A 72,089-nucleotide genomic window follows, 5' to 3' on the forward strand; every position below is an offset into this window, starting at 1 on the left:
ATTTCCCCACCAACAACTTAAAGGAACAAGTCTTAACTCTTCAGTCTGAGAAACCTGATTTTAATATAATAGAATTTTTCATAGAAGAGATTGAAAGAAGGGAGGAGATTGTGAATCAGCAATTTGAAAAATTTAAGCAGGAAATTAAAGAATTGGTGAAATCTAAGTTTGATTTTTTGGAGAAAAAACTCTCAAAAATGGCTAATGGTTTTACAGAATTTATGATACAGTTGGACACAAATACTAATGTACTAGAGTCTAAAATGGAAGAAATTCAAGATAAATTGGACAATAGAATCCAAAAAATTGAAAATGACTTGATAAACATTCAGGATAATAGCTTAGAAGAAAAACCTAAAATGGATGCTGATCAAAAGTATGGTAATGCAGAAAATCTGCAACAGAAGATTGAAAAAGAGATTTTAATGGTACAATATAATTTCACAGAATATGCGATAAGATTAAGAGGTTTGCAGGAAAATAATAGAGATGATTTAAGGAAAATATCTTCTGAATTTCTAGCTGGGATTCTAAAGGTTCAACCTGATGAAGTGTTTTGTAGGATTGACAGAGTTTATCGAATCAACTCTTGGATTGCCAAGCAAAGGCAATTGCCTAGAGATGTGGTGATTTATTTTACAGATAAAGAAATTAGGAATAATATCGTGCAAAATTCCTTCAATTCTAATTTGCAATTGCATGGAAGAAAGATTTGGATTTACAAGGAACTCCCACCTAAGATATTGATGGAAAGGAAGAAATTTGGTTTTCTGGTGAATGAGTTAAAAAAGAGAAATATCTCATTCAGGTGGGACGCCCCAGTTGGTATTATATTTAGATATCAAGGAGAAAGATATCAGCTAAATACTGTTGAAAGAGCGGAAGAATTTTATCAAAATAGGTTGAAAATGAACTTAACATCTTCAGGTATAATACAGGATAAGCAGAAGGAGTCGGAAATAAAGGTAAAATATCGAAATATAGAGACTGTACCAGATGAATTGCCTTTGGATTCATTGGATACCCCAGCTGGACTATCTACAAATCTGAGAGAAGTGGCATCTAACCTTAATGTGATGACTTATCAAGGCAAGGATAAGCATGGAAACCAATTAGGGGAAATACAAGGGATAGAAAAGAAATATGAGATACAAAAACAAAACCAACAAGACCAATCTACAAAGCAGAACAAAATCCGACCAGATGATACACAATTTGTAGAAAAGAAACCAGGATGGAAACCAAACCCACAAAAAGTAAAGAAAAAAAGAAATAGGTGGCATAAAAATAGAAATTTCTAAATCAGGCAACAGTGAAGCCAGTGACTTTAAAATATGAATGATTATGTGTAAACACAGAAGAGGCGACGTATTGGTTAATATCATCCTGAAGATTGTGGCAGATCTCTGCATGGCCGTAATTTGGGGACGTGAAATGAGCCTTAAACTGATGGATTTGAATTATCCATTTTGGAATTTTTTTTTTGTGTTGATAAATATATTATATTATCTTGAATTACAAGGCAAGAGAATTATGTTGGGGCATGCAGAAGATCGGGTTGTTACCCACTACGATGATGGGAATTAATAATCCTGATGAAACCCACAATTATTACTATATGGAATATAATTATGTCACTCGGGTGGTTGTTTTTACTTTTATATATATAAGAAGATATTTACTACTGATGGGGGCAGATATGATTGAAGATCCTGAATAAACTGTTGCACCAGCAAGCTATGTTACCCGATTATGGATGTTGGTTCTACCAATCCAGTGGAAAGACCTTAAAGAAGATACTATATGGATTATAAATTTAAAGTCATTGTCTTTTCTTTTTTTTTATTTAGATATAATGGAAAATATAGACATATATTTTTAAGTAGTGTGGGCAGTGAATCAAAGATATTAAGAAATGTTGTGTATGGTAATTTTGCATGATAGTGGGTGAACAAGCTAGTTAGTAGATTGATTAGTCTAAGAAAAGGGATTTTTAAGTGATATATTCAGGGGAGTGGAGGAAATGGATAGAGTGGAATAAATGTTAAACTAGATTTTATGGGGAAGGTTGCTTTGAAATGTTATAGTAATATACATAGAAGATTAAATGTTAAAGTAGGACTTATTGTATAGTTTTAAAGTGGAGAAGTTATTTTATAATGTCATAGTATAATGTCTTTTTTTTTTTTTCCTTTTTTTTCCTTTCTTTTCTCTTTTCTGAAATGTATGGATAAAGGGGGATGTTATAATATTAATAATATTTTTAGTAAGTAAAGGTCAATATCTAGAGGAGGGAGTAAGTAATCTGTTATGAATTAGGTTTTTTTTTTGTTATGAAGAAGTCACAGGGGGGGATGGGTGGGGTGGGGAGGGGGGGTTAGGGAGGGGGAGGGAGAGGGGGGGGAAAAAAAAGGGGGGAAAATTTGTATTTGAAAACTTTTTCAATAAAAACATTCTTTCAAAACCTCTATCGAAAGGAAGATGTCCCAGAAGACCAAATTCGAAAATACCTTAGTAAAGTGAATATTACACAATTCGAAGAAGAGCATAGAGAGACCCTGAACTGCCCCATAACAATGATCGAACTGACCGAAGCCCGCAAAAAACAAAAGAACAATAAAACCCCAGGACCAGATGGAATTCCTACTGAATTTTATAAACACTCCCAACAAGAAATAGATGAAATATTGCTACAAGTCTTCAACGCAGCATTATTGACAGCTGAAATTCCAAAATCATGGACAGAAACCATTATTACGTTAATACACAAAGAAGACTTAGACCCGACCCAAGTTAGAAATTACAGACCCATTTCATTACTCAATGTGGGTTACAAACTATTTATGTCAATATTAGCGCAGAGACTTAAAACAATAATTCATAAATACATACACACAGACCAAAACGGCTTTATACCCAGGAGGCAGATTAAAAATAACTTGAGAACGATTATAGATATTCTGGAATATTACGATAAGAAGATAGACAAGGAAATAGCCTTAATATCTCTCGACGCCCAGAAGGCCTTTGACAATTTAAATTGGTCCTTTCTCACGATACAACTTGAATCAATGAATTGCGGAGAGAAATTCCTTAAATTGATAAGAAAAATCTACTCCTGTCAAACAGCCAAAATTGCAATAAACAGTGACATGACACAGACTTTTGACATTCAGAAAGGAGTACGACAAGGCTGCCCCATGTCACCTCTATTATTTATAATCGCACTGGAAGTTTTATTAACGGAAATCAGGAAGGAGGAAGACATAGAAGGCCTTAAGATCCGGGGAGAGGATCTTTACTACTTGCTTTTGCAGACGATGTGATTTTTATACTGGAAAACCCAATACGATCGGGAACCAGGTTGATGACAATGATAGAGGAATACGGGGAAGTTGCGGGCCTCAAAATAAATAAGCAGAAGACGAAAGTATTGACGAAAAATATGACCCAAACACAGAAATTGAAATTAGAAGAAGAATTAGGACTTCAAATAGTAAAGAAAATAAAATACCTAGGTATTTGGTTGACAGCAAAAGCAACTACAATCAAAGAAGATAATTATACCAAATTGCTAAAACAAATCAAAAAAGACCTGGAAATTTGGAGTAGATTACAACTCTCATTGATGGGTAGAATTTCCTCAATAAAAATGAATATATTACCAAGAGTATTATATCTATACCAAGTGATACCAATACACCCCGGAAGAGATTTCTTTAAGAACCTCAACAAAACCACAATGAACTACATATGACAGGGAAAGAAGGCCAGAATTAAAATCAAAGCTCTACAGGATTCACGAGACAAAGGAGGCCTAGCAATACCAGACTGGGAACTCTACTACAAAGCATCAGGACTGACCTGGATTAAAGAATGGATGAAACTGGACAACGAAAGAATTCTATATTTAGAAGGCTTTGACTTAATAAGAGGATGGCACACTTTCCTATGGGATGGATCAGACAAACGACACATGTACTTCCAATGTCATATAATTCGAGCTTCATTATTCAAGATCTGGCAGGATATTAAGAGAACTCACTATACTAGAATACCAAAATGGTGGTCCCCGATGGAAGCATTGATATACCCGAATACTCTCGAAATAGGAAAGATGATGCGATACCAAGATTTATTGAATCATGAAGGCGAACTCATTTCAAGACAGCAACTCCAAAACTCCAAAGCAAATACACTCAAGACACACAGCAGACAAAAAGCAATATAGAATCTCGAATAATTTGAACGAATTGGACAAGATATTACAAGGCCCAGAACAAAAGATGATAACCAAAATATATAACTATCTTCTTAGATATAAACTATTGGAAGAAACAGTAAAAGAAAATATGATAAGGTGGGCCAGAGACATAGGGCACAACATTCAATTGGCAAACTGGGAGAAATTGTGGAAACAGAACATCAAAATGACAAGAGCCATACCCTATAAAGAAAATCTCATAAAAATGTTTTACAGATGGCACTTAGCACCAGCCAGACTAGCCAAAATATACCCGAATGCCTCTCCACACTGTTGGAAGTGCAAAACAAAAAAGGGGACATACTACCACGCCTGGTGGAAATGTATAAAGGCCCAACAATACTGGAAAGACATAAAGGAAACTATTGAAGAAATAATAAATCAACAAGTAGAAAACACTCCAGAATTTTTTTTATTTGGAATGATAACAACACAACACAACAAAGAGACAAAATATCTCATCATACACATTCTGACAGCAGCACGGTTACTGTTCGCGCAAAATTGGAAATCAGACCAACTCCCAACCAAAGACAAATTAATCTCAAAGATAACAGAGTGTGCCAAAATGGATAGATTGACACTGGAACTCCAGGATAAGGAAGAAAGTGAATACTATCTTGTGTGGCACCAGTGGTATCAATGGCTGGAAAAGAAAATCAGTACAAATATAGATGAAAGAAAATAGGGTAGAAAATTTAAAATCGGAAATTAATAAAGAGGAGATGCAGGATTATTTCTAATTTAAAACACCTGAATTGACAATGTATCATTCATATATTAACTTACAAAGCAATATATATTCTGATGATGACCAAAACGTATATGTAAATTATGGTGTGGGTAGGTAGGTGGTGGGAATCTGTTTGTCTTTGTAATGTCTTTGTATTCTTTGTATTGTCTTTATATCTTTGTTTAAAATCCAATAAAAATTTTTTTTTTTTTTGAACATGAGCTATCCCAGGCAAAAATAGCTTTATCTACTGTATGCTTGAGGCAGATAAGAGAGAGTCTTGTGTTTTTAAAATTCCTGAAAACGCCATCTTGGCTTCTTCTTCGCAGCCAAAGCCACACCCCCAAGAGGGTCTTGTGTCAGGCCAATCAGAACAGAGAGCTGTGTACACATCACAATTGTCACATGACGTTCTCTCTGATCAAATTACACACCATGCCACAAAGGCGGAAAAATTATCTGAGCTGCCTGAAACTAAAGTTGCAGCACCATCTGCTGGCAAAAGTAATTTACTAGAGAAAGTTGAAATGCATCGCAGTTTGCAAGACCAATTTCAAGTATTGCATCGGACTTTATCAAACATGTCCCTAATCCACTCAGATATTCAGACTGCAATGCCACAAGTGTCTCCACAGGCTCAATCTTCAGCATCCCCTGGTGGTGCTGGTGTCCTTTTAGATCAGTGGTTCTCAACCTTCCTAATGCCGCGACCCATTAATACAGTTCCTCATGTTGTGGTGACCCACAACCAGGGGTGGGTTCTAAAATTTTCTACTATTGGTTCTGTGGGCGTGGTTTATTTTGTGGGCGTGGCTTGGAGGTCATGTGACTGGGTGGGTGTGGCTAGCTGGTCATGTGACCAGGTGGCCATGGCTATGTGTATACGGACTACTCAGAGGGCTGAAAAAAGTCATTTCTGACAGATCCTCGCACTTTTGACTGGTCCTCACACTTATGACCATCTTCACATTTATGCCCGTGCAGCATTCTTTTTTTTTTTATTGAAAAGTTTTACAAAAAAAAAAAATTCCCCCCAGTATTCCCCCCACCCTTTTTCCCTCCCCACCACCACCCCCACACCCCTTCCCCCCCATCCCGCCCTCCCCCCCAGACTTCCCAGAGCAAAATACAGGGTATTTCAATTAACAATCATAAGCTAAATAAACCTAACTATCCTTGAACTACCAAATCCCCCCCTGAAACCTTAACTCCACTATAGATAACGTAATACTTAACATTCATTCATAAGCTATTTGATATTTTCTTGTCTGATACTTATTTTGAATATAGTCAATCCATCTTCTCCATTCCAATATATATCTTTCTTGTGTATAGTTCTTAAAATACGCTGAAATTTTCGCCATTTCTGCTAGATTCACTACTTTCAATGTCCACTCTTCAATAGTAGGCAAAAAGTCCTTCTTCCAGTATTGCGCTACCAACAGCCTAGCTGCTGATATTAAATTTAAAATCAATTTAGTCTCTAATGCTGTACAATCCGTAGTTATACACAATAAAAACAATTGTGGAGTAAATTTCAACCTTTTTTTCAGGATGTTCTGCATCACCCACCAAATTTTTATCCAAAATGCTTTGATTTTCTTACAAGTCCACCATATATGATAATAAGTTGCATCATCACATTCACATCTCCAACATTTAGCTTGCAAATTTGGGTACATACATGATAATTTTTTAGGATCTAAATGCCATCTATAAAATATTTTATAAAAAATTTTTCTCAAATTTTGTGCTTGCGTAAATTTAACATTTCTAACCCAAATCTTTTCTCATGTTTCTATCATCACTGGTTCCTGAAAGTTTTGTGCCCATTTTATCATACAATCCTTAACCAATTCCATTTCTGAATCTATTTCCAGTAATGCATTATACAACCTTTTAATATGCATTTGACTTTGATCTCTAATCTGTTTTACCAAGTTTTCCTCATTTTGCATAACACCAATTTTTTGATCTTCCCTCCATCTAGCTTGAAGCTGACCATACTGAAACCAAGTGTAGATTATCCCTTCTTCTTTCAATACATTTAAAGGTTTCAATTGCAATTTACCCCTTTCCATAAAAAGAATCTCTTTATAAGTAATCACCTCCTGTTTTTGTTCTATACTTATATTTTCTATTGCATGTCTGGGATTTGCCCATATAGGTATCTTGTAGTTTAGCTTATATTGATACTTTTTCCAAACCCTCAACAAAGCATTTCTAAGTATATGACCCTTAAACACCTTATCCACTTTTTTTTCCTATAACAAGTAAGCATGCCATCCATATAACAGATCATAACCTTCTATATTTAACATTCTCTCTTTAAATTAAACCAGTCACTAATTTGTGATAAAACAGCTGCTTCATAGTACAATCTTAAATTAGACATTTTAAGACCTCCTCTCTCATGTACATCCTGTATAATTTTCAATTTAACTCTTGGTTTTTTCCCACCCCAAATAAAAGTATTAACCCCTTTCTGCCACTCCCTCAAATTTACATCTTTCTTAAGCACTGATATCATTTGAAACAAAAATAGGAACCTGGGTAATACATTCATTTTTATTACTGCTATCCTTCCCAGTAGAGATAGTTGTAATTTTTTCCAATTTTCCATTTCTTTCTGCACTTTTTGCCAAAGAACTTCATAATTGTTTTTAAATAATTTCGTATTTGAGGTTGCAATATATATTCCTAGATATTTAACCTTTTTAACTATTTCAAACCCCGTTATTCTTCCTAAGTCTTCTCTTTGAGATATAGACATATTTTTAGTTATCATCTTTGTCTTGTGTTGATTTACTTTAAATCCAGATACCTTACCATATTGACCTATTATGTCCAACATATGTGGAACCGATTCTATAGGTTGAGATAAAGTAACAACCAAGTCATCTGCAAACGCTCTTAATCTATAATCTTGCTGTCTAATTACAATTCCCTTTATTTTATCAGAGTCACGTATCTTATTCAACAAAACTTCTAAAGTTAAAATAAACAGCAATGGAGACAAAGGGCAACCCTGCCTTGTTCCTTTCTCAATTTTAAAAATATCTGTTAAACCTCCATTAACTATTATTTGTGCTGTTTGTTCCTGATATATTGCTCTAATTGATTGTGTGAAATACTCTCCAAAATGCATTTTTTCTATTATCTTAAACAGAAATTGCCAATTCAATCGATCAAATGCCTTCTCTGCATCCAAAAATATGAACGCTGCAGGGACTTGGTTGTTTTTTTCCAGATATTCCAATAAATTTACAATTTGTCTAACATTGTATTTCATTTGCCTCCCTTTTATAAACCTTGATTGGTCATTATGAACTGTTTGTTGCATAACTGGCAATCTATTCGCTAGTATCTTAGCAAAGACTTTATAATCAGTGTTCAAAAGTGATATTGGCCTAAAATTTTCAGGTTTAGTACAATTTTGGTCTTCCTTCGGGATCAGTGAGACAAAAGCTGTTCTCCAGGAGGGTGGAACTCCCCCCCCCCCCCCGGTTGAATTTTACAAAATAAAACTCTAAGCGGTTCTACCATTTCAAGCTGTAAATTCTTGTAATAAACAGCTGTTAATCCATCTGTTCCCGGAGCTTTACCTGTTTTTAACTGTTTAATTGCTGCAATAATCTCCTCAGAAGTTATTGGCTGATTCAATCCTTCCCTCTGTTCTAGCGTTAGTTCAGGAATATTCTCTTCCTTTAGATATCTATCTATATCTATACCTTGAATTGAATCACTAGCATATAACTTTGTATAAAATTCTAAGAAGGCTTTTTTGATCATATTCTGTTGATAAACTTCCTTACCTTTAAATTCTATCTTACCAATAACTCGTGATTTCTGTTTTTTCCTCAACACATAGGCCAACCACCTACCTGGTTTATTAGCATTGCAAAATGTATTATGTTTAGCATATTGTAAACTAGTTGCCACCTGATCAGCCATTAACATATTAAATTGCCCTCGTAGTATGTTTATTGTTTCTTTTACTTTCTTATCTCTTGGATTAACTATAAATAATTGTTCTTTCTTTTTTATTTCCTCCTCTATCTCTTTCTGGTTCTTTTGTTGTTTTAATCTATGTTTTTTATTCATATGTATTAAAGTTCCCCTCATATAGGCCTTGCTTGCATCCCATACCATTTCCATAGAGGTACCCTTATGCATGTTCATAGCAAAAAATTCTTTCATTTGTTTTTTAAGCTCATTCACATTTTCTTCATATCTAAATAAATTTTCATTTTAACCTCCAAGACCTCCTTTCTCCCCTCTCCTGTTCCAATTCCACCCAGACCGGACTATGATCAGTTAAAGTTCTTGGACATATCTTCGTCTTCTTCACCCTAGAAAAAAAATCATTAGTGATTAGTATAAAATCAATCCTAGAGAAGGATTGATGTCTATCCGAGAAAAAAGTAAAATCTCTTTCCTCAACATTCCGTTCTCTCAAAATATCTCTCAATTCCATATCTTCCATCATATCAAAAAAGATTTAGGTAATTTCGCACGTGTTGAAATCTTTGACAAACTTTTTTTGTCTTTCTGTGTATCTATTACTCCATTCCAATCACCCATTAGTATAAGGGATTTATAATCCCATTGTATTATTTTGGTATGTAAAAATTTATAAAATTTGTCTTGTTGTTGGTTAGGTGCATATATTCCAATTAAGAGTATTTTTCCGCTCTGAGTTAATAATTCAATTGCAATATATCTACCTTGAGTATCTGCCTCAACTAAATTAGCTGATAATCCTTTCTTTACATATATAACTAACCCATTTTTCTTCTCTGGTGCTGATGCCACAAAATGTATACCTAATCTTGAATTTGTCAAATATTTTTGGTCTGATAATCTAATATGTGTTTCCTGCAAACAAATAACATCGTTCTTAAATTGTTTCAAATAATGAAATACTTTCTTTCTTTTTTGTGGTGAATTTAAACCATTAACATTCCAAGATAGGAATTTAGTTGCCATCTTTGGCCCCTCGAAGCTTCGAAAGCATCAGCTGAAGATCACCCTCCATTTTACTCTTCGGCCTAGCCCCTCCCACTGCTTCTGTTTTTTTGACTTCTTGAGATGAAACTTGAGATTGTTGCACTTTTAGTTCTTCTTGATGTTTGTAAGTTGCTCGTGTCATTCGTTGTTCTCTTGGTTCCTCTATCTTCTTGGGTAGTTCAAGAGTTGGGGGTGGGTCCCCAGATAGCACTAGATCTTCTTCCGTGATGATTCCTCCAGCTGCAGCTTCAGCATAAGTTTGTATCTGCTTCCCATCTTTCTCTTGTTGTAACTTCTCCATTTTCTTTCTGCCCCCTCCTGGTGAAGGTGGGTATCCCACCTTTAGTACATTAACATAAAAATCTTTTGCCTTCCAAACTGTATTTAAACAGTATCTTTCTCCACCATAATTCACTATTAGACCAGTTGGAACCTCCCATCTGTACTGCACTTGCTGATTTCTCAATTCATTTACCAGGAAACCAAAGTCCTTTCTACCTCTTAACATTTTGGGAGGAATCTCTTTCAAAACCACTAATTCTTGTCCAGCCACTTGAACCTTATTCTTGTAGGAAGCTTGTAAAATATCATTTCTGATCCTCCTGGTTGTAAAATAGATCACCACATCTCTTGGTAACTGTCTTTGTCTTGCCACCCAGGAATTAACCCTGTAGATTTTATCGATTCGGGCTGCCACATCTTCTGGTCTTTCTTTGATTATCTCTGCCATAGCTCCAGCACAAATGTCCTTTAAATTTTCACGGCTATTTCCTTTCAGCCCTCTCAATCTCAAAGCAAATTCCATCAATCTATATTGTAACATAACCAATTCATCATCCACCTTCTCTGTTTTAGTCATAATATCTCCTACTTTATTTTCCAAGTTCAGATTGGCTTCATTAATTTCTTCTACTCTCTCCTCCAACTGAACAAGATGTTTTGCCAATCCTGAAACTGCTAAAATAATGTCATCTCTTATTTCATTGTGCTTTTCTTCAACAACATCTTTAATTGCATTTATATCCTCCACAAATTCTTTAAGTTTCCCTTCCATAATTACTGTTTGGTTGTTCATAGCTGCAGTTTGATTATTCATGGCTTCTCTTATAAATTCTTTAAGTTCTTTAAAAGAAGCCTCCTGGCTCTGTGAATCAGCCGGAAGTTGTGCTTTCTGTGTCACTACTGACACTACTGGAGAGCCTCCTCCACTTTTAGGAACTCCTGGCTTAGCTTGCTTAGAAGCCATCTTATTTTTAAAAAGTCTTCTTCCCTTTCACAGCCACAAAGTCTCTTGGACAACTTTCAAAAGTTTATAGTTTATAGTTTATCAATCAAAATTCTTCTCCACCAAGCTCTCAATTCCCCGCAACTTTAATCCACTCTCAGAGTGCAGATCTCTCAACAAACACTTTCGTTTCTAACTTTCACTTTCACGCCCACAACAAAGGCACCATTTCTTCCAGCCTCCAGCTCAAAGAAATTCAAATAGAAACAATGTAAACCCGGAGTTAAGCGTTGATACTTGCAAGTGCTTGTTCTCCTGTTTCCGCTCTGTCTGCTCTTGAAATCAATTAATCTCACTTTTGCCTGCAGAGTTGGTCGCGACGTCTGGCTCTGTTTAAAACAGAGTCGTCCCAGATCCGGAGCTTCAGTGGGCTGACCGGGGAGCTCTCGCCCTCCAAACCCCTGGAGTTATTCCAGGGGTTTACAGGGAGCTCTACCCACACCCACCGGCTCTCCTCTCCCTCTTCTCCCGATGGAGAGGTTTTCAAGCCATCAGACAGATGATTAGCACTGTCAAAGCGGCTTTAACGAGATCACGGGGCTGGCGGTCCGGAGAGACCGTCTGCAACGCCAGCGGTGCCAACTGGAAGTCGCCCGTGCAGCAGTCTTAACAACCATGTCACTCATTTCACAACTGCTTCTCTTCACCATGGTGACAAGATAGGGCAAAAACGTAAAATGTGAGGACAGTCGTAAGTTCAAGGACTGGTCAAAAGTGCAAGGACCAGTCAAAAATAACTTTTTCAGCCCTCTGAGTAGTCCATATGCATAAAAGGATACTGTAGAGCCCCGGATGGGTCTCGCCATTGTTGGGGAGGAGCAATAGAGAGGGATGAAGGAAGGGAAGGGAAATTAGAGTAGGAGTGAGGGTAAGAGAGGGAGGAAGAGAGGAGGAGAAGGAGAAAGGAAGAGGAAGTAGGAAGGAGAAGAAGGGGGGGAAGAGAAAGTAAGAAGGAAAGAAAAGAGAGAGGTGGTAGGTTTGAGGAGAAAGATTGCTGTACAATAAAAAAGATGAAAGGGAAAAAAACCAACCCCAAACAAATATAAAGATATTAAGATAAAGAATGAATTGTTAAACTTTAAAGAATAAAAGAGAACAAATATGAATAAATAGCAATAATTAGAAACACACATACAAAAATACAATGTATTTTCTTTGAACAGAGTATTTGGCCGGTTCACAAATTTAACCAGTGTTTAGTCCTTTCAATTAAATTTACAATTTCTATATTTCCTTTTTGCCATATTTATTCCTCATCTATTTTTGTAAAAAAACAATATTACCCTTCATCCTCATCTCTAATCTTAATCAAATTCAATTTTTCCCTTCTATTCTATATTATACCCCTTCCCATTGTCATCTATTTTTATATCCATCCTCACATTGGTTAATTATGTAATTATGTAATACAGTTGTTTAATACAAATTCAACATTTTAATATAAATCAATTAGTTATATAACTATCTTTTTTGTATATTAATCAATATGAACATGAATATTCCAATTATTTCCATGCCATCCAATTTCTTACAAATCAATTAATTATATTTACCAATAATAATAAACCAAATAATTTCCCCCATATATTCCTCCAAACCACAACTTAACCATTTCTGCTTTCAACACAATATACAATTAATAGTACCTCAATTATTACAATTCCCTAGTTAAATAGAGCTTTTTTTCTTTTGTGTTTTAAAATCTTGAACCTCCTCTTTTGCCCTAAATTTCCCATTGTTTGCAGTTTTGTACCTACCTTTTTTGGTGAGGAAAAAGAAAAAGAAATCCCTCTCTGCCTCATTTTGTCACGTTGCAGCAAAGACCCTGCTTTACTTTCAGTTTCGTTTTTTCAGCATAGCTGGGGGGGGGGAAATCTGCTCCTCTCTTTGCAGCTAGCAACAGAGCCCTCCGCAAAACAGCTGAGAGCAAATCAGCTGAGAGTCCGGAGGCTGATCAAATCAACTTATGGTAATTAACCTATGCTGAAGCTGAAAGGGGCTGTTTTTTTCTATTTTTGCAGGCACCGGTCTTCTCATTTGTTTTCTTTTAACACTGATCAGCTGTAGGGCGGCCCTTTGAAGCCCCGCGGCAAGAATTTAAACAGTTTGTTTCCTTCTAGCCATCAGCTGGGATTCAGGAGGCAGCAATAGATTGGGAGTTGGCGGGGTAAGCAAACGGCGACCGACGATCCAACAGAGGCAGAGGGTGAGGGTGAGTGAAGGCATGGGGGGGGGCGAGAGAGGGCTTTGGCGACCCCTGTGAAATGGCCGTTCGACCCCCAAAGGGGTCGCAACCCCCAGGTTGAGAACTGCTGTTTTAGATGGAGCACAACAACGCTTAATGCAGCAAAGGCAAATGACTGCGTCTCCAGCAGGCCATGTTAATATTGCAGCTCAAATGCAACAGCTCCAAGCTCGAGCACAAGTGGCAGCTGGAGCACAACAACCACAGGTGCATGCACAAATGCCTCCAGCCGTGCAACCAGGACCATTTGTTGGTCCACAACAAGCACAGCAAATACCACAGGTATTTTTACCAGCACAGCCAGCATACCAAATGCATGTTCCTCAACAGGTCTTTTCTGTTGCTCCACTAGCTGGTGTGTCAAAATTAAAGATGTCAGGACAAAATTATAAGGCCTGGGTCAGTGAGATTGGATTGTTACTTCGTAGAGAAGGTACTCACTGTATGGTTTTTAATCCTCCTGCTCAGCCATGGACTCCTGCAATAAGAGATTTAGAGACTAAAGCTTGCACAACATTATTGATGTTCATGGATACTGAACTGCAGGTTACATTTTCGCCTGATGCAACAGCCCAACAAATTTGGGTCCAATTGGAAAATTGCTACAGGCCTGTTTCAATTGAATCTTCATGTTTGCTCATGTCTGAGTTCCATGGTTCGAGATTGAAACCTGGTGAACAAATTGGAGGACATTTAACCAAACTGAAAGGAATCAGAAAAGAATTGAGAGAAAGAGACTATCTTATTGATGATATTCAAATGATCAGCATTATTATTAACTCATTGAATTATGAATGGAAAGATGCCATTACAAAGATTAATCTAGTGCCTATTGCTCAACGCACAGTGGATCATATATGCAGACTTTTAATTGAAGAAGAGGCACTCATGTTAGCTACCCCACATTTGAGAGGACCACCCGCATCAAGAGCTCCAGCTAGGCGCCCCTTCCGAGGAAGAGCCTACGTTCCAAGGATGCCAAGATGCTACATCTGTAATCGTGTGGGACATGCCACCCGGGATTGTCCCCAACGAGTTCCAGCTCCCGTCTCCTACCAGCCCAGAGGAACAGATTCCAGAGGAGGCAGAGGCAGAGGCGGAAGACAAGGTCGTCGTGGTCCCAGGCGTGATCCACAAGCTCCACTCGCCACATTGGCGTTAACCAACGATCCACAACCTCATCCAGAGTACGACAGATGACTTATGCGGACTTTGGACAGTGGTGCAGCATTGCATGTTACCTACAGAAAGGAACTTTTCACAGAGATGCACAAGCCTGAACCTGAACTACGTGATCTTTCTTCTTTTTCCAATCATCCTTGTCAGGTCAAAGGAAAAGGAACTGTTTATGTTGAAGAGCTCGATGCATTCATTCCTGATGTTTATTATATACCAACAGCAAATAGTAATTTGCTTAGTCAGAGTCACTTGTCTAGAGTTTTAAAGTTCCAGGTTCACCACCTCGAAAAAGCAAGTTACATAGTTAAAGATGGAGATATTGTTGCTGAAACCATGTTAATTGGTGGTGTTTATTACTTAAAGCCAAAGTCTAAACCACAAACACAGGCAAGTATACCAAAAGAGGAGAGCACAGGCCCAGAGAGAAATGTTCCAGAGAGAGATCCTGTTGCTACTCCAAAGGCTCCTAAAGCCAACAAAAAGAAAATAAGGAAACAGGTTGCTCAGAGCAAGCCTGAGGAATTCTTCATCAGACGTCGGCTCCTTACACACCGGCTCATAACGGCGTCGTAGAAAGACAACAAGGGGTACTGCAAACCATGATGCGTTGTCTCCTAGAAAACACCAACCTTAGTATGCCATACTGGGGTGAAGCTATCAAATAAGCAAATTACATTGTCAACCATACTTGGACCAGTGTAATAAATCAGACTCCTTTCTTCATGTTGTATGGTTACAAGCCCGATCTGAAAAACCTCCATATTTTTGGTTCATACGCTATGGTGAACATTCCCTTAGCTCAAAGAAGAAAAGGAGGTCCAGCAGCAAAGAGACTGAGATTTATGGGCATTGATAACTCAAAATGGAGCAAATTTATTGACTCCAGACATGTAATTGTGATTTCCCAATCTGCTAATTTTTAGGAAGATGTTGACTGGTCCAGAATTCATTCCAATGATCCTGGAGTTTATTTTCCGAGAGATGATACTGCTGATGCCACACAGCCTGATGATCAAGATTCACGGGCAGATGTTCCATCCACTGGTTCTTCTCAACCTGATGTTCCGTCTTCGCAAGCCGCGGATGCTGACGCTAGCGATGAATGTGAGGACGAGGACAAAGCAGAAGAAGAATGGACTGTTGTCCCGAGACGTTCCAAGAGGGTCACAAAGGGAATCCCTCCACAATGATATTCTTGGCAACTGATAAAAGCCCCCTTGCCTTTGATTTGCAATGTTACACTTCCACCTGATAATTTCACACAAATCAAGCAGCTTCCTGATTCAGAGCAAGATAAATGGTATGAGGCAATGCAGGTTGAAATGGACAGTCTAAAGAAACTTAAAGTGTTTACACCTGCAAAACCTCCAGCAAGCAAAAGTGTCATTGGCACTCGATGGGTCTACAGAATCAAAAAGAAGCCAAATGGTGAGTCACTGTACAAGGCCAGACTTGTAGCTCAGGGTTTCGCTCAACGTTATCCTGAGGACTACACAAATACCTACTCACCGACAGTCCGGACTGAGAGTGTAAAAATTGCTTTAGCAACAGCTACTATTCTTGGTTTAGAAGTTTTCCAGTTCGATGTTGACACGGCCTATCTACATGCTGACCTAGATGAAGAGATCTACGTGAGAGGTCCTCCAGCGTTCCGACAGCAAGAAGGGGATACCTGGTTTCTACAAAAAAGTCTTTATGGTCTGAAACAGTCTGGTTTAATGTGGTACTTATGTCTTACTGACAAACTAAATTCAATGGGTTTTATTAAGTCCGAAACTGATGAGTGCATGTTCACAAAAAGATCTAACAATGCATATGAGATAGTTCTTGTTTATGTTGATGATATTGTTTATATTGGTCCAAATAAGCAAATGAGTGAAATTTTTGCCAAAGCTTTGCAGAGATATTTCATATTGAAATCTTTAGGTCATATTAGCACTTATTTAGGTGTTCAGATTGACAAAACACAGAAGGGGTTTAGTCTTTCACAAGAAGATAAAATTGAACAAATTTTGCATCATTGCAACATGAAGGATGCTAACACAACAAAGACGGCCTTTTCTGGGGAAGAAAGGCAGCTGCATAATCCCAAAATGATGCATAATCCCAGCGGGAAAATGCAGCTGCCTTAAAGAATTGCAAACAGGTGCAGCATTCCTTTCTCTGTGCTCTCCAATATATATATATATTTGCATTTGAATCCAAAATGCAGTGGTACAGTACAAGACGGCAAGTAAGAATACACAATCAAGAAATGTTATTTGAAATATGTGCTTTGTAAACTTATCTGTGGCAAGTCTTCCCAGCCACTGTTTTGCAAAAGCATTCACAATAATATCCATCAGAATCCAAATATAGGGTTCCAACTTTAGGTGACATTTATTGCTGCTTATTTTTTTCTACTACTAGTAAAGAAATGAGTGAGAAATCATCATTTTTATAATTATTCCTGAAGTGGAAGAAACAATTATATACAAGGCTTCAAATTTAATTGAATATATCTTTACAATTAAGCCAAAGATGCAATTCCAGTAAATTAGAATTTGCTCACAGAAATTCGCTGCCAGCTGCCCGTCCCACCCAGCCACTACTTGCAGAATCTAGCCGCATACTTCTGCTCACCGCTGCTGGCAAAGGTAAGGTGAAGGGCATGGGCCGGTGGGTGGGCGGGGGAGGGAGAGCTGGCGGAGGGGTGATACCAGCACCATGCTCACAAGTAAACTGCAGATTAGAGGCAGCCGGCAGATTGCTGGCTTACTTGCTCTGCTGCTCGCCACCCACAGCTCACAGGCAGCGAAAGAAACCACCACCTCCTGCCTCTGCAGATCGAGGAGACCGAGCAGCAGCGGGAAGAGCATGGACCTCCTGACACAGGAAGTGGCTGCCAACGATGCCCTCAGGTGAAGATGTTGTGAGCCAGGAGGCTCAACCCCCCCTTAGGAGCCATGAAGCGCTTGCCGCCCCTCTGACACCCGCCAAGCCTCCTCCCTCCGCGCATCTCTTTCTCCTCACCAGAAGCACTCGGAAGCAACAAGGCATCTGTTATTTTTTGGGAGACTGCGGGATTGCCCCCATCTGGTCTTCAGTACCTGGATCGTCAGCCTCCGGACGTCAGATTCCCACCACCCAGCACCAGTTCAGAGGTTCCTTCCCCCTCCCCCCATGGACAGAGAGAGAGGGAGGGAGGGAAAGAGAGAGAGAAGAGGGGGGGAAGGGAGAGACAGACACAGAGAGAGAGGGGGGAGAGAAAGAGAGACAAGAGACAGAGGGAGGGAAAGTGTAGGAAGAAATATCCTTCTGGGTTCAGCTCCAAGTGGGGAAAAAGACACTGGAAACATGGAGACTGCTTGGAAAGATGGTTTAATGGTGAACAGGATCACATGGTTTGAGTTCCTGAACAAAAAAGGGGCGAGACACAGCAAGTCCCCGGGTTTTATGCCCTTTCTGGCTTTGAACTTCCTGGGGCCCAGAAAGAGTATCTTGATTGGTTGTCAGACTCGCAGGGGGTGGGGGACTTAGCTAGCCTTGCTGGCTGATGTAATCTTCCCAGGTGCCATGTGGTGAGTTTCTGTTGCTAGATGGGTCCTATTGTGTTAGTTTCTGTTGCTAGATGGGTCCTATTGTGTTGCAGATGATGGTCCTTTGACAAAGGATTGGGTTTCTGCCTCTGGCCCATTGACAAAAGGGGGGGGGAAGGCAGGAAGGTGGGAGCTGCTTTGTCTTTAAAACATGTTTCTCCATTTCTCATCCAGGGAAATATATTCTGCCTTTTTAATATTTCCTAAAATATTTCATTCTTCTAGGAAAGGGGTGGGTGCTAACTTCCTACAATCCCTCCTTTTTTCTTTTTTTTTCCAAAACGTGACTTTTGAAACATGTTCTTGGCAAAAGATTAAAATTGATCAGGTCAGGGAGGCTTGATAGGTGCTTTTACTTGTTCTGATGGAATTGAGACGCTCTGGTGACCCAATGCCTGCGTATCGACGCCCGCCTCCAATGGCGACGGCCTCGTCTGCTCCTTCAGGAACCACCGACAGCTTCTGCACCCCCGCGTCCCGCACCAACAGCGCCCCAGCCCACCCCGCGTTTTGTGGCGACGGCTGAGGAGCCCATGGAGCTAGGAGCAGCCAGACCTCACCTGACGGCCCAGGAGCGGATGCGGAGATGTCGAGGGGGATTGTGCCTCTATTGCGGAGAGGCTGGACATTTTGCTGCCTCGTGTCCCAGGAAGCGAAGTGGGGTGCTCAAGCCTGTTCCTGAATCTTGGCGTGACCAGCCGGGAAATGGGGCAGGCCCGGTCTAGGGAAAACCCTAGGCCGGGCACATGTCAACGCCCCGCCGGACTTAGTGGATGTGGACTGTGAGCCCCCTCGGCACCTGATTCTGGACACCTGGGTTTTGTTGGCCAACCGGTCGGAGGGGCTTCCAGCGCATGCGCTGGTGGACTCGGGGGCCACGACGAATTTCATGGACCAGGCCTTTGTGGCCCACTTTAAGGTCCCCTTGGTTCCGGTGGACCCTCCGTTGAGGGTCAAAACTATTGATGGGCGGGAACTCGTGGCGGGGCCCATTAAATTCGCTACCCAGCCTTTGCGCCTCGCCATTGGGGCACACAAGGAGGTGATCCAGTTCTACGTTACAGCAGACCTTCATTTTCCATTGGTCCTGGGGATGGCCTGGCTTCGGGCCCACGATCCTCAGGTGGCATGGTCGAGAAACGCCATCTCTTTCCCGAGTCTGCAGTGCATCGACCACCTCCGCCACACCTGTGCTGGCCAGGACGTCTCCACCCCTGCCGTCTCCTTGCCTCCTGAACTGACGCCCTTCGCCGTGTTCAGCGAAAAGGAGGCAGACCGATTACCCCCGCACCGACCCTACGACTACCCGGTGGATCTGCTGCCCAACGCGCCACTGCCCGCGGGACGCCTGTATTCCATGTCGGAGCCCGAGTTGGCCGCCCTACAGGACTTCTTGGACAAGAACCTGGCCCGAGGGTTCATCCAGCCTTCGTCCTCCCCTCTCTCGGCCCCGGTCCTCTTTGTGAAGAAGATGATGGGGGACTTACGCCTGTGCTGTGATTACCACCGATTGAATGCTATCACGGTGCGGAATTGCTACCCCCTGCCACTCATCCCGGAGCTGATGGAGAGGTTGCAGGAAGCCTTGATCTTCACCAAGCTCGATCTCCGAGGGGCCTACATCCTGGTGTGCATGCGAGACGGGGACGAGTGGAAGATGGCGTTTGGCACCCGATACGGCCATTTCGAGTACACTGTCATGCCGTTCGGGTTGACCAACGCCCCCGCAGTTTTCCAGCATCTGATGAATGACGTGTTCCGGGACATGTTGGACCGGTTTGTGGTGATCTACCTGGATGATATCTTGATTTATTCCCGGTCCCAGGAAAGCCACCTCCAGCATGTCCGCCAGGTCCTGCAGCGCCTGCAGGAGCACCAACTCTATGTGAAGTTGGAGAAATGCCTCTTCTTCCAGACTTCCATAGAGTTCCTTGGGCACATCATCTCCCCCGAAGGCATCACTATGGACCCGCGCAAGGTGGAGGCTTTGTGTAGTTGGGAACCCCCTCGCGGGTGAAGGACGTCCAGCGTCTGCTGGGGTTCGCCAACTACTACCGGACCTTCATCCCGGGCTTCGCCACCCTGACCTTGCCGCTGACTCACCTTCTTCGGAAGACGGTCTCGTTCCAGTGGGGTCCCCTGCAGCAGCAGGCATTCGAGGTCCTCAAGCAAGCTTTTGTCACGGAACCTGTCCTGAGGCACCCCAATCCACATCGTCCATTCGTGGTAGAGACGGATGCGTCCAAAGTGGCGATTGGGGCGGTGCTGCTACAGGCCCCGGTGGATGGCGGCACTCTTTTTCCCTGCGCTTATTACTCACGGAAGCTCAATCCTTCCGAGCGCAACTACACCATCTGGGAAAAGGAGTTGCTGGCTATCAAGGCTGCATTTGAGGCTTGGCGACATCACCTCGAGGGGGGCCGACACCAGGTGGAGGTGCGGACGGACCATCGGAACCTGGAGCACCTCACGACCTCCAGGAAGTTGAACCAGCAGCAGATCCGGTGGTCGTTGTTTTTCGCCCAGTTCAACTTCCATGTCACCTACGTCCCGAGTGGCCACAACCAGAGAGCAGATGCTCTATCCCGCAAGCTGGAGTACTTTTGCCCTAAGGACTCCCTTTCCCCACGGACGGTGCTGCCAGTGGAATCCTTGGCCACGGTCCAGGAACCGACAGACTTGCGGGCTCAGGTGCTGGAAGCGCAGCACCGGGATGACTGGTCGCAGCAGCGGAAAGCGGAAGTCGGCCCCGTGTCCCCATGGACTTTGGAGGAGGGCTTGCTGAAGCACCGGGGCCGGTTGTACGTGCCCACGAATCCGCTCTGAGCCCTCGTCATGAACCAGTGCCATGACAACCCCGCGGCAGGACACTTCGGCTTCTTCAAAACTCTAAACCTGGTGACACGGACTTTTTGGTGGCCTCGGGTATGGCACGACGTGCATGCGTACATGACCTCCTGTGTGACGTGCCGACAGGCCAAAGCCGCGTCCGGCCCACCTCCTGGACTCCTCCAGCCGCTGCCAACACTGGAGAGACGGTGGGGAGCCATCTCCATGGACTTCCTGACGGACCTGCCACCGTCTGCTACATTTACGACCGTCCTCATGGTGGTGGATATGCTCACGAAAATGGCACATTTTATTCTGTGCCGTGGACTGCCATCGGCCCACACCACAGCCCGTCTGTTCCTGCAACACATCTTCTGCCTCCACGGCCTGCCGGACAGGGTGGTTTCAGACCGCGGGGCCCAATTCACGGCCCGCTTCTGGAAAAGCCTGATGGCCGCGTTGGAGGTGCAGGTGTGCCTGTCGTCGGCGCATCATCCGGAGACTGACGGGGGAACAGAGAAGGTCATTGGCATCCTAGAACAGTACCTCCGCTGTTTCGTAAACCAGCAGCAGGACAACTGGGCCGAGTACCTTCCCCTGGCAGAGTTCGCCTTTAATAACTCCCAACACACCTCCACCTAGATGACCCCGTTCCATGCCAACGTAGGATACCATCCACGGCTTTTCCCTTTGTCGATCTTGGATTCCCCTGTTCCCGAGGCCCAGGACTTCCTCACGGAACTGCAGGCAGTGCAGCAACTGGTGCGTCGGCAGCTGATCCGGGCGAAAGAGGACTATAAACGGGTTGCCGACCGCTCTCGACGGACAACACCACCGCTGGAAGTTGGAGATCGGGTGTGGCTGTCCATGAAACACCTCCCCACGGACCGGCCAGTGAAGAAACTGGACCACCGCTTTATCGGTCCCTACCCCGTTGAGGCGGTCATCAGCCCGGTGGCCTACCGGTTGACTCTACCACGCTCCATGCGGCTCCACCCTGTTTTCCATCGGTCCCTCCTGGTCCCTGAGGCCCCATTGTGCCATCTCCGACGCCCGACGACGCCTGCCCCCCCAACCACAGTCGACGAGGACGACTCCACGACATACGAGGTGGACAGCATCCGGGACTCCCGTTGACTGAAGGGGCGTTTTCAATATCTCATCGCTTGGAAGGGATACGGGCCCGAGGATTTCTCCTGGGTGAATGCTTCTTCTGTTCAGGCCCCTGACCTGGTACGGGCCTTTCACGACCAGTTCCCGTCCCGATCACATCCCGACCGTCAGACTCGGGGGAAGGGCCCTGCGGTGGGGGATAGTGTTGTGACTCCGACCCCCGAGCCCGTCTTATCGGAGGGAGAAGACTCCGAAGGTGAAGGAGAGGAGTTGGCCAGGCCTCCCTCTCCAGGACCCTCCTCTCTGGCAATGCCTCAGGTGTCTCCCGAAGGAGAAGAGATTGGCCAGGAGCCAGGTATCTCCGAACAGTCGCAGTCGGACAGTGACGGAGATAAGTCTTGGCTGGATCCACGCCAGCGTCGGAGAGACAAGCGCACGCAGCAGAAAAGGAGGCGTGCCAGAGATTAAGCTGAGTCACTGGACCACACCCCACAGGGGATAAAAGGGGGTGTGGTGGCCATTCAGGCTCTGTGATGGACAAAACTAAACAACTAGTGAGTCGCATTGTATCTCTGAAACTACGTTATCTGCCTGCCTTGGATTTAATACGGACTGGACTTGACAATTCTGTGGCTTTGTGTGTTGTGGCCCCGCCCTCTGAGCCTGTCCCATCGGAGGAAGAAAGCTCCGAGCATGAGGAAGAGGAGTCAGCCAGGCCTCCCTCTCCAGGCCCCTCCCCTCTGGCATTGTCTCAAGTGCCGGCCGAGGGAGAGGAGACAGCTGATTCGAGTCAAAGTGATAATGACACATCATTCCTGGACGCACGCCTCCGAAGGCGTGATAAACGTTTGCAGCAGCTTGGGAGGCGTGCTAGGGATTAGAACTGAGTCACTGGACCACACCCCAGAGACCACACCCCAGAGACTATATAATAGAGAGTGGTGGTCAAGGATCTTTTGTGACGAACAAAGCAAAACCTTGGACAGTCACTAAAGCCTCGTCCGGAACTGCTGGGAGGAATATTATTTCTGTTTGGACTTTCTTGAACGTTCGTATCTTATCTGTCTGTTTGTGAAAATAAAGACCCTTGGCAGACGGTGTGTCTATCGCTGCCAAGTCGGAGATAAGAACTGGGTGCATTCCAAAGTGTTTCCTTAACCCTCGACTGGCTGTGTGTGTGTGTGTGGGGACGGGGACAGATCATTGTGTATTTGTTTTGGTTTATCTGACGGAGAAGGAACACCTCCCTCTGTGAGTAAAGTTCTTGGCAAGCAGCTACTGGGTTGCTGCCAATCCTGTTATCGAAGGAATTTATTGTCTGCAAGTTTTATTTAACTCCTGGCTGACTGTTTGTGTGTGTGTGTGAGACGGGGACAGAACAATTATATTTGTCTGTGAAACATGGCTAAAATCATAATAATTATAAAATAATAATTATTATTAATGATTATTAATATTAATATATTATCAATATATTAATAATATAATCATATATTATTTTATACTTAGAAAATAATTATATATTATTTTATACTGATTCTTTTTATACATACAGATACAATGCATGTGAGGAGATAACCACACCTTGGGAAGTTATGGCGTCCTTTTTATACCCTCAGAGGCATTAGCTTAGTACCCAATTCTGGCCCCCGGCCCATCCCTTCCTTTGGCAGTGCAGCAAGGAAGGGGGGTGGGTGGGTGCTTAGCAACCCCACTTCTTGAGCTATCCACCAGGTACAAAATGATACCGAAAAACATAACATAGAAGTGAGATCACTAGTAGAAACAAATGGCAGAGGCAGTTCTAATTCTTAGCAAAGCAATTCTTACAGAAGCAAAACAGCAAGTCAAACCAATTCTACTGACTCCATTATTATTTCCCACCAATTCTACCTGTTCTATTATTATTATTATGTCCCTTCAAGACTTAATGGAGAAACTAGGTATTCAGATTACCAAAAAAGTAAGGTATTTAGGAATACAATTAACAGCAAGGGTGCAACGATTAAAGATAATTATTACAAATTGAAAGGACAAATTGAAACGGACCTGGAAAGGTGGGGAAAATTGCAATTATCATTAATGGGAAGAACAGCGGTAATCAAGATGAACGTATTACCTAGACCAGTGATGGCTAACCTTTTTGCCATCGTGTGCCAGGAGAGGGGGGGGCGGGGGAGGGTTGCACGCGCACGTGCCCACGTGCATGTGTGCGCAACCCCCTCCCCCCCTGCTCCTGGCACATGATGGCCTGGTAGGCCCATTTTTCTTTCTTACCTGGTTCCAGATCCTCTCTGTGTATCTGGGAACGGCGAAAACAGCCTTTCCCACTCCCTTGGAAGCCCTACGGAGGCTGAAAAAGTCCATTTCCCAACTCCCGGTGGGACAGGAAGTGACATTTTTTGCTGTCCCCAGCCTCCAGAACCTCTCTAGGAGTCTCTAGGAGCCTCTCTAGGAGTCTCTAGGAGCCTCTCTAGGAGTCTCTAGGAGCCTCTCTAGGAGTCTCTGGAGGCTGGGGACAGGAAAAAATGTCACTTCCTGCCCCACGGGGAGTGGGGAAATGGGCCCTTTGAGCCTCCATAGGGCCTCCAAGGAAGTGGGAAAGGCTGTTTTCGCCGTTCCCAGATACACAGAGAGGATCTGGAGCCAGGTAAGAAAAAAAAACGGGCCTTCCCCACCCCCCGCAGGCCCTCCAGAGGCAGGAAACAGCCTGTTTCCATACTTCTGGTGGGCCCAGAAGGCCCGAAAATCAGCTGGCTGGCGCGCGCATGCACCCCAGAGCTGAGCTGGCATGCCCACTAATATGGCTCCGCGTGCCACCTGTGGCACGCGTGCCATAGGTTCGCCATCACGGACCTAGACTGTTTTTATTTCAAACAATACCGATAAAACTGGAAAAGAAATACTTTGAAAACTTGAACAGAATGATATTGAAATTTATATGGCAGGGAAAAAAGGTGAGAATTAATATGAAAATGTTACAAGATGCAAGACTAAGAGGAGGATTTGGCCTACCAAACTGGGAATTATACTACCAAGCAGCAGCATTATCTTGGATAAAAGAATGGATTGTATTAAGAAATACGAGATTACTAACTTTGGAGGGGCACGATTTACAATTCGGTTGGCATGCTTTTTTATGGTATGGGAAAAATAAGATGCATAGTTATTTTCAAAGGCATTATGTAAGAAATGCATTATTAGTATGGGAGAAGACTAGAGAAAAACATTATCTGAAAATACCAACATGGCTTTCAACAATGGAAGCATTAGTACACCTAATTATTATTAACATGGGAAACATTATAAGATATAAAAATATTTTATCAGCAACAGGGGAATTGAAAACGAAACAAGAACTAGATGAACAAGGGATTGAAATGGAGTGGTATACTCAGCTGCAAATACAATTGAGATATGAAAAAGATGCAAAGCTATATGGTTTTTACTTGGAAATGACAGTATTGGATGAGATACAGGAACTGTTGTGGTCCGCCAGCAGCCTGCGGAGCTGGCAGCGGAGTCGGACAGCGATGAGGCTGAGGAAGAACATGGGCCAGTCCTGGAGGCTGGGGAAGGCCCAGATGAGGGCTCTGCGTCATAGGCAGAGATGGGGCCAGGGCCATCGGGGAGTGAGGTACGGACTCCAGAGCCTCCAGAGACTGATAGGAGTGAGGCAGAGGAACAGGAGGACCCTGTTCCTAATGCACACATGAGAAGAGCTGCCAGAAGGTAAGAGCAGCTCAAGCAAAGAGGACAACTCGGGAGTAGGGCCAAGAGATGATTGGCCCCTCCCATAAGGCTTAAAACAGACCAGCAACGGCATTTGGGCTTTGCCGGAAAACAACGTTGGTAGCTTCGTCTTCTTCTTAGTCTTCGTCTTGTATTTATTTTTGTATCTGTGACTTCTGAACGTTTGCCAAGAAAGGCCTTTGGCAGTTTGCCTAATTGGACAAGGTTTGCGATAGGACTGAGGAATTTGTGTTGGGAGGAATTTGCTTTAATTTAGTTGAACGACACTGGGAATGAAGTAATTCTCAGCTGTTCGAATAAAGTTTGTTTTTTCACTGACTGATTTTCCTACTACTTACTTGGGCCTGGGTCACAACAGTATACGAAAAAAAAGTTGATTTATTACTTCAGAAACCTTCAAAAATATAAAATTTGTAGAAAATCATCAATTTGTTGGGCTTCCTCGGGAAAGACTTTTAGAAAACATCATAACGAATTTGAATAAAAGATTAATGGATTGTGAACATTTAAAAACAGGTTGTAGCCAATTTCAAGACAGGAATAAATTACAATTTCTCAATTTTTTGGAGCCAGATTACTGGAATGTTATTATTAATTATTATTATTAATTAAATTTGTATACCGCCCTACTACCGAAGGACTCAGGGCAGTGAACAGCCATGAAATAAAACATATAGATACAAAATTTAAAACAGAGATAAAACCGATTAAATAAATTTGGCTGAACCATTTTAAAAACCCCAATAATTTAAACCAAATTTAAAATTCCCATTTAAAAGAGGAAAATGTTGAAGTAGTAGTAGTTCCATGGAAAGCAGCTGAAGAACAATTGCTCCTATTTAGTGACATTTTTAATTACCAAATTAATACTAACAATTATCGAGATTTTGTAGAAAACGTTTTTAAAATTTCCCAGAAATACACAATTCCTGACAGTATTCAAAAAGCTAAAAATATTGTCAGAACAATTGCTGTAAATTCAGCAGAAGCGGAAAGGGGTTTTTCAAAGATGAAGATATGTTCAAAGAGAAGTCACCTGTTTCCAATATAACAAACATAATGACTATTAGTCTAATTGGCCTACCTCTAAAGGAATGGGATCCTATTCCTACAGTCAAAAAATGGTTAAGAGTAAATCACATAGCCAAAGATGCTCCAGTAAAACTGAAGAAAAGTGCAAGTGAGGAAGTCAATCAAACAACAATTTGGAAATACCTTACATAACAGTTTTATTGTTTTTTGTCAGGTACTTTTTAATAGATTTTCATTAATATTGTAAAACTCTTTCTAGTAACAAAATCTAGTTTTGTGTACCTCTTTTATTGTTCTTATTTAAGTATTAAATGCATGAAATAATAAACTACCTTTTGGTATATCTTTTTTTATACTTAAAACAGTCATTAGAGCAAAGAAGTGACGTCGAGTTGGCCACGCCCACCCAGTCACATGACCACCCAGTCACATGACCACCCAGTCATTAGGGCAGAGAACCGGTTGTTAAAATTATTTGAATCCCCGCACTGGACTACCTCTACCTGTCACGACCAAACAGTATAAATGGAAGCGTGAATCATAACTAGCCGCCAAACACATTTTTGGTGTGGAAATTCCTCTAGCCATCTAGGTTGACAGAAGGCTTTCCTTAGAGAAAGCACTCTGTATATGCACAAAAGTCGCATACAAGTACTTCCAACCTTGGCATAAGAACAACCCCGTTGAATGGCATGGGGTTTACAGTACTTCCTAGTTACCATTCGGGGAATTGCAAAAGGTGGGGAGTTCCGCGTGCCTTTCGCAATTCCCCGAATGGTAACTGTGCCGTTGCCCGAGCAACCGAAGCGTCCCTTGAGCATTCGTCAATTACGTCACGGGCCGCTATGATAACTACTTAGACGCAATGTCCAACGGAGAAGGAGAGCTTCGTTACAGAATCTCTGAATTTCCCGTGACCCTTCTAGCCGGGTCCATTTACTCTCTATGGGTAAAGCTCGTTGTTTATATCCCTTCGGCCTTTACTTCCTCCGAGTTGATGACGAAAACGGAAGTGAAAACAGGAAAACGATACGACAAAAACAAAACCCGGAAGCGGAAATGCTGCAAGAAAGCCAGGGAGAGAGAGAGAGAGAGAGAGAGAGAGAGAGATGGGGGGACAAAGAAACCCTTTCTCCTGGAAGGAACCCAGGGCCGGGATGGTGAGTGACAGGTGCGCCCAGCCGAACCGAGGCCCCTTTTCCTTTTCCCGCTCGCGCGGAGACCTTTTCCCCTCCATTCGGCTCCCCTGTCCGCCCTTGAGAACGGCTCGTCTTCTGTCCCCGTCCCTCCCTCGAGTGCGATGTCTTGGGTTGCTGGGTTCAGGATCTGGAGGTGGGGTGGTGGTGGTCTCTTTTACTTCACAGCCTAGTTCAAGGTACGACTGTGAGGCTCGTCAATCAAGCGGCTCCTTGCTTCCCACCAACGGCGCTCAGAAGGCCGCACGGGCAAGTTCTGAAGAGTGCAGCAGCATGTCGCCAAGCGGGGCTTTTCCCGTCAGCAGGAGCGTGGCGAGAAAGGAGCCACGTCATGTGAATCGGTTCACTCCGATGCAGGAGGTCTTTAAGGCGTGTAACGCCCTGTCTTTGAAATGCATGTGACAAGCAACTTCCGCGTTTCCAGTCTGCACATAATAATTGCTTGCAGATAAACTGGTTCCGCTCCAATATCTTTAGCTAGAGGTGTTGCTCGCTTTGTCAATTTTTTGCTTTAGTGCCTAAACCACAGAAAGTACAGCATCTCAGAGTTTTTGCTTTTCATGCAAAAAAATCCTATATTTAATGGCATTTCTAGGTCCTCGGTTGCATGCCTAAAAGATACTGCTACAGCAAATTTTCAGTTGTAGGAACATTTTCCATATAGGTGGGACCATCCCACAACATTTATCTTGTTCTTCATTAGATAAATGTTTTCCTACTTATGCTGATCCCAAGTTCAAAGAAATGCACATTTCAAGGAAGGTTCAGTATCTTTGCTGAACTGGATAGTATTCACTCTCAGTTTAAAAATCAAAGGTCTAGAGAATAGGTTTGTAAGGTCCCAGAAGTTTCCCCGAGCCACTGAGATGCCAAAGAGAGTGAGACTTGAGACGAGGCTTGCAAAAAGAAGCAGATTTTATTTTTGCCCAAAACAAAATACTGGGTGAAACTATATCCAGAACATACAGACACAATGCATGTAAGGAATAGCCACACCTTGGGGAAAGTATGGAGTCCTTTTATACCTTCAGACATCAGCTTAGTACCCAATTCTGCCCCCCCCCCCATCCAGGCCTTCCTTTAGCAGTGCAGCAAGGAACGGGGGCTGAGTGCTTAGCAACAGAGGGGCTGGGTGCTTAGCAACAGGTATTTGCCTGATGTAACCCTGCCAAGCCATGACATAACCCGCTCCGGGCACTGTGTTGTACAAAAAAACAAGATAACAGAAGTTAGATCATTGGTAGAAGCAAATGGCAGATGCAATTCTAATTCTTAGCAAAGCAATTCTTACAGAAGCAAAACAGCAAGCCAAACCAACTCTACTGATTCTACTATTATGTCCCCCTAATTCTACATATTCTACTATTATTAGCTGAATACTCCACTACGAAACTATGTAATCGGGCTTGATAAATCGACACTTACAGCTTGAAAATTAATAGTTACAATTGGCCTCGCCTCTCCCCTTCTCTCCCTCTGGCTTGCCCCACAGAAGCCTCCCCTATCCTATCCCCTTCTCTCCCTCAGCCTTGTATTTGGTGTGTGAGCAAGAAGGAGACAGAAAGGAGCCTGGCTATGGCTTAGCTCAACTGTTAAAGCTACTTGCTGCTGTGAAAGTAAAACTGAAACTCCTCTCCTCTGCTTGTGTTTTGCATTTGGAACAGATTTCTTTTCAGGTGGGGAGGGGGAGTAGAACTCCTTAGCATCAGACCCTGTTAATAATAATATAGGAAATACTAATGCTCTGATGGTCATTTCGAAAAATACTTTCTTAGTGAGCACCTAGAAGCGAAGAGGAACATACGGGGCAAATTTCAAGATTGTAGGCTTTACGGTTCTGGAGATTTTGTGATGATGCGTGAGTGGTATTTCACTTTTATATATATAGATTATGTCCATTCAGGTTATAAAATAGGTCTGCTACTACTTGAATATAATACATTATTCTAGTCTCACCTTAGCCATGAAAACTGGCCTGGTAACTTGGGGCCATTGATGCTCTTAGCCCAACCTATTTTACAGGGTTGCTGTTGGGGAAAATAGGTGGAAGGAGTTTTAGGTATGTTTGTTGCTTTGAGTTATTTATAAAAAATAATAATGATGGGATGAAAATAAAGTGACCTAGGCTTTTCCTAAGGGATAACAGAGATAAGTATGTTCTCTTTTGTGAGACCAAAAAATTTGGACTAGTCTCAAATTTAAAGAACAAGGGAAGATTGAATTGCATAATTATACAAATAGCTTTTGATAGTTAGCTGTACTGTGGAAAGACTTAGGTTCTTGCATGAAACCTTTACAGATGTATGCTTTACCAAATGAGTTGATAGTTGATGATACAGTTCCTTTTTTGAGGTTTTGACATTTTGGAAATGCAAATAGGTCACTGGTTTGAAAAGACATGCTTAGACTGAAAACTCCCTCCATGTAAAACATTAAAAGTTTTTCCCTTGATATGCAGGGGCTCTGTGTAAAAATGATTTCAAGCATGGGAAATACTATAGTAAGAACTGTACTGCATACAGGTGAAACTCGAAAAATTAGAATATTGTGCAAAAGTTCATTTATTTCAGTAATGCAACTTAAAAGGTGAAACTAATATATGAGATAGACTCATTACATACAAAGCAAAATAGTTCAAGCCTTGATTTGTCATAATTTTGATGATTATGGCTTACAGCTCATGAAAACCCCAAATTCACAATCTCAGAAAATTAGAATATTACATGAAATCAATAAAACAAGGATTGTACATAGAACAATATCGGACCTCTGAAAAGTATAAGCATGCGTATGTACTCAGTACTTGGTTTGGGCCCCTTTTGCATCAATTACTGCCTCAATGCGGCGTGGCATGGATGCTATCAGCCTGTGGCACTGCTGAGGTGTTATGGAAGACCAGGATGCTTCAATAGCTGCCTTCAGCTCTTCTGCATTGTTCGGTCTCATGTCTCTCATCTTTCTCTTGGCAATGCCCCATAGATTCTCTATGGGGTTCAGGTCAGGCGAGTTTGCTGGCCAATCAAGCACAGTAATCCCATGGTCATTGAACCAGGTTTTGGTACTTTTGGCAGTGTGGGCAGGTGCCAGGTCCTGCTGGAAAATGAAGTCAGCATCCCCATAAAGCTTGTCTGCGGAAGGAAGCATGAAGTGCTCCAAAATCTCCTGGTAGACGGCTGCGTTGACCCTGGACTTAATGAAGCACAGTGGACCAACACCAGCAGATGACATGGCTCCCCAAATCAACACAGACTGTGGAAACTTCACACTGGACTTCAAGCATCTTGCAGTGTGTGCCTCTCCATTCTTCCTCCAGACTCTGGGTCCTTGGTTTCCAAATGAGATGCAAAAGTTGCTCTCATCAGAAAAGAGGACTTTGGACCACTGAGCAACAGACCACTTCTTTTTTTCTTTAGCCCAGGTAAGATGCTTCTGATGTTGTTTGTTGTTCAGGAGCGGCTTGACGAAGAATACGACATTTGAAGCCCATGTCCAGGATCCGTCTGTGTGTGGTGGCTCTTGATGCACTGACTCCAGCCTCTGTCCACTCCTTGTGAAAGTCCCCAACACTTTTGAATGGCCTTTTCCTGACAATCCTCTCCAGACTGCAGTTATCACTGCTGCTTGTGCACCTTTTTCTTCCACACTTTTCCCTTCCACATAACTTTCTATTAATGTGCTTTGATACAGCACTTTGGGAACATCCAACTTCTTTTGCAATTACCTTTTGAGGCTTTCCCTCCTTATGGAGGGTGTCAATGATGGTTTTCTGCACAACTGTCAGGTCAGCAGTCTTTCCCATGATTGTGATTCCTACTGAACCAGACTGAGAGACGATTTAAAGGCTCAGGAACCCTTTGCAGGTGTTATGGCTTAATTAGCTGATTAGAGTGGGACACTTTGAGCCTAGAATATTGAACCTTTTCACAATATTCTAATTTTCTGAGATTGTGAATTTGGGGTTTTCATGAGCTGTAAGCCATAATCATCAAAAGTATGACAAATCAAGGCTTGAACTATCTCGCTTTGCATGTAACGAGTCTATCTCATATATTAGTTTCACCTTTTAAGTTGTATTACTGAAATAAATGAATTTTTGCACGATATTCTAATTTTTCGAGTTTCACCTGTATGTTCATGAGGTAGGCATAATCTTTTGCTTTATCTATTTTAGGGGATGATTGACTGAATCTTAAATTTGTTAGAAATATCATTTCAACAGGTGTACTGTATTTAAATTTGCAAAAGAAGTACAACTTTCAGGAGTATGCATTCTTTATCAAAAATATAGTGTCTTGCAAATTAAGATCGCCATATAATGTACTTGGTCCCAGCATTCTTTGGAAGTCTCAAAATCCAGCAAGGGATTGTTCATCTAATGGAAACTTGCCAATGCACTGCAGTTTATATTTTACCTATCTTTGTTTTTTCCCTGAGACTGTATTAATTATACAGAAGTATGGCGGTTCAGTCTGATGGTAAGATCTATCACACCATTGTGACCTAATCATCCCCATATCCATACAATAAATATAGGGTGATACTTGGCTTACTGATTCAGTCTGAGAATTTATTTTATCCAGAAAATAACGTTTAGCTTTGCTTTCACTAAGGAATAGTGGTTATTTTAGCTAGTCCAATTATATAGACAGCATTGCTTCTGCTTCCCCAAAATGTGCAACCTGTCAACTCACAAAAGCATTTCTAGTCTGCTCTCAAGTTGCCATTACAAGTAAGGGGGGGAGTACACTCTACGCATACCTTCTTCCAACGGTGAATCTCAGATTACCAAAGCCAGCGTGTGAGGTGTGTCTCTACAGCCCACAGGAGTGCCTGGTTGGAGAATGTGATTTATGACACAGACTGAAAGTGGGGGGGGAACAGGGTCAAAGGTGGGCCTTAACTTACGTGAGGGCAGAGCAAACCTCACGGGAGTAGATGCCGGCAGCGGATCCTTTTGAAGTGAGGAGACGCAGACTGGAATGCAGCCCCCCTTCTCCACCCGTCAGAAGGAGAAAGAGCCCGGGACTGCAGCCAGTGCCCCTCCCATGCAAAGGGCAGGCCATCCAGGGCAGACAACCCCCTCCCTCTCTTGAAACTAGAGCCGAGGAAGAGGGCCAGCCGCATCAAGCGCAAACTTACAGGGGCCGACAGGAGGAGGGAGGAGTAGTGCTGAACAAACCGCCCTGCTTCAGGTGAGTTTGATGGGGACTCAGACCAACTAGCTCTATTCCTTGACTCGGCTGAGATCCACCTAGAACGCTAGGGACACCTCTATCCATCCCCCAGAGCCATGGTGAACACCATCACAGAGGGGCTAGAGGGAGAAGCAAAGGAATGGCTAGCAGCCCTCCACAAGAGGAGAGCCCCCCAACTGCAAGATGCAGACTTCCTACAACTGCTAGAGGCCAGGTTTGAGGAGGCGGAGGAGGACCCCTACGTGGAAGACGAGCTCAGAAATCTAATGCAAAGGGGGCGACCCATCAAGGAATACATCCGTGAATTCAGGAGAATCATGGGGAAGCTACCTCCTCTACCAGAGCGGCTGTTGGTGCACTTTTTCAGGACAAGCCTGGACAAGCAAATTACCCAGGTAACTGCGTACCGGGACATCCCGAACCAACTCTCTGAGTGGTTCTGAGTGGCCATAAAATTTGACGGCGGGCTGTGCGCCATCGACATGAGAGAACAACCGGACACCAAAGAGAGAGGTCAACCAGAACAGAGACCACCCAACCGACGGAACAACAGCACCACAGCCGGCCCCAAAACCAGCCCTCCCATGAAGTCTGCTGAAATGCTACAGATGCGGGGGGATAGGCCACATGGCATCAGAATGCGCAACCCCAGCCCTGAAACCAAGGCCAGAGCCACCACCCAGGGTGCGACCGGAACAAGGCCCCAAGCGTGCCACCAAAACATTCCGGATGGCCCTCCAGGCTGCAGAGGTCCCTCCCCACCCAGCCCAAGGGGGGGGGGAGCCCCAGGCAACGACGACCAGTCGCCTGAACCCTACGATAGCAAGGACGAGGGTGTCAGCTTTCGAAGTCGTCTTGAATAAATTGCATTTCAAACAAAGTCTTTGAAATAAAACTCTAATTTATTAAGCACGCACATTCTATCCCCGACTCATTGCAGCCAAGTCTGGCTTCCTCAGGCAAACCCTCCTTTTCCTTTCCCCACTCCTCTATACTCATTGGCCATCTTCCCCGTCACTCTGCCCCTAATCTACTGCTCGCCTCAAAGGAATTTCCCCCCTCCCATCCCATCTCCTAGGTGATATTCTCTCCAGTGAAAATAAGTAGGTGAAGGGTCAAATGTCTCTTTCCAAATGCCTCCGCTTCTTCTTCTAATGTCAGCATTGGAGTAAGTGCAGCGTGAAATGCTGACATAGGGTGAAAACGACCCAATGGTGAGTGAACCAGTTCATCCCTTCGTTTTCCCAATACGCCTAACAGCCCCAAAAACCAGAACCCAGTGTTGTGGTCTGCTGGCAGCCTGCAGAGCTGGCAGCAGAGTCGGACAGTGAGAAGGTTGGGGAGGAACATGGGCCAGTCCTGGAGTCTGGGGAAGGCTTAGACGAGGGCTCTGCGTCGGAGGCAGAGAAAGGACCATCTGGGAGGTACGTGTTGCCTCCGGAGCCTCCAGAGTCAGACCTCAGTGAGGCAGAGGAACAGGGGGAGCCTGGTCCCAGTATGCGCATGCGCAGAGCTGCCAGAAGGCAAGAACAGTTAAAACAAAAGGGACAACTAGGGAGTGGGGCTTGGAGATGATTGGCCCCTCTCATAAGACTTAAAAGAGGAGCAAAGGCACGTGGGCCTTTGCAGGAAACAACGTCGTTAATTCTGTTCAGTTTAAAGTCTGAAGCTCTGTTTTGATTCTGGACTCCCTGTAGCTTTGCCAATTAGGTCTTTGGCAGTGTGTCAAGGGGGATAAAGGTGAGTGATTATCAGCCTTATCCCGAAGAACTCACAACTATTTGGGACTCATCTGTGAATGAACAGAATTCACAGCTGTTGCAATAAAAGAGGTTTTTGGGAGTACTTGTGTGTTTTAATGACTCAGGAAGCCTAGGTCAGAACACCCAGGGGACTTTTCAGGCCCTAATAGACTCAGGCTGCACTAGATGGCTTGATCAACCAAACCACAGTCCTGGAACTGGGGATCAGAGCGAAAAGGCTGACCCACCCGATCCGATTCAAACAGGTTGATGGGTCCCTACTGGGGGGAGCCTATGCCACCCACCTAACCGAACCAGTGAGGCTAGAGCTAGCGAATCACTGGGAAGTAATTCGATTCGTAATAGCCCCCAAAATGGCAGACACAGTCATACTGGGACTCTCCTGGCTAGACAAGTGGGGACTGACCATCCCCACAAGGGGCTGCAAGGGGGCAGCCGCAGACTGAGGATAGCAAGGGGACCCCAACCCCCCCACACCAGCAAGCAGAAATACCGCCCACTTAGGGATCCCTCCAAAAGAGCCCACCAGAACAACTGGCAGCCACGTCCAACAAAACCCCAGAGGCCGAACAGATCCTGTGGGAATATCAGGACCTCGCAGAAGTATTCAGCGAGACCGAGTGCTACATCCTGCCTCCCCACCATGAGGCAGACTGCGCCAACAAAATCATCCCTGGGGCAAAACTACCCAAGCCCAAACTGTATGCCATGACGCCCTTGGAAATGCAAGAAATGTGCAAATACATAGACAAAAACCTAGGAAGGGGGTTTATTGAGCTAGCCAAGCCACGGGTCACAGCGCCAGTCCTCTTCAAAGAAAAAAAGATGGAACTATGAGATTGTGCATGGACTTTGGAGGAATAAATGCTGTGTGCATACACAACCTATAACCCCTCCCCCTCATGATGACATGCCATCTCACCTAGCCAAGGGAAAAGTTTTCACCAAAAGTTTTCACCTCAGAGAAGCATACTACCGAGTCCGCATCAGGGAGGGAGATGAATGGAAAACAACGTTCAACTGCCCCCTAGGGAGCTTCCAATTCAAAGTAATGCCTTTCAGACTGCAGGGAGCCCCGACGGTGTTCATGCAGTTAATAAATGAGGGGCTGCATGAGCACCTCTACAAGAGGGTCCTCATCTACCTGAATGACATCCTCATCTACACTGAGACCAAGAACGACCACATACCCTTAGTTTGTCGGGTACTAGAAAAACGTCTGGCAGCCAACCTGTACGTCAGCTGTCAAAATGTGAAGTTCACCATGCACGGCTAGACTACCTGGGCTACCGAGTGTCAAATAAGGGTATAGAGATGGACCCAGCCAAAGTACAATCCGTCCTAGGCTGGCAACCCTCTCGCACCCGCAGACAGCTACAAACCTTCCTAGGGTTCGCAAACTTCTACAGACAATTCATCCCCTCCTTCGCAAAGATTGCCAAACCCATGACAGGTGTCCTAAAGACAGGGGGCCCAGGGACGAAACCCCGCCCGGGACAACCCCTACAGTGGGACCTAACCTGCCAAGAGGCATTTGAAACACTAAAAGAACTGTTTGCAAAGGAACTGGTGCTGAAGCATCCTGACCCCGAACAACCCTTCGTTATCCAAGCAGATGCCAGCAACATGGCAGTGGGAGCAGTGCTGCTCCAAAGAAACAGTCAAGGAAACTTACAACCCTGCGCCTACACCTCCCGCAAGCTCACAGACACAGGCAATGGGCCGTGTGGGAAAAAGAGGCTTTTGCAGTGAGATGGGCACTTTTAACCTGGCAACACCTGCTGGAAGGGGTAAGAAACCGTTCGAAGTCTGCACTGACCGCAAAAATCTGGAGGCTCTCAGGACCCCATGAAAACTTTCACACAAATAAGTCTGTTGGGCTCAATACTTCAACCGTTTCGACTTCATACTAAAGCACATCCCAGGGGGGAGGAACTTCCTAGCCGACACCCTCTCCCGCATGCCTCAGTATAAATGCAAGCGGGAGCAAATAGTGGATGCCATCGTTCCCCCTACTCAAGTGGCTGCACAAGTGACCACCAGTCAACAACGCCGCGACCAACAAGACCAATCAACGAGTGACCTAACCACAAAACTCAAAATCGAACTGCTAGCAGACCCCTGGTTCTGAGACAACCAACACATCTTGACGAAAAGAGTTGACCTCGCATGGAAGGGGACGAAACTTTACATCTCAGAATCCCTATACACCTTAATCCTCCAGAGGAGCCACGGCGTTAAACCGGCAGGCCACTTCAGGTTCCTAAAGACTTTACACTTGGCACGGAGGCAGTTCTGGTGGCCCAGAATAAAGAAAGACGTGGACAGTTATGTGAAAAGTTGCACCATCTGCGCCACAATGAAGAAATGACCAGGAAAACCCCTCAGACTGCTGCAACCGGTAGCAGAACCAACGAGACCATGGGAGGAGATCGCAATGGACTTTATAGTGGAGTTGCGGAAAAGTGGGGGAAACACGGTGATCTGGACTGTAATAGACCTATTCTCCAAACAGGCGCACTCCATACCCTGCAGAGCACTACCCTCAGCCCACCAGTTGGCCAAACTGTTCCTGAAGCACATCTACCGCCTGCATGGAGTACCACGGAGAATTATTTTGTACAGAGGGGTCCAGTTCACGGCTAAGTTCTGGAGGGAGTTCCTGAGATCCAGTGGGTCATCCCAGGGCCTTAGCTCGGCTTTTCATCCGAGCACCAATGGGGGGGGGGGCAGAGAGACTGAACACCATGGTAGAGCAGTACCTGAGATGCTACATGAACTATCAGCAGTCCAATTGGGCGGACCTCCTGCCTTTCGCTGAGGTCGCTTACAATAATGCTGTTCACAGTAGCACGGGACAGACCCCGTTCAAAGTAGTGAGCGGCATGGACTTTGTCCCAATGCCTGAGTATCTAAGGGATCCCCCCTCCACAGTCAGCTTGACCGATTGGATGTCATTGCTGAAAGCAAACTGGGAGAATGTCAAAAAAGCACTAGCTAAAGCGGCACAAACCTATAATAAACAGGCAGACAAACACCGAGCTCCACAACAGCCATTCCAGTTGGGGGAGAAGGTTTACCTCTCCACAAAATATTTGAGGTTAAAGTTCCCTAGCAAGAAGCTGGGGCCAAAGTTTATGGGACCAATCCCCATAGTCAAGATAATCAACCCAGTCACAGTGCAATTGAAATTGCCCCAACTGATAGGGAAGATACACCTGGTATTCCATAGTAGCCTTTTAAAACCCGTGGTCGGATCGACCCTGAGGCCACTACCCTGCAAGCCCCCAGACCCTGTGGTCATAGGGGGTCAAACCCATTATGCGGTCAGCGAATCCTCGATTCGAGGTGGCACAGGAGACAAATCCAATACTTAATTAAGTGGAAGGTTACCCCTTATCAGAGGCCTTTTGGGTAAAGAGTAGGAACATCCAGGCTGATCGCCTTATAGCAAAATTCTATGCAGAAAATCCAAACAAGCCTGGGGGGGGGGGACACATCCCTAAATCCTATACCTGTACTCAAATTGTTTTTGCCTTGCACAGGTCGCCTTCAAGGAAGTGAGGGGAGCCGAATGTCAACTCGCAAAAGCATTTCCAGTCTGCTCTCGAGTTGCCATTAGAAGTAAGGGGGAGTACATTCCATGCATACCTTCTTCCAACGGTGAATCTCAGATTACCAAAGCCAGTGTGTGAGGCGTGTCTCTACAGCCCGCGGGAGTGCCTGGTTGGAGAATGTGATTTATGACACAGACTGAAAGGAGGGGGGGAACAGGGTCAAAGGTGGGCCGTAACTTACGTGAGGGCAGAGTAAACCTCACGGGAGTAGATGCTGGCATGCTGCTGCTAATAAATCATTGGATTCCTTTTGAAACTTGGCTCGAGAATCATGATTTAATTAGGGCATCTGTCAGAACCTTCACACAAGCTCTAGTCTATATCATTCTTTTATACAATTGTTTTTTCCTTGTTTCCACCGTTTTTCCAATTATGTTTCTGATGGAAAATTGGCTCTCTGCATCATGTCATTTTTAAAATATTCTGATGCTTCTGTTATTTTGGTTTTTAAGAGTGGTATCTTAAGCCTTTAAGCATGTGTGAAATACTCAGAAGTGTAAAGGTGTTAGCAGTTACAGTTCTCAATCAAACAAAGACAACTCCACCCCCCCACCCCCACCCCCCGGTTGATTAATAAGAAACATGCACGGAAAGGAAATGGTTCATAAGAAAATCCCTGAAAGGAAATTATTTATGCAGATTGTTTCTTCCCTATAGCTTATAATACATTTTATGTTTGTCCCTCTTCAGGTCACAAAACCACTGATACTAATAGCAACCCAATCCTGGCACTGGATGTATAGTTACCTAGCCCCACCTGGGCAGTCATGAATGGAAGCACAGTGCCATTGTCACCAGTTGGGGGAGGGATGGGAGAACCTGCCTCTCTCCCCTCCTTGGGTTGGCAGGAATTCTGCGAAGTCCATGCTCGCGCTGCTGCAGTTGATTTTGCCCGTCGTTTCCAGACCTTCCTTGGTGAGAACCCCCAGTTTGCCACCCCAGGAGCCGAATCTGCTTTCTCACACCGCTTTGCAGAGCACTTCCTAGAACATTTTGAGGCTGAGGTGAGCCAGGCTTACACCAGTGACTCGCCACCCTGCTGTGACATTGCCCCTTTCACTGGTTGTTCTTCTGCACGGGACCTCTCTGAGACCTGCAGTGACTCCTCGGTGGCTTCCCCTGTTGAGCTTCCATTGGGCCCACTCTTTGGCCTCTCTAGCAGCCAGTCCCATAGCTCTGAAGATGTTTCTGCTGTGGCAGCCATTACCGCTACAAAGCCAAAGCTGAAGAAGCGCTTTTCTTTGCGCGGTGTTAGCCACAGTGTCCGAGGTAGCGTACGTGGCATTCTGCAGTGGAAGACCTCGGCTGAATCATCCTCTGGTGGTGGAGATGGGACATCCACAGGAGCCAACAATAATCCCAATTCTTCGGTGGGTGGTGACTCAGAGCGTTGGACTCACCGATTCGAACGTCTTCGGCTCAACAAAGCCTTCCCAGCCACTCTCCGAGTCGAACTGGCTGGTGTGCGCCATGAAGGCCTACTGAACTACATTGTGGCTGATGATGAGTCAGGCGGGGGCAGTAGGACACACTGGCAGAAATGCCGTCTTCTCCTGCGCAAAGCAGGGAAGGGAGAAGGGAAGGGTTACCTGTTGGAGTTCTACATCCCACCAAAGGTGAGCGATGAGTCATTGTGTTCAGGCAAGAGAAAAGTCATGGGGAAAAGTCAAAAGCTTGGGGTTCCTAATTTAGGCCTTGAGAATATTGTTATAACAGTCTTTTTTTTTCCTACCCCAACCATCAGGCAACAAAGCCACAGGTCAGCATTGCTTGTTCCTGTGTAATGGATGTGCGGACAACAACTCCACTGGAGATGCAAGACAAAGAGAACACCTTTGTGCTGAAGGTCAGAAAAAGATTGATGGGGTACAGTTAAGATTTGATAATAATTGAAACATTAGTAGTTATGTATCTAGCCAAGGGATGCATAGAACTGAATTTCCTCTTCTGTTCGTTGAATCAGAATCCATCACTAACCTTTGGCTGGAGTTTGTTTTTAGCAGTTGTCTGCTTCTTGCCTGTTGCATTTTTATAAGAGAAAATTAATGGTCCTTTCTATCCTCCCTCTCTAGCAATGTATCCTACATTTGGCAGTGGTGATATTTCTGAGCAGATTTACTTCTTCCAAACTTTTTTTTATGTCTTTGGGAGGAGAGGAATCCATCTCTCCTTTTGTATATAAAATGACTTCTTAAATGATGTGAGTAGATCAGTATGTGTGTTGGAGAAAGGAATTTGGGTTCTCGGTGATTCTTAAAACCATTGAGAATTCAAGCAATGGAATGCAGATAACCACAAACATATCTAGCAAAGAATTCAAAGCTGAATGAGGGGAGGGGTAATCAACTGCTAAAAGATATTTTTGGTTGCTGATTTTGATCAGTGTTGGTGCCCTTCTGTCAAAAGCCAGAGATGAAGTTCTTGATATTTTTTTTGTGTGTGTAACCACCTTAAGATAGGAAAAGATGGATTAAGTCCTTGGATTTGAATTGTGCTTATGTGCATGCAAGATTCTTAAAATTTTATTTATTTATTTTTATTTATTTATTAAATTTTTATGCCACCTGTCTCCTCTGCAAAGTGACTCTGGGTGGTTTGCAAGGTATAAAACAAGTAAAAATAATTAAAATATTAAAACATTAAAACTACACAGATTGAAATATTATTAAAAGCTGTACTAAAGTCAAAACTGAGAGAGCTAAGAAACATATGGGATGGGGATCAGGTCTTCATTCAATTCAATTCAATTCAATTGAATGTTTTTCAATTTTGGATATCATGTTTGCAATAAACTTCATAATATCAGCTGAGGTTGGGGTCTACTCTCACTGATACGAGTTCATCATTTCAGAGGGAAACGGGGCTTTAGAATAGAACCCATCCTATAGTGTTGTATATTTATTATTTTCCCCTTTTCTCCAAGCTGTCAAGTTCCTTGGAGTACATCCTTGAGACTGTTGACTCACTGCAGATGCGATCATGGTTGACTGACATTCAGGAATGCATGGGCCTGGGGTAAGTTGCCCTAAGCATCAAGAAAGGCCACAGCTCAGTGGTAGAATACATAGTATACAGGTTTAAAGTCCCAGATTCAGTCAACAAGTAAAGAGAGAAGAGTTATATAGCCTAACAAAAACTTGATGGGGAACTGAGACTTTCCCTCTGTAGAGTTGCTGGTTCTATAAAATAGACCAGGTGTGGAAAATGTGTAACTGTTCAGATGTTTAGACAACAGCTCTATCATCTCTCATTATTGGCACTGCTGGCTTGGTCTTTTCTGCACAGACCGGGGATATAATAACAAACAATACGTTTTATAAAAGTTTTATAAAAAGCAGGTTTTCATGAGAGCTTGTAGAAGGAAAATTAGGATAAGAGAGAAAGAGAACAGGTATGCAGGTATTAACAGTAATGTTCTTACTATACGTTAATTGAACAGTGGTGTAATCCTGAGGTTTGGATGGCTGTGGAACAGGTACATGATGCTTACTCCTTTAAACAGGCAATTGGAGAAGAGCTCCAGGTTATCTTGGCTTTTTGCTTCCAACAGTAGAAGCTAATGCCTCTGGAAAACTCACAAATGGGGTTTAATAGTGTAGGAAAAATGTTGTGTGGCAAGTGTTGTTTGGTGGCAAAAATCAAAAGTTGTCTGGTGGCCCCTTTTCTAACACCTATTACAGGTAGTCCTCTACTTACAACAGTTCATTTAGTGACTGTTCAAAGTTACAACGGCACTTTAAAAAGTGACTTATGACCATTTTTCACACTTACGACCATTGCGGCATCCCCATGGTCACATGATCAATATGACCATATTGCTAATGATGCTTGTCTCCACAGAGAAAGCACTGATAGCCTGGAGCAGCCATGCATGAACCACTCAGATAGCATGCCCAGGCGGGAACTTCCCATGGTGCCGAGTGAGAGCAATGAACAGCTCAGCCAAGGTGTGTATTTGGCACAATGTATATCCCACTGTTATGCCTTCTTGATCTCTTGGTAAGGACAAAGAGGCTTTCCAGTGATGACTTTGTGTGCAGGCAGTCTGTTTGCATTAGAACATACTGTACAATGCTTCTCCCAAGGATGACATTCTCTGAAAAGCTCTACCATGCTACATCTTAACCAGCAGGCATAAGAGTACTACTATATATACTAAAGAGCCGTTGTGGCACAGTGGTTAGAATGCAGAACTGCAGGCTACTTCAGCTGACTGCCGGCTGCCAGCAGTTCAGCAGTTCGATTCTCACCGGCTCAAGGTTGACTCAGCCTTCCATCCTTCCAAGGTGGGTAAAATGAGGACCCAGATTGTTGGGGGCAATATGCTGACTCTGTAAACTGCTTAGAGAGGGCTGTAAAGCACTGTGAAGCAGTATATAAGTTTAAGTGCTATTGCTATATATACTTGCAAATAAGCCAAGAATTGTAGGTGCCAAAAACACCCCCCCAAATGAGTTCCACTTATAAGGTAATATGACTTATTCGGGTATTATACTTGTGTATAAGTCCATCTACAGATAAACTGATCTTCAATTTTTTAACCAATATAAGTGAAAAATGGATAATCTGTAAATTCCCCTCGGGTAAGGCCAATTGTGAAAATTAAAAACATACAAACATTTTGAGGGTTGCCTTATCCACTAGTGGCACATTTTTCATGGTATTTTGGAAAAAAATTTCGTGGATTGGCTTATCCACTGATCGGCTTTTCTGTGAGTGTGGTAGTTTTAGGTTGTAAACAGAGTTCTGACTACTACTGCTATGTAAAATATCATTTATGATAATACTATATTTAGTAGAATTATATGTCTTTTTAGTGATTGCTTTCTTCATGAATGTTATAGGAACCGATGTTTGAATGTCTGTGGAGATTTTCAGTCATCCAGGTCATGGTTGTCCCAAAGGTGCTTTTTCAGGAGGCAACCGGACTTTCTGGTTTTTCTTTGAAGACGTTTCGCTTCTCATCCAAGAAGCTTCTTCAGCTCTGACTGTATGGTGGGAAATGGGAGGATTTATACTCCTTGCAGACCGCTAGTCATTTGCATTCTTTTAGAGCACGGGTGTCAAACTCGATCACGTCATGTGATCTCACATGATGTATCACAACGTTTTTTGCCTTTGCGGAGCCGGGGTGGGCATGGCCTGCATGTGATGCATCCGGCCTGTGGGCCGCCAGTTTAACACCCCTGTTTTTAGAGAGTCGTTGAGGCCACTTGGAGGTTTATCTGTGTCCTCAGGGTCAGCTGAGTAGTGCAAATGTGTGTGGAGCCTTCTTGGCTGCAGACTACAGGAACCATTTGCGTTTCAGTTTGAGAGGCAGACAACACAGACTCATCCCCAACAGCCTGCACCTGTGTTCAGTGAAGGGACACAGGGCAGAAAACATTCTGCAGAAAGCACAGCTCCAACTTCTCAATAACTTATGACAATTGCAGCATCCCCATGGTCACATGGTTTATATTCCGATGCTTGACAACTGGTTCATATTTATGATGCTTGCAGTGTCCTGTGGTCATGTGATCAGCTTTTCTGACCTTCTGAAAAGCAAAGTCAATGGGGAAGCCAGATTCACTTAACAACAGTATTGCTAATTTAACAACTGCAGTAATCACTTAACAAATGTGGCAAGAAAAGACATAAAATGTGGATAGGCCCCTCCTCAAGAAACCTGCCTTGGATCCGACCATTTTAGGCAACTTTCATCCGGTTTCCAACCTCCGCTTTGTAGCGAAGGTTGTTGAGAGCGTGGTGGCACGTCAGTTCACAGTGGCCCTGGATGAAGCAGATTATCTAGATCCGTATCAATCGGGTTTCAGGCCCGGATACAGCACGGAGACGGCATTGGTCGCGCTGGTGGATGATCTCTGGAGGGCTCGGGACAGAGGTTAGATCTTTCAGCGGCCTTCGATACCATCGACCATGGTATCCTGCTGCAACGCCTCGAGGGGTTGGGAGTGGGAGGTACTGTTTTACGGTGGTTCGCCTCCTACGTCTCGGGTTGTACGCAAGCGGTGTTGGCGGGGGGGGCAGAGGTCGGCCATGAGGCCTCACTTGTGGGGTGCCTCAGGGGTCGGTCCTCTCGCCTCTTCTGTTCAACATTTACATGAAGCCGCTGGGAGAGATCATCTGTGGTTTTGGGGTGAGGTATCATCAGTATGCTGATGATACCCAGCTTTTTGTATCCACCCCACACCAGCCCAGCAATGCCCTCGACGTGATGTCCTGGTGCCTGGAAGCGGTACGGGTCTGGATGGGGAGGAACAGGCTTCGGCTCAACCCGGCCAAGACCGAGTGGCTGTGGATACCGGCATCGCGGACCGAATGAGAGGTTCCATCTCTAACTATAGGGGGTGAGGTGTTGCCCCCTGTAGACAGGGCGCGCAACTTGGGTGTCGTCCTGGATTCACGGCTGGGCTTGGAGGAGCATATAATAGCCATGACCAGGGGGGCGTTTGCCCAGGTTCGCCTGGTGCGCCAATTGCGCCCATACTTGGACCGAGATGCCCTATGCACAGTCACTCATGCGCTAGTCACCTCCCGGATTGATTACTGCAATGCTGTCTACCTGGGGCTGCCCGTGAAGACCACTCGGAGGCTTCAGCTGGTGCAGAATGCGGCTGCGCGGGTTGTAATGGGAGGATCCCGATACTCCCATGTTACACCTCTCCTGCGCGACTTGCATTGGTTGCTGGTTGCCCTCCGGGTGAGATTCAAGGTGCTGGTGTTGACCTATAAAGCCCTTCATTGGTTAGGCCCAGGATATCTGTCGGACCACCTGCAACCAGCATCGACCTCCCATCGCCCGGTGCGTTCTCACAGAGAGGGCCTACTCAGGGTGCCGTCGGCTAGACAATGTCGGCTGGCCACCCCCAGGGGTAGAGCCTTCTCTGTGGGCGCACCCACCCTCTGGAATCAACTTCCCTTGGGTCTTCGATTGGCTCTGGACCTTCGTACCTTCTGCCGCGAGCTTAAGACATGGCTGTTTAAACGCCCTAGCCTGGACTGATGGGGTTTACTGTTTTAAATTGGTTTTAGTCTGTCTTAGTATGTTTTAATGTGTATTTATTGGGATTGTTTCACTGATGTGAGCCACCCTGAGTCCTTTGGAGAGAGGGCGGCATATACAGTGGGGCAAAAAAAGTATTTAGTCAGCCACCAATTGTGCAAGTTCTCCCACTTAAAAAAGATGAGAGAGGCCTGTAATTGTCATCATAGGTAGACCTCAACTATGAGAGACAAAATGAAAAAACAAATCCAGACAATCACATTGTCTGATTTGGAAAGAATTTATTTGCAAATTATGGTGGAAAATAAGTATTTGGTCAATATCAAAAGTTCATCTCAATACTTTGTTATATATCCTTTGTTGGCAACACAAAGTTGTGTTTCTACCAAACAGTTCTACTTTGGTTTCATCTGGCCATATGACATTCTCCCAATCCTCTTCTGGATCATTCAAATGCTCTCTAGCAAACTTCAGACGGGCCCGGACATGTACTGGCTTAAGCAGGGGAACACGTCTGGCACTGCAGGATCTGAGTCCCTGGCGGCGTAGTGTGTTACTGATGGTAGCCTTTGTTACGTTGGTCCCAGCTCTCTGCAGGTCATTCACTAGGTCCCCCCGTGTGGTTCTGGGATTTTTGCTCACCGTTCTTGTGATCATTTTGACTCCAGGGGGTGAGATCTTGCGTGGAGCCCCGGATCGAGGGAGATTATCAGTGGTCTTGTATGTCTTCCATTTTCTAATTATTGCTCCCACAGTTGATTTCTTCACACCAAGCTGCTTGCCTATTGCAGATTCAGTCTTTCCAGCCTGGTGCAGGTCTACAATTTTGTTTCTGGTGTCCTTCAACAGCTCTTTGGTCTTCATCATAGTGGAGTTTGGAGTGTGACTGTTTGAGGTTGTGGACAGGTGTCTTTTATACTGATAACAAGTTCAAACAGGTGCCATTAATACAGGTAATGAGTGGAGGACAGAGGAGCCTCTTAAAGAAGTTGTTAAAGGTCTGTGAGAGCCAGAAATCTTGCTTGTTTGTAGGTGACCAAATACTTATTTTCCACCATAATTTGCAAATAAATTATTTCCAAATCAGACAATGTGATTGTCTGGATTTGTTTTCTCATTTTGTTTCTTAGTTGAGGTCTACCTATGATGACAATTACAGGCCTCTCATCTTTTTAAGTGGGAGAACTTGCACAATTGGTGGCTGACTAAATACTTTTTTGCCCCACTGTAAGTCCAATAAATAATAATAATAATAAAAAATGGGGTAAAACTCATTTAACAAATTTCTCATTTAGCAACATAGATTTTGGGCTCAATTGTGGTTGTAAGTCAAGGACTCCCTGTATTCCATGTAGTATCAATAATGAAACTAGGTTTTTTTCATTCCTTTACCTGTCTTTGCTTTCTGGGGTTGACTAAATTAAAATAACAGTGAACATTGATAGAAAAATGACATATAAATAATTGACTAATACAAAGCTGAGGATTGTCTTAAACAGAGGAAGTAAAGTATTATAGTAGCCTTCTGAAGCTTCTGTCTAGATCAGTTTACCAGCTACACTAAGCAAAGATACCAGCCCATAGAGATTTTTCCTAAGCCATTTAAATATGGGATGGATTTTTAAAAGAAATTAAAAACTTCAGGTTTTTTTAACCAAGAAGAATTTTCTAGATTGTTTAAAAAGTAGGTAGAGCTGTCATAGGGTGAGCATGATTGTGAAAGCAGGACCAGGGAGGCCAGAGTTCAACTCCCAGGCAGATGAGAAGCTTATTGTGTGACCTTGAGTCAGTTGAATCTGTATACCTTATAGAATCCAGCAATAGCTGTTTACCAGTAAGATTTATTTATTTTTTTACACATTATACCAAAAACAGCTTTCAGGCACAAACTACACGTTCAAGATAAGCACATGAGGAAAATGCAAATTAGTATTAAATCTAGGATTTGATTTGGTAAAACGCTACTAAATTCCCAAGAAAAATAGGTAAAGATTAAAAAAAAATCTCTGAGATCAAACTTGACAACAATATAGAAGTGCTTTTCCATGGTTGTGGTCTGCAGTGTGTGCTCAATCAAGTCTACAGCTGTAGAGTTTCCTGATGGTCTCCCATCCAAATAATAATAATTGGCTCTGGCTTTTCTTAACTTTTTTCAGAATCTGCCAAGGTCAGCTAGGTGTTGCTGTTTGCTGTAGATTAAGAAAAAAAGGAAATAAGCACAAAGTGTGTGCTCTCTTGAGGAGATGGCAAAGACACCTCCCCCTTTGGGGTATAGGTACAAAGTGCAGTTATGAACCTTGGAAGAGGAAGTGACCTGGTTTTTAGAAGATGGAACAGGAAGAATAGAGTAGAGTAAAAAGAATAGAATAGAATAGAATAGAATAGAATAGAATAGAATAGAATAGAATAGAATAGAATAGAATAGAATAGAATCTTTATTGTCACTTTAAATTAACACTAATCAGCATACATTAAAATGAAATTTTATTGAATTCAGCTCTCAAAAGATAAACCATTATACATATACCCACATGCATGCACATATATGACGCAGAGAAACATCAGTCTAGTTCAGATGTATACATATACATGACGAAAAAGAAGAATCCTGTGAGTTTACAAGATGGACGGCATAAGGAACAAAGCTGTTACAGAATCTAGTAGTCCTGCTATAGATACTTTGTAACCTCCTCCCAGAGGGGAGCAACAGAAACCGACTGTGAAGTAGGTGTGTGGGGTCTCTAACAATGCGTTGAGCTCTAAGCACACAGTGCTTATAAGCAGTATCCTGAATAATGGGAAGTGAGCTTTTGATGATTTTGATTTTCCAGCTGAGCCCAGCTTGTAACGTTTCCTTTCCAGGTGCCTACGGTGGACTGATGGAACGCCCCTCAGCCTCCATGTCTCCCAGCTCAGTCTCTATTGCTGCCTCACACTTTGATTCAATGGAGCTGCCTCCTCCTCCTCAGCTGCTGCCTCGGGTGCCAGTCAATGAAGGGCAATTTTCCACTGGCTTCCTCCATACAACTTTCCCCGAAACCCCTGAAACCACAGGTAATGCATTGACGTGGGATGAGTTGGTGCTTGGTCTAGATTTGAGGAGGACCAGAGGAATCTCCCCCCCCCCCCCCCCCCCGCTGGAGCTCCTATTGGGAATGGCATAATGGTGGAGGAAAAACAATAGTTGGCAATCCCTACAGACGAGCCCAAAGTGGGCAGGGTTTGTATCACTTATGTCAGAGTTCGTTGCAAAAATCAAATCCAGAAAGCACACACAGGCAGACTGATGCAGCAGGATTCATTAACTTCTTTATATACACGATAATACATGAAGATAAATGTACAATACCAATATAGATTCTTCTTCAATGTAGTAGCATATAGCATATAGAGCCGAGGTGGCGCAGTGGTTAGAGTGCAGCACTGCAGGCTACTTCAGCTGACTGTTAGCTGCAGTTCAGCAGTTCAAATCTCACCGGCTCAAGGTTGACTCAGCCTTCCATCCTTCCGAGGTGGGTAAAATGAGGACCCAGATTTTGGGGGGCAATATGCTGACTCTGTAAACCGCTTAGAGAGGGCTGTAAAAGCACTATGAAGCGGTATATAAGTCTAAGTGCTATTGCTATTGCTACAAGCAAAACACAAGGCAGGAGAGAACAGTTAGTTTCATTTCAGCAGAACAGACTAGTTTCAGTTTGTCTGCACAGACTCAGAAGCTGCAGACTAAGACACGCCCTGGCTCCAGTCTGTCTCAACTTCCAAACAGCCCTCATCGGCTGACTTAGTTGCTATGCCTATACATTGGCTGACCTTGTTACCATGTCCTATTCCAGTTCATGAATATACTCTGACACTCCTCCCTTCATAACTGGAATAGAAATAAGATCAAATAATTTAATATTCTTCCTAGACCTGTATTTGAAAACCCACATTCACAGTTCCCTTCAAATACCTGAGAACCCTTTTACCGTGATACATCATTTGCAATGAAACAAAAGATCATTCAGAAATGCTAATAATTGACAATCCCCACCTTGTAATTTTCCAGTGTATATGCAACCATCAGCCTTCAACTCCTGAACCCAAGACCCTTCAATGCAGTATCTAAACATATATTCCAATACCTGGCTGACTGCTTTAGCCCATAAATGGCCTTGTTCAATTTATATACCGTGTTAGGCTTTTTACTTTCATACCCTGGTGCTTGAACCATGTAAACTTCTTCCTCTAATTCTGCATTGAGGAATGCAGTGGTTATGTCAAAATGCCAAATTTTATGGCCATGTGCCGCTGCCAACACTAGTGCCAGCCTTATGCTTTCACTCTTTACAGTTGGTTCGAATACTTCATCATAGTGCACATTTTTCATCTGTGAAAAACCTTGTGCCACTAACCTTGCTTTATATTGTACCTCATTGTTAGGTAGTACTTTCTTTTTGTATACCCACTTGCATCCTACGGCTTTGCTACCCTGTGGCAAAGTCATAGATGTGAACACTTACTTTACTAGCAGAATACCTGTCAGGTGGAATTTCCTTGTTCCATCGCTCTGACCTGCGTGGCATTGACTGCTCCTGTGTTTCAACCCTCTCTTGCTTCATATCTTTTTCAGCTTCTCCTCCCTGAATGCTGACACTGTCACTAAGTGAGTTACCGTCACTAAGTGAATCATTCCAAAAATTTGCATCAATTCTCTTCCAATTTTGCTCTGCAAAGCTAGCAGACCTGGAAATCACTATTCTTTTGCTCCCATCACTAAAGCAATAGCCTTTTGAACCAGGCTCATAGCCCATAAACCTGAGCTTTCTAGTCTTTGGTTGTCCCTTTCTTCTAATTGCTTTTGGAATATGCACCCATGCATTACTTCCAAAAACCCTTAAATGTGCCAGAGATGGTTTTCTCCCATATAGCACTGCATATGGAGTATCATTAATGGAGGAACTCCACAGCCTATTGATTAAATAATTAGCAATCAACATGGCTTCATCCCAAAATGACCTGCTCAGACCAGAATCCTCCAGCAGTGAGTCCTTCATTGTTTGTAAGACTCCATTCCGCCTGTCAACTACACCATTCTCAGCTGCTGTGTATGGATTTGTGCGTCTGTGTTTTATACCTAACTGTCCCAACCATTGTTGAAAACTTGCTGACGCGAATTCTGAACCTCTGTCAGTTTGCAACTGACATACCTGTTGTCTATATCTCCTTTCCACAAAGCTTACCCATTGCTTAAATTTCTGTAACACCTCTATTTTACTCTTTAGTAAATAGCAGAACGCAAACCTGCTGTAGTCATCTACAGTGACCAGTGCATACTTAGTTCCTCCCAAACTGGCTTGCATTGGCCCAACCAAATCTGCATGTACCAGCTCTAGAGCTCCTGTTGTCTCCCTTGTGCTACTCTTGCTTACTGGGAACGCCTTGTATTTTGATGACTTACATACTGCACAGTCCAAGTATGCCTTACATCCCTTTAAATTCAACCCTTCTGCAAACTGTTGCATTCTTTGCAAAACTCTCAAGCTGGCATGGCCAAGCTTTCTGTGCAAGAGATGAACACATGAATCATGTGGTGCCTCATTTCCAAATGTTTGGGCACATTGAAATGTTTGAGTCCTTGCAACACATAAAGATTATCCTCTTTTATGCCCTGTGCCATAAAACATTCCCATTTTTCTTTATGAGACACCTCCCATTTCCAAATGTGGTCTCAAATCCTTGCTTGTCTAAACTAGAGACACTCAGCAAATTACAGTATGTTCCATTTCAAGCACACATAATATATCATTAAACCACATTTCCAGATATGGAATTTGCACACTGCCTCTTCCAATGACTTTAGCCTTCTGGCCATTTGCTAAGGCTACTACATCTCCAGCAGCTGGATCCATTCTGTAAAACAATTTAGAATTATTAACAATTGTTTGACTTGCCCCACTGTCTATCAACCATTTGTCTCTGTTATTGCAATAGCTAACTTTTGCAACAGCAACCTGTCCCAAGTTTCATCCAGACTGTTTAAAACTAGCAGCACTTTCTGAGATTCAGGAAACTTCACTCCACACTGTTCTAACGCCACAAACAAAGTTTGCATTTGTACAAAATGCTGTTCTACAGATTCTCCTGGTTCCAAACGGGCTCTGTATAATTTTCTTGATAATTGTACAATATTGCATGCTGACACACTCACATGCACACTTCTCAACTTCAGCCAGACCTCCTTTGCAGTCTTTAATTCAGCTACATTGAGAAATTGTTCATCTTCTGAACTTAAGATGATATAAGCCATTGCTTTATCATACTGCCTCTGCTCTGCAGCTGCTAAAGGTGCCTGGGGTGGATTAACAACAATATCCAGTTGCATTCAGTTTTGGTCGCCACGATGTAAAAAAGATGTTGAGACTCTAGAAAGAGTGCAGAGAAGAGCAACAAAGATGATTAGGGGACTGGAGGCTAAAACATATGAAGAACGGTTGCAGGAATTGGGTATGTCTAGTTTAATGAAGAGAAGGACTAGGGGAGACATGATAGCAGTGTTCCAATATCTCAGGGGTTGCCACAAAGAAGCTGGAGTCAAACTATTCTTCAAAGCACCTGAGGGTAGAACAAGAAGCAATGGGTGGAAACTAATCAAGGAGAGAAGCAATTTAGAACTAAGGAGAAATTTCCTGACAGTTAAAACAATAAGTGGAGCAACTTGCCTGCAGAAGTTGTGAATGCTCCAACACTGGAAATTTTTAAGAAGATGTTGGACAACCATTTGTCTGAAGTGGTTTAGGGTTTCCTGCCTGTGCAGGGGTTTGGACTAGAAGACCTCCAAGGTCCCTTCCAACTCTGTTATTCTATTCTATTCTATTCTATTCTATTCTATTCTATTCTATTCTATTCTATTCTATTCTATTCTATTCTATTCTATTCTATTCTATTCTATTCTATTCTATCCCAGAGCTCCTTAGCCTTCAGGAAACATTCTATCTTTGCAGCCCAAATTATATAGTTCTTCTGTCCCAAAAGAGGCAGAGAGCTCTCCTTAAATTCAACAGCAACCATCCTGCAGGCTTTCTCTGCCTTGTTTCTCCTTGTTATCACAGACAGTCTCTCAGCTTAATTATAATTCAGTCTTTCTGTGTGCTCTGGGCCCATAACCTGTCAGAGTTTGTTGCAAAAATCAAATCCAGAAAGCACACACAGGCAGACTGATGCAGCAGGATTCATTAACTTCTATATATACATAATAATACATGAAGATAAATGTATAATACCAATATAGATTCTTCTTCAACGTAATAGCAGTTACAAGCAAAACACAAGGCAGGAGAGAACAGTTAGTTTCATTTCAGCATAGCAGACTAGTTTCAGTTTCTCTGCACAGACTCAGAAGCTGCAGACTAAGACACACCCTGGCTCCAGTCTGTCTCAGCTCCCAAACAGCCCTCATTGGCTGATTTAGTTGCTATGCCTATACATTGGCTGACCTTGTTACCATGTCCTATTCCAGTTGATGAATATACTCTGACAACTTAGCCTGAACTTTGTTCTTCTGAGATAACCTCTGAAATAGTATACCATCTGGTCAAGGTTTCCCTTGAGCCACGCAACTTCAGCGTCTTCTTGGGTTGAATGTTGTGGAAGCGAGATCCAGATTCCTCTGAGTGAGCTTTGGCCGTCTTCCATTGCTTTTCTCCTTCCTCAGGTTCCTTCCTCTTCCAAGGGGAACCCGACCTGGGCGGGGGTAGTCTTGGTGACACTGAGCACCCACTCTCTGAATACCCATGGTTCCATGGGACCCTGTCCCGTCTCAAAGCCGCCCAGTTGGTGTTGGCAGGAGGAGCAAGCAGCCATGGCGTCTTCCTAGTGCGTCAAAGTGAGACACGGCGGGGTGAATATGTCCTGACCTTTAACTTCCAGGGGAAAGCCAAGGTGAGTGTAGTGGGGGGAATCTATCAAATGGTGCTTATTTTATTTATTTATTAGTTTTCTTTGCCTCCCATCTTGCCTCAAGATTTAGAGGCTTTGGGACAGGATAGGCTGGAATCTGGTTCAGGAGTAGTTTCCCACCCAGCCTCCTTTTCCTACCCCTAGCATCTGCGCCTCTCCCTGAATGAAGAAGGGCAGTGCCGTGTTCAGCATCTCTGGTTCCAGACTATTTTTGACATGCTGGAGCACTTCCGGGTCCACCCCATGCCCCTCGAATCAGGGGGCTCCAGTGATGTAACGCTTGTCAGCTACGTGGTTGCTTCACAAAGGCTGCATGGTGAGTGTAGGATGAAGTGGGGCTGTGGGGTGGAAAGAGTATAGACACTATTGCTAGTCCATATCATGCTCCATCTCCCTCCACCTTTTTCCATTGTCATTTCAGTCTGCCCCTCCTTTGTTGCCCCGCTCCTTGTCCATCCTGTCTTCTCTTCCAGCCCTATGCAGCATGCATGTAGCAGGAGGGAGGATAAACCTGTTCACCCCCATGTTCACTGCTCCCTCTCTTCCTCACCCCCAATCCCTATTTCTGATGTGGGCATCTCTGTCACAGGCCGGGATCGGGCTGGGAGCCGAGCACCAGTGTCTGGGTTCAGTGGGGACCCCTACTCGCCCCCCAACCTCATCTCCATCCTTGCTGCTGACTCCGTGGGTGACTGCGTGTAAGTGTGCAATAGCTACCACAGGAGGAAGGCAGGGATATGACCGTGTGTGTGTGAGTGTCACGGCCCCCACGCTATAGCCATCGCTATCCATGGGTCATGTGAATGCAGTGTCTACGCCATCCACTGTATCTGACACCAGGAGGCAGGAAAGAGATTTCAGGGGCTCCTTCTAGCATTTCCAGGTAGGACTAAGAAAGGCTTCTGTACAGAAACCTGAAGAGTCACTAATAATTTCCCCAGCTGAAGGGAACCATAGTCTGGTTTGGCATAAGGTAGCTTCTGGTGTTCTGCAGAGAGACATCTTAGAACTATTGTTTCAATTATAATTTGGGCAACTCCTTCTATAATTCAATTGTATTAGATATAGCAGAAATCTGCAGAAAAGCCTCACTTGTGATGGACAACACAAAGTTAAAGATTATCTACCCAAACTCCAAATAATAGTACTGCTGCCTCTTTTACTCCCCTCTTCTACAAATTTACTAACTTAGGTGGCTGAAACAATCTTTAATTTGGTGATATTTCCCTCTCTGATACACACACACACACACACACACACACAGACACACACACACAGGGTTATAATGTAACATGAAGAATACTATTTATTAAACCAGTGTTCCACCAACCAGATCCTTCAAGATGGTTTGGGTTAGACTGTCTTCCCCATTTGTTTGGTGTTAATGAGAGTTATAATCCAAGACATCTAATGAATTCTAGGTTGGAGAAAAGTTTATTAGGGCAATTGAGAGTGAAAAAAATGGCCAGCATGACTGCCTTAACTTTTGTCCCCACTAAGAAGCACAGGAAGGTGTCCATAATTGAAAAGTCTTATAGCTCCTAAATATGTTATAGAAATAAGGTCGGTACTGTATATTGCATACTGTAGGTATTGTCTTGTAGAGGAGAGAAAAGAAAGGTACAACATACCGGTATTTGTGAAATAGCACATGACATTTGTAACGGACATTTATGCCCTTAACATTTATGCTCTTAAAAATTGTCAGTTTGTCCAGCTTTAAACAGTAGAATATTCAGCATTAATTATGTAGGTTGGAGTTTCATGGCACAGTAGGACAAAACAAGTTATATTATGGTTTCACTTGGTATATGTAGCCATTCCTTAAAGTAGTTTACTGAATGAATTATCTAATATTGCCAGCATAAAATACACAAAGAATCCTTTCAAATTTTAGAAGTATTTGAAATTTTCTCTTCTTTAGAAAATCATGTTCTAATGCTCATATTTCACAGTATGTTGCCAATATTCTGTGAGAAGTGTACAGAGCAGTGTTTCTCAACTTTAAGATGTATGGATTGCAACTCCCAGAATTCCTCAGCCAGACAGTTATGAAATTATGGGAGTTGAAGTCCACACCCCTTAAAGTTGCTGAGGTTGAGACACGCTGGTATAGAGTAATGGATAGGAATTTCAATGCTGCATTTATCATGCCTTCCATCTCTCCATAATTATCAACCTTTTTCTATTAATATTTGGCATTGCAGTCTCTGAATGGCATCTCTCAAATAAGAAAAAAACCTAAAACATTACAATAGCTTAGGACAGTGATGGCTAACCTTTTCTGGACCGAGTGCCCAAAGCGCGCACGTGCAAGTGTGAATGCATGCGCGCTTGCCCGAACCCCCAAAATGCAATGCGTGTGGCCCCCACGCATGCGCTCCGCCCCCCCCACATGCGCGTGCGTCCCCCTGCATGTGCCCCGCCCCTGCACATGCACACTCAGCCCCCCACATGCGCCCGGCCCCACGGCAGAGACCCGAAGACCAGCTGGCCGGTGGGAGGCGTGCGTCCATGCGCAGCGGATCTGAACTGGGGCGACGGCTTGCATGCCATCAGAGAGAGCGCTGCGTGCCATCTCTGGCATGCGTGCCATAGGTTCACCATCACGGGCTTAGGATTTCACCTTGTTGAGTGATAGTTCAAAGAGCTTTATGTCCTTAAAATGCACTAACTGTAGACTGACAGTAAAAACACCTACAATTAAATAGGTAAGATTGTTTTGAGTAGGTGATAGTCCTCATAATAATTTAGTTCAAACAATTTCTGGCCCACATAAATCCTGGCTTAAGTAAACCTGATTTTAAGGATAGAGTTCAAAACATAATGCACCCATTTTTGTACTTGTGTAAAACGGTCGTGCTTTTGTACATGTGCAGTGTGTGCAATGCAATATAATCAGTTTGCACAAAGTTCCTGAAATAGGAACTTGCCTAACCAAAGGTTTGCCTACAAATGATTTAAGCTCACTTTATGCAGAAGCACAATGCTTTACACCAATTTTCCAAGAAAACACCTATTTTGGTGTTGCTTTTTTTAAATGTGGAGCACAGCCCCAAGGCATAATAACCAGCCCCTGTATTTATACAGTCTTTCAACAATAGTAACTTGATTTCATTCAGGGGCTACTACAGAAAACAGGTTTTAGAAACCAAATCAAAACAATAAAACCATTTCCAGACAATTCTTGAATGAGGGGTCCTTGGTGCTCTCTGAGCTTGCTTCTTTTCTTGCAGACGTTTCATTACCCTAACTTGATAACATCATCAGTGCTAGTTACCTAGTTTGGGTAATGAAACATCTGCAAGAAAACAAGCAGGCTCAGAGAGCACCAAGGACCCCTCATGTCAACCCTGAGCTACAAATATTCTCCTTTATTAATTCCTGAATGATTGCATTTGAGAAGCATTGGATACCATAACATAGTTGATGCTGAAACTGTTCATGGAGAGTATCTTGCTGAAATAATACTGGCTCTCAGTGTTTACTCTGTCTTCCTGCCTTAACCCCAGACCATCCTATCTCTCTGTCTGTCCATCTGTCTCTTCTTTCCCTCCACAGAGCTGAGCATCTCTCGTAACCTGCCACTGCCACCTCCTCTCCCTCCAACCCGGCCACCTCATGCTCCTCTGGACCATGGATTGCTGGAGTCTAAGGGGCAGACTGAGGAGGAGGAGGCTCAGATGCAGCCAGAGGTGGATGAGGGAGCATCTGTGAGAGTCGGGGGATACCTTCCTCTGCCAGAGGAGTCAGAAGGGCGAGCCAGGGCTGTGAACAACCAGTACTCATTTGTTTGAACCCAGTGGTGATGCGAAAAAAATAAGGGAACAAGCCCTTTTGCTCTAACCATTACTAGATGGAAGATCTGATGCTGACCATAGGTATCAGATGGGCTTGAACACCCAACAGGCTTCTAGACTTTCCATGAGAAATCTTTGAGGTGAGGATGGACCTCATCCCCTCAGTTCTTTCCCTGGGTATGGAGCGAGCCTCACTTTTGCTTAACCCCTCTCCCCACTCAATCTAGGTACATGACCCTCTTGGGGTTCTGCTATCAGCTTTCAACCACTCAGTCTGCACTACTTTGGTCCTGTTTGGGTTGTTGAGAAATTGGCCTGTCCTTTCCCTCTCACCTCCTCCTCTTCTTCCTCATACCCCCTCCCTTTCTTCAAGTCTCTGCAGTTGGATAGTCCACAAGAAATAGTACCTGGAAGAAATGGGAGTGGTTGTAGCTCCAGGATAAATGTTGACTTCCATCATTTGTACCCCTGCCTTTCTTGGTGAATGTATGGAGTTTCTGAATGTAATCCTTTCCCCTCCCAGTTTCCTCTTGTGGGGGAAAGTTGGCTGCTTTCCCCCCAATTCAAATATATATTTATATTCTGTTTTCTTTTTTTCTGCTTCCTTCCTCCCAAATCATGGGAACTGGTCACTTATTAAACAGTCTACATACACCCCAGGGAAACGTATCATGCTATGAAATACACCTTTGGGGAGACTGTCCCCTTCCTCTTATTCCCACTGCTCCCCTCCTCCTCCTCCTCCTCCTCCTCCTCCTCCTCCTCCTCCTCCTCCTCCTCCTCCTCCTCCTCTTTTAAGATTTATTTTTCTACTGTGGACTAGTTGGACTGCTCAGGCCCCACCTGCCTTTTCAGTTTTTTTCTCCCCCTTTTTTAATTATTCTGGGACACAGTTCTGTGTTTTGTTTATCGGGGGAGTTTGTATAAAAAAAATAAAGGAAACATCATTTTACCTTTTTAAAGTGAACTTTTTTAAAGAAAAAAATACAGTAAGTAAAATTAATAAAAACTGAAAGGTGGCAGGGAGCAGCTTGTTTATTCTGGGGTAAAATGAATATTTGTCAGGTGTCCTTTTGCTTTGAACTAATTTTCCTGCCTTGATTGGCAAATAAGGAATCAAATGAAGATGTTACTTTACAGTAGTCGCTTAAAGACCTAATTGGGGCCAGCAACTCTGCCACTAAGCAAAGTGATCCCTAAGTGAGGTGACCACAGAGTCACATCACTACAATTGCTTTTCAGCCAGAAAGAGACAAGTCAGTTTCACATCTTTGTGTTGTTTTGTTTGCCTCCTAACCACTCCCCATGTTAGGTGTTTTGTGCCAGCCATGGCAGTTTCTTAAAAGGTCACCAGATGGGAGCAAAGAGGGACTTTTGATCCCACTGGTGGGTCAAGGGGCTCCGGCCCCTGCAGCCCCATTGGGGAGAGTTAATGGCCCTCCGGCCCCCTCACACATTGGTAAGGGAGGGGCCAGGGGCCCCTATAAGAACCCCTGCACAGGGGCTGCTCTTTTTGCTCTTGTTCTACCTTCCTACAGGAATGATCCATGGGCTCAATCCAGGCATGGATGCCTCCATGCCAGAGAACCCATTTTACCTACTTTATTTCTAAATAAAGATTTAACTTGATTGCATCCTTGCGTGCTGCCTTTTCTTGGAAGTGCCCTCAACGAACCATCGATCTTTGTGAGATCCCTCACACCCCAAATGCTGGGAGTGCCATTTTACTGTCTCGAAAGTAATGTGATTGCACCACAGCCAGGGGTTTGAATGCTGCAGATGTGTTTTGTGCAAACAGCTTACAGTGTTTTAAATAGCTGTCATTGGCCGGCTGGCTTGCCGGAGCCGCATAAAAGGAGGCTCCGCAGCGCAGCCGGCAGATATGTTTTCTACCTAATAAAAAGTACTGAACGGACTTCAGCTGAGTCGCATCTCTTTCCCTGCGCCGATCTAACACATCCAAGCAGCTTCTTCAGTCTGAGCAAGTTGGTTAGGGGAATCTGAGTAGGCAGAGAGTTGCTGGAAGTACCAACTCCTAAAATTCTTAGGGCTACTCTTGCGCCAATTTCAGGTTTCTTCCCCAAAGTGTGTGGCAATACATCGATGAAGATTCTCAGTCATTCAGGTAGAATTACCATGCACTTTAAGGAAGAAGCCCTAAGGGTAGAACCCAATTCTACCTGGATGACTGAGAATCTTCATCGATGTATTGCCACGCACTTTGGGGAAGAAATCTGAAATTGGTGCAGGAGTTGTCCTAAGAAGTTTAGGAGTTGGTACATTCCAACAACTCTCTGCCTACTCAGATTCCCCTAACCAACTTGCTCAGACTGAAGGAGCTGCTTGGATGGGCAGCAAAACATCTAAAAAACCCTAGAAAATAAGTCCAGTTGCCATGACTTAACTTCCAGACAGTCCTACTGCATGACTGCGAATCTTCATCAACATATTGTAGCTTAGTGCATTGTGTGAACTTAGACATCGGTTTTAGGGACTGCGCAAGGTGGACTGTGTGCAAGGTGGACTTGGCTCAATAGTGTTGGTGTGTGACAAATTTAATGAATGGGATGAGTGTGTGTGTGTGGTGGGGGGGGGGGAGAAGCAGAATTCAGAAGTTGCTATTGATAACTCTCTTGAAGTAAGACATGGTATCCACTTGGAAGCAAGGGGTTGCCATGTACAGAACAGTAAAAAAATATGGATGGACCCCAATTGGATGAGAAAATGAACCTTTAAAAAGCTGACCATGAAAATAGTTACAGTAACATAGCTGTCTCCAGCTTTGTGCTTTCCTGATGTGTTTACTTGAAGCTTTCAGGATTCCTACCCACCCTATTTTTTTTTTATTAAAAAGTTTTACAAAAAACAAAAATTTTCTTCCCTCCCCTATTCCCCCCACCCTTTCCCTCCCCTCATCCCACCCTCCCCCCCAGACTTCCCAGAGCAAAATACAAGGTGTTTCATTTAACAATCATAAACTAGATTAACCTACTTATCCTCAGACTACTAACTCCCCCCCTGAAACCTTAACTCCACTATAGATAACTAAATACCTCTAATACTTAACATTCAATCATAAGCTATATGATATTTTCTTGTCTGATACTTATTTTGAATATAGTCAATCCATCTTCTCCATTCCGAAATATATCTTTCTTGTGTATAGTCCTTCAAGTACGCTGAGATTTTCGCCATTTCTGCTAGGTTCGTTACTTTCAATATCCACTCTTCAATAGTAGGCAAAGAGTCCTTCTTCCAATATTGCGCTACCAACAGCCTAGCTGCTGATATTAGATTCAAAATCAATTTAGTCTCTAATGCTGTACAGTCCGTAGTTATACCCAGTAGGAACAATTGAGGAGTAAATTTCAACCTTCTTTTCAAAATATTCTGCATCACCCACCAAATTTTTATCCAAAATGCCTTGATTTTCTTACAGGTCCACCATATATGATAATAGGTTGCATCATTACATTCACATCTCCAACATTTAGCTTGCAAATTAGGGTGCATACATGATAATTTTTTAGGATCTAAGTGCCATCTATAAAACATTTTATAAAAATTCTCTCTCAAATTTTGTGCTTGCGTAAATTTAACATTTCTGACCCAAATCTTTTCCCACGTTTCCATCATCACTGGTTCCTGAAAGTTTTGTGCCCATTTTATCATACAATCCTTAACCAATTCCGTTTCTGAATCTATTTCCAATAATGCATTATACAACCTTTTAATATGCATCTGGCTTTGATCTCTAATCTGTTTCACCAGATTTTCCTCATTTTGCATAACACCAAATTTTTGATCTTCCCTCCATCTAGCTTGAAGCTGACCATACTGAAACCAAGTATAAATTATCCCTTCTTCTTTTAATTCATCTAAAGATTTCAATTGCATCTTACCCCCTTCCAAAAAAAGAAGCTCTTTATAAGTAATCACCTCTGTTTTTTGCTCTATACTTATATTTTCTATTGCATGTCTGGGGTTTGCCCATATGGGTATTTTATAGTTCAGCTTGTATTGATACTTTTTCCAAACCCTCAACAATGCGTTTCTGAGTATATGACCCTTAAACGCTTTATCCACTTTTTTTTCATATAACAAATAAGCATGCCATCCATATAACAAATCATAACCTTCTATGTTTAACATTCTTTCTTCAGTTAAGTTAAACCAATCACTAATTTGTGATAAAGCAGCTGCTTCATAATACAATCTTAAGTTAGGCATTTTAAGACCTCCTCTCTCACGTATATCCTGTATAATTTTCAGTTTCACTCTTGGTTTCTTCCCAGCCCAAATGAAAGTATTAACCCCTTTCTGCCATTCCATCAAATTTCCATCTTTTTTAAGCACTGGTATCATTTGGAACAAAAATAAAAACCTAGGCAGTACATTCATTTTTATTGCTGCTATCCTTCCCAGTAATGATAATTGTAACTTTTTCCAATTTTCCATTTCTTTCTGTACTTTTTGCCAAAGAATTTCATAATTATTTTTAAACAATTTCGTGTTTGAGGCTGCAATGTATACTCCTAGATACTTAACCTTTTTAACTACTTCAAACCCCGTTATTCTCCCTAAGTCTTCTCTTTGAGTTATGGACATATTTTTAGTTATCATCTTTGTCTTATGAAGATTTACTTTAAATCCAGATACTTTGCCATATTGAGCTACTATGTCCAGCATATAGGGAGCCACTTCTATAGGTTGAGATAAAGTAAGAACCAGGTCATCTGCAAACACTCTTAGTCTATAATCCTGCTGTCTAATTACAATTCCTTTTATTTTATCAGAATCACGTAGCTTATTCAACAAAACTTCTAAAGTTAAAATAAACAACAATGGCGACAAGGGACAACCCTGCCTAGTACCTTTCTCAATTTTAAACACATCTGTTAAACCTCCATTAATTATTATTTGTGCTGTTTGTTCCTGATATATTGCTCTAATTGAATGTATAAAATACTCCCCAAAGTGCATTTTTTCTATTACCTTAAACAGGAATTGCCAGTTCAATCGATCAAATGCTTTCTCTGCATCCAAAAATATGAACGCTGCAGGGACCTGGTTGTTTTTTTCCAAATATTCCAATAGGTTTATAATTTGTCTAACATTATATTTCATCTGCCTCCCTTTTATAAAACCTGATTGGTCATTGTGAATAACTTGTTGCATGACTGGCATTAATCTATTCGCTAATATCTTAGCAAAAATTTTATAATCCGTGTTCAAAAGTGAAATTGGCCTAAAATTTTCAGGTTTGATACAGTTTTGATCTTCATTCGGAATCAATGAAACAAAAGCTGTTCTCCAAGAGGGTGGAACTCCTCCCCCTAATTGAATTTTACAAAATAGAGCTCTAAGCGGCTCTACCATTTCAAGCTGTAGATTCTTATAATAAACAGCTGTTAATCCATCTGTTCCCAGAGCTTTCCCTGTTTTTAACTGCTTAATTGCCACAATGATCTCCTCAGAAGTTATTGGTTGATTCAATCCTTCCCTCTGTTCCAACATTAATTCCGAAATGTTCCCATCCTTTAAATATCTATCTATATCTATACCTTGTATTGAGTCACTAGCATATAACTTTGTATAAAATTCCAAAAAAGCCTTTTTAATCATATTCTGTTGGTAAACTTCCTTACCTCTATATTCTATCTTACTAATGACTCGTGATTTCTGTTTTTTCCTCAGCATGTAGGCCAACCACCTACCTGGTTTATTGGCATTACAAAATGTATTATGTTTAGCATATTGTAAGCTAGTTGCCACCTGATCAGCCATTAACATATTAAATTGCCCTCGTAATATATTTATTGTTTCTTTTACTTTCTTATCTCCTGGATTAGATATGAGTAATTGTTCCTTCTTTTTTATTTCTTCCTCTATCTCTTTACGCTTCTTTTGTTGTTTTAGTCTATATTTATTGTTCATATGTATTAACATACCCCTCATATAAGCCTTACTAGCATCCCAGACCATTTCCATAGGAGTACCCTTATTCATATTAATAACAAAAAATTCTTTCATTTGTTTTTTAAGCTCTTTCACATTTTCTTCATATCTAAATAAATTTTTGTTTAACCTCCAAGACCTCCTTTCTCCCCTCTCCTGTTCAAATTCCACCCAAACCGGACTATGATCAGTTAAAGTTCTTGGACATATCTTCGTCTTCTTCACCCTGGAAATAAAATCATTTGTGGTTAGTATAAAATCAATCCTGAAGAAGGATCGATGTCTTTCAGAAAAAAAAGTAAAATCTTTTTCTTCCAGGTTACGTTCTCTCCAAATATCTCTCAGTTCTATATCTTCCATCATATCAAAAAAAGATTTGGGTAGTTTTGCACGTGTTGAGATCTTTGATAAGCTTTTTTTATCTTTCTGTGTGTCTATTACTCCATTCCAATCACCCATTAATATAAAAGATTTATAGTCCCATTGTATTATTTTAGTATGTAGAAATTTATAAAACTTGTCTTGTTGCTGATTAGGGGCATATATTCCAATAAAGAGCATTTTCCCAATCTGTGTTAATAATTCAGTTGCAATATATCTTCCTTGATCATCTGCCTCAATTAAATTAGCTGATAGTCCTTTCCTTACATATATGACTAGTCCATTTTTCTTCTCTGGCGCTGATACCACAAAATGTGTACCTAATCTTGAATTTATCAAATATTTTTGATCTGATAATCTGATATGTGTTTCTTGCAAGCAAATAACGTCATTGTTAAATTGTTTCAAGTAGTGAAATACTTTCTTTTTTGTGGTGAATTTAGGCCATTGACATTCAAGATAGGAATTTAGTTGCCATCTTTAGCCTTTCGAAGCCTTGTGAGCATCAGCTGAAGCTCCTCCTCCACCTTACTCTTCCGCCTAGCGCCCCCCACTGCTTCTGTTTTTTGAACTTCTTTTTTTTTTATTGCAAAAGTTTTACAATTACATTTTCACCCCTTTTCCCCCCCCCCTCAACCCACCCCAAACTTCCCAACCTCCCTAACCCTCCCTAACCCTCCCCACCCCCCGGACTTCCACACAATATACTCATATCAGGTAAAAAACCCCCCTTAGTATAAAACTTATATAAAACTTGAACCCCTCCCTCCCCCTTATAATTTTTTATTTTCATTACATTGAAATATTTCTATCTTGATATATCATTTTCAAATAAAAGCTATTTGATACTTCCTAGTTTGATATTTGTTCTGAACATAATCTATCCACTTTTTCCATTCCCATTCATAAGTCTCTTGTGAACAATCTTTTAAGTATGCTGAAATCTTCGCCATCTCTGCAAAACTGGCCATCTTCAAAGTCCATTCCTCGATAGTGGGCAAAGCTTCATTTTTCCAATATTTACCTATCAACAATCTTGCTGCTGTTATCATATACAATATCAATTTTGTTTCACCCAGTGTAAAACCCTTAACTATACCCAATAAAAACAGTTGTGGAGAAAATTGAATTTTTTTCTTCAAAACATTCTGCATGACCCACCAAATTTTTATCCAAAAAGCCTTAACTTTCCTACAAGTCCACCAAACATGATAATATGTAGCATCTAGACAATCACATCTCCAACATTTTGGCTGTACATTAGGGTACATACACGACAATTTTTTGGGGTCTAAATGCCATCTATAAAACATTTTATAGAAATTTTCCCTCAAATTCTGTGACTGTGTAAATTTAACATTCTGAACCCAATTTTTTTCCCATGTTTCCAACATCACTGGTTCTTCAAAATTTTGTGCCCACTTAATCATACAATCTTTAACTAATTCAGTTTCTGAATCCCTTTCTAACAAAACATTATAAAGCCTTTTAATATGCATTGGACCTTTCTCTTTTATGTGTCTAACCAATTCTTCCTCATGCAACATAATACCAGTTTTTTGGTCCTCTTTCCATCTCAATTGTAGTTGATTATATTGTAACCAAGTTAAGTTAATCCCTTCATCCAACAGTGTCTGTAATGTCTTCAACTGCCATCTGCCCGCATCTGTAAAAAGAACCTCTTTGTATAAACCCCCCCCGAGTGACATTATATTTGTATTCCACATAATATGACCAAGATCCAGCCATAGCGGTATTTTATAATCCCATTTGAATCGGTGCTTCTTCCAAACTCTCATCAAAGAGTCTCTAAGTATATGGCTTTTAAATACTTCATCCGGTTTGTTTCGCCGCCAGTGAAGACGGTCTCTTTGAAGGACCGCCAGCCCCGCTATCTGTAGAGCCACTTCGATACTCAGAAGCGGCTTGAAAACTCCAAAAATCTGAAGGATTGCTGGAGGAGAGAAGGCAAGGAATTGGTTGAGCCCCTGTGAGCCCCCAGAGAATCGCTGCTGGGGAGGAAACAGGCGCGGCTCCCTTTCAACCTGCCAGACTCCGGACGGCGTGGGACGATTCTGCTATCCGCAGAACAAGCTGGTTGCTGCAAACATCCTATTTGAATGAAACCAACCTTAATAATCAGTGGAAGCCTCAACTTGAACTCCCAAACTGGAAAATTGCAAGTATTGATGTTTTGGTGACTTTTTAAATTAAGAGAAAGTTTGATCCTGTGAAACTGATCTGAAAAAAAAAATGGCGCCCAGCAGCTGAGCTAACGAGCTAGTGAAAGTGATTTTGAGAAGCTATTTCGATCAGTTACAAAGTTACTCTGCCTGTAACACAGAGGAATAGGAGAAGAGGAAAAAATTTTCTCTTTTTAAAAAAACTGAGTTTGTTCAGTCTAGCTTCTATTTGATTAAACCTGGGGGACTTTTTTAGAAGCTTTTGTGGAGGTGCAAAAGCAAAAAGGATTTCTCTTTTTAGAAAAACTAACCTACGTGGCAGGATGGCTTCAAAGAAGCAGGAAGGAAAGGCAGCAGGGGGGGGGATCCCCCACACACAAACATGAATCACAGCCTCCTGTCCAACAAACTCAGAAAAAAGACTTTGACTTTGAAAATTTAAAAGAATTTATATCCCAGGTTTTGGATGATAAATTTCAAAAATCTCAACAGGAAATAGATGATAAACTTCAAAAATCTCAACAGGAAATTATGCAGGAAATTAATGAAATTAAAGATATGGTGAAACAGGATTATGGCAAGGTGACTAAAAAAATATCAGATGTGGCGTCTGGCCTTGCAGAATTTATTATTAAAGTGGACTCTAAAGTGGAAGAATTTAAATCAGAAGTCAATGTTAAGATGAAAGACAATGACTATAAAATTTCTGATGTTGATGATAAAATGCAGAGAGTTGAAAACGAAATTGTTATGATGCAATTCAGGGCAATGGAATTTGCTATAAGGCTTCGAGGAATCAGAGAGGATGACAGACAGGATTTGAGACAGATTTGTGCTGAGGCTTTGGCAGTGATATTAAAAATTAATCCTGATGTGGTTTTTTACAAAATAGACAAAATTTACAGAGTGAATTCCTGGGTGGCCAGACAAAGACAATTGCCTAGAGATGTGGTCATATATTTTACGGACAGAGCAATAAGAAATGACATCCTGCAAAAATCTTTTCTTACTTCTGTGCAAGTGGGGGGCGCACAAATTGGAGTTTATAAAGAACTACCACCAAAAATGCTGAAAGCCAGAAAAGATTTTGGCTTTCTAGTAAAAGAACTGCAAAAACAAGAGATACCATTTCGGTGGGATGCCCCAACTGGCATAATTTTGAAGTATAAGGGAGAAAGACATCGTTTGAATACTGTGGAGAAGGCGGAGCATTTCTACACTACTATTTTTAAAGAAAGAACACCATCTCCACGTACATCTACAGTCCTGGAGATTAAGGAGAGTGATAAGAAGCAACTCCAGCAAGAACTGCAAGAACAGTCTAAGCAGGTGAAGGTAGAGGAAACACAGGGTGCTGAAGGAGGTTTTTTGGAAGAGCCCCTGTTAGAATCTTCTCCAATCTTGGACCCGGTTCGGATGGTTGAAGTTAAGGATCAGCGCATAACTCGTGCAAAATCTAAGCAACTTAAAGAAAAGCAACAACAAGAAAGACAATATAAAAAGGGAGCTAAGAGCACTACACAAGAGACTGAGGCCATGGGGGGAGCAAGACCGAAGATTCCGGAAGATATTCGGTTATTCTGCTCGTTGCTTCAGAAAGATGAAGATGATGATTAAATGTTTATCCTGGAATGTGAATGGGTTGAACTCAGCACAAAAAAGGAAGAAATTATTTGCATACTTGAGACAATTTAATAATGATATAATCTGTTTACAAGAAACTCATATCACAACTCAAGATCAAAAATATTTGATAAACTCTAAATTAGGAACACATTTTATATCTTCAACTTTGCAAAAAAAGAATGGTGTGGTTATTTATGTAAACAAAAGACTAACAGCTAAAATTATAGAAGCAGATGAAGATGGTAGGTTTATAGCAATTGAATTGTTTACAGTAAATGGTCAAATTCTTTTGATTGGAATTTATGCTCCCAATCAACAACAGGATCATTTCTATAAAATGTTACATGCTAAAATACTGCAATGGGACTATAGATCCATTTTAATAATGGGAGATTGGAATGGAGTAATTGACTCTAAACTAGATAAAAAGAGCTTGGCGAAATCCAGGATTAGACTACCACAGACTTTTTTTGACATGAAAGAAGACTTGGAATTAAAAGATATTTGGAGAATACATAATCCAAAAGAATTGGATTATACTTTTTTTTCCGACAGACATGGATCCTTCTCTAGGATTGACTTTATCTTGTTGTCAGATGATTTACTTGTTAAGACAAAGAGAACAAAGATTTTTCCAAGAACTTTGTCCGACCATAGCCCAGTATGGATAGAAATCGAGATGGGTAAGACTGAGCGACGTTCTTGGAGAGTGAATGAAAACTTGTTCAGATATGAAAAAAACATAATAGAACTTAAAAAGCATTTGAAAGAATTTTTTGAAATAAATTTGAATAAAGGTACTCCAATTGAAATTGTGTGGGATGCGAGCAAAGCATTTATGAGAGGGGTGCTTATTTATATGAATGCTAAACATAGATTGACTCGACAAAAGAAAAGATCTGAATTGGAAGCAGAAATAAAGAACAAAGAACAGTTACTTATTAAAAATCCAACAGATGAAAGATTACGTGGTGTTATAAAACTTTTGAAAGACCAATTTCAAATGCTCATGGCGGAACAAGTTGCAACAAACTTACAATATGCAAGGCATAATACATTTTGTAATGCCAATAAACCGGGCAGATGGTTGGCTTATACATTAAGAAAAAAGCAGAGTATACGGACTATTGATAATATTGATATTGGAGGCAAAGAAATTTATCAACAAAAATTAATTAAAGAAGCTTTTGTGGACTATTATACTAAATTATATGCTAAAGATGATGTGCAGAATGGACTTATAGAAAAATACTTAGATAATAAAAGAGTTACAAAAATTACTGACCAACAAAAGGAAAGAATGAATTATCCTATAACAGAGGAGGAGATAATAGTAGCAATTAAACAATTAAAAACAGCCAAAGCTCCTGGAACGGATGGCTTGACTGCAGTGTATTATAAAACTTTGCAAGCAGAAATGGTGGAACAACTTAGAGATTTATTTTGTAATATTCAACAAGGGGGTAAAATACCCCCATCATGGACAACAGCTTATATTTCTTTGATACCAAAAGAGCAAGCAGGTCCTAAAAAACCGGAGAATTATAGACCAATATCTTTACTGAACACTGATTATAAAATTTATGCAAAAGTATTAGCCAACAGGCTGATGCCAGTAATCCAAAAGGTGATTCATGATGATCAAGCGGGATTTATCGAGGGCAGATACATGAAGGATAATGTAAGGCAAGTAATAGATTTACTGGAATATCTTGAGAGGAATAAACAGGTACCTGCAGTGCTAGTTTTTTTGGATGCGGAAAAGGCCTTTGATAGAGTGGATTGGAATTTTCTATTAAAGACTTTAAAAAAGATGGACTTTGGGGACCAATTTATACAAGCGGTATCAGCAATTTACCAAGAGCAAAAGGCACAGATTATTATTAATGGAAGTTTGACAACAGAGTTTAAAATTCAAAAAGGAACAAGACAGGGATGTCCGTTATCCCCATTGCTATTTATTCTAACACTAGAAGTCTTGTTAAATACAATACGGGACTCTAATATCTTGAAAGGTATAATGATAAGGCAAGAGGACTACAGAGTAAAGGCATTTGCAGATGATCTGGTCGTTACCCTAACACAGCCAATGGAATCAATAATCCAGATGAAGGACATTATACAAGACTATGGTAAAGTTTCAGGTTTTAGACTGAATCAGAAAAAAACTAAGATGATAGCTAAGAATATGACACAAGATCGTAAATATGAGCTTGAAAGGAGGGCAGGTTTTGAGATTGTACCAAAGGTAAAATATCTAGGAGTCCAGGTTGCAGAATCAAATATGAAACTGTTTCAAAATAATTATGAGGTGTTGTGGCGAGAGGTGCAGAAAGATATGGAGACTTGGAAAAAACTGCAGCTCTCTCTACTTGGAAGAATAGCAACAGTTAAGATGAACATTTTGCCAAGATTTCTTTTTTTGTTTCAAATGATTCCGGTGCTTAAAAGTGATAAACAACTGAAAGTGTGGCAAACTGGAGTGAATAAGTTTGTCTGGAACGAGAAAAAACCGAGAGTGAAATTGAAAATTATGCAAGATGTTCCAGAAAGGGGAGGCCTTAAACTTCCAAACCTACAGTTATATTATGAAGCAGCACCTTTGACTCTAGCAAGTGATTGGTTTGGAAGGAAAAAGACTGGAATACTGAATATAGAAAGTTTTGATCTTGAATTTGGATGGCATGCTTACTTATTTTATGACAACATAGTGTTTTTTGAACTTCTTGAGATAAATCTTGAGATTGTTGCCTTTTTGATTGTTGTTCTTGAAGTTTATAAGTTGATCGGGTCAGTCGTTGTACTTTCGGCTCTCCCTTCTTAGGTGGTTCCAGAGTTGGGGGTAAGCCCCCAAGATCCAAGTCTTCTTCCACGATAATTCCTCCAGCTGCAACTTCAGCATAGGTTTGTATCTGTTTTCCATCTTTTTCTTGTTGTAACATCTCTGTTTTCTTCCTTCTCCCCCCTGGTGAGGGTGGGTATCCAGCCTTTAAAACATTTACATAGAAATCTTTTGCCTTCCAGACTGTATTTAACCGGTATCTTTCTCCATTATAAGTCACTATTAGACCAATTGGAACATCCCATCTGTATGCCACTTGTTGATTTCTCAGCTCATTTACCAAAAAGCCAAAGTCTTTTCTGCTTCTCAACATCTTTGGAGGAATCTCTTTCAAAACCACCACCTCTTGCCCAGCCACCTGAACTTTATTCTTGTAGGAAGCTTGTAAGATATCATTTCTGATCCTCCTAGTTGTAAACTAAATCACCACATCTCTTGGCAGCTGCCTTTGTTTTGCCAGCCAGGAATTAACCCTGTAAATTTTGTCAATTTGGCTTGCCACATCTTCTGGTCTTTCTTTAATTATCTCTGCAATAGCATCAGCACAAATATCTTTTAGGTTTTCTTTACTATTTTCTTTCAGGCCTCTCAATCTCAAAGCAAACTCCATGGACCTGTATTGTAACATTATCAGTTCATCGTCCACTTTCTCTGTTCTGGTCATAACATCTCCCATTTTGCTTTCCAAATTTAAATTGGCTTGGTTAATTTCTTCAACTTTCCCATCAAGCTGGATAACAAGGTTTGACAATCCTGATACAGCATAAACAATATCATCTCTTATTTTATCGTGTTCCTCTGCAACCGCTTCCTTGATCGAACTTATATCCTCCTCAATTTTCTTAAATTTCCCTTCCACAAGTAGTGTTAAATTATTCATTGCTGTGGCTTGGTTATTCATAGCTTCTCTCATTGCTGTTGCTTGATTATTCATGGCTTCTTTCATAAATTCTTTAAAATCATTAAGTGCTGCATCTTGACTCTGAGTCTGGCTCTGTGAATCAGCCGGAAGTTGTGCTTTCTGTGTCACCACTGACACAACTGGAGAACCTCCCCCTCCTTTAACAACTCCTGGTTTCACTTGTCTAGAAGCCATTTCCCCCCCCCCCTCTTTTAAGGAGATCTTTAAAAGCCACAAAGTCTTTGAAGATGTTTGTAATTTATAATCTCTAATTTGCCAGGCAGAATAGTATTTTTTTTTCTTCCCTCCACAAACTCTCAGCTCCCAGCAGTTAATAAGCAGCTAATCCACTCTCCCAGCGCAAAGTTCTCAAGCACTTTCGTTTCTGGCTTTCACTTTCAAAACCATAACAAAGACGCCATCTTCAGCCTCCAGCTCAATAAGATTCAAATTGAAACAAAGTAACTTCGGAGTTAAGCTCTGTACTTTTAAGGCTTGTTCTCCTGTTTTCCGCTCTGCTTGCGCTTGTAGTCAGTCAAACTCACTTTTAAAAGCAGGATCGGATCGCGGCTTCTCGCTCTGCTTTCACAGAGTCGTCCTGGCTCCGGAGCTTCTTGGCGGGCTGACTGGGGAGCTCTCACCCTCCAAGCCTCTGGAAATGT

General features: G+C 42.5%; 1 protein-coding gene across 1 annotated transcript; it reads left to right on the top strand.

Annotated features, from left to right (window-relative positions):
- The first annotated feature begins 28,105 nt into the window (after nt 1-28,105).
- On the top strand, nt 28,106-58,488 carry SH2B1 (SH2B adaptor protein 1). The gene is made up of 9 exons (XM_070944485.1): nt 28,106-28,181; nt 39,483-40,408; nt 40,537-40,638; nt 41,716-41,807; nt 42,633-42,739; nt 48,661-48,852; nt 53,492-53,718; nt 53,881-54,052; nt 57,298-58,488. Exons 2-9 carry the CDS (start codon nt 39,560-39,562, stop codon nt 57,531-57,533), a joined length of 1,977 nt encoding a protein of 658 aa, XP_070800586.1. The 5' UTR covers nt 28,106-28,181; nt 39,483-39,559; the 3' UTR covers nt 57,534-58,488.
- Nucleotides 58,489-72,089: the final 13,601 nt, after the last annotated feature.

The sequence above is a fragment of the Pituophis catenifer genome, unplaced genomic scaffold (assembly GCF_029215685.1).
Source record: "Pituophis catenifer annectens isolate HBS135680 unplaced genomic scaffold, rPitCat1.0.hap2 SCAF_5, whole genome shotgun sequence".
Lineage (NCBI taxonomy): Eukaryota > Metazoa > Chordata > Lepidosauria > Squamata > Colubridae > Pituophis > Pituophis catenifer.

Bases quoted from the DNA above. Each gene is read 5' to 3' on its own strand.
- SH2B1 (XM_070944485.1), top strand. From the start codon at position 39,560: ATGAATGGAAGCACAGTGCCATTGTCACCAGTTGGGGGAGGGATGGGA. The intron at 40,409-40,536 runs GTGAGCGATGAG...CCCAACCATCAG, and splicing joins AGTTCTACATCCCACCAAAG to GCAACAAAGCCACAGGTCAG. The intron at 54,053-57,297 runs GTGAGTGTAGGA...TTCCCTCCACAG, and splicing joins TGCTTCACAAAGGCTGCATG to AGCTGAGCATCTCTCGTAAC.